Source organism: Schistocerca nitens, chromosome 1 (genome assembly GCF_023898315.1).
Source record: "Schistocerca nitens isolate TAMUIC-IGC-003100 chromosome 1, iqSchNite1.1, whole genome shotgun sequence".
In the NCBI taxonomy this organism is placed as follows: Eukaryota; Metazoa; Arthropoda; class Insecta; order Orthoptera; family Acrididae; genus Schistocerca; species Schistocerca nitens.
Window position 1 is genome coordinate 1,128,494,128 of NC_064614.1, and position 72,089 is coordinate 1,128,566,216.

Genomic DNA, 72,089 nt, shown 5'->3' on the forward strand with positions numbered 1-72,089 from the left:
CATAATCTAAGAAACAAATAGAAATTAAGTGAAACTGACACAGAACAACATCTCAGTTGGTTGGTTGGTTGTTTGGGGGAAGAGACCAAACAGCTAGGTCATCGGTCTCATTGGATTAGGGAAAGACGGGGAAGGAATTCGGCCGTGCCCTTTCAGAGGAACCATCCCGGCATTTGCCTGGAGCGATTTAGGGAAATCACGGAAAACCTAAATCAGGATGGCCGGACGCGGGATTGAACCTTCGTCCTCCCGAATGCGAGTCCAGTGTGCTAACCACTGTGCCACCTCGCTCGGTAACATCTCAGTTGGTGGGTTGTAGAAACAGAAGTCAACACAAGCATTGTTATAGGAACCTAGCCAAAATGAGTATTCATTTATTTATAGAGGCCATCAAAACAAACACATATCCAATATATCTCCACTGTTTTATCCGCATCAGATTGTTTGGTTTCTCTATTATGGAGTGAGTTTCTGTTTAAAGTTGATAGCAGGCATGTAATACAAACTTGGGAATCTTTTGAATTTCAAAAGAAATTGGGTGCATACTTCCTATATTTCATCTTAATATCTGGAGTGTGTAAAGAAAATTATATTCTTAATGACATTTGTCTTTCCACTGATCTTAATTTTATCACTACAGGGTATACTACACATGAATATCAAAAATTCATTTCTAAATAAACTTCATGTGCAAGCAGGTTAAAGAGAACACCACTGATTAACTAGACATAAGTATAACAACAGTACGAAACATTATTAGTTTTTGCCTGGGCAAAGTTTATTATAAGTGCTTCTAGTCCTTAATACATTTCTAAATGAATTCCTGAACTCTGAACATTTTTTCCCCTTAACTGAGACCTAAAAGGAAACAAATACGAATGAACAACGTTTCTATGGGTATAGTAATTCATCAACAATACATCTCATGAAACAGTAGATACCGTACACTTAATACTGCGTCGAAATTCCTAAAATCTGAGATATATGCTTATGAGTGTATGTACAATAAAACTTGCTATCTCATTGCCTGCAAACGTTGGAATTCTTGGTTTTTCTGTGGAAGGACAATTCAATCATTTCGACGTAATCTGCCTCAATAAACTTCTGAAAGTGTTAAGTTCTGTAAGACAAAAGGACTGGCCTTTTATTGTTTCAGTGAAGACGCTATGCAGTAGCTAACATTGCCGTTAAAGGAGTAACAATAGCAATTAGCTGAACTCCGGACTGACTAATTTATTTTCTGCTTTTCATGTCAGTATTTCGTGATAGCTACGTGTCATCCCTAAAATCTGCAGGGATTTGCGTAATTATAAGACGTGATCACGGGATAGATAGGGAGAGGAGTAGAGCACTGAACGAAGAAAAGTACATTTGATCGGAAGTCACGGAATACAAAATTTAACATAGCTGGCTTCTACTTGTTGGCAATGTTTATCACAAATTCGCTTAATCGTCTGAAAACAGATCGAAACCTACAATATATACGCCGCGAAAAGACAAGCTGCAGGCTCTTTTTGTAGAGCTTACTTTAGCTAACTTGGCCTCTGTCACAGCACTTTTTCTTTCTGACTTACACAGTCATTAGGCTGCTCGATGATTTTAACTTGCTGTTTTCTGTCAAACTAAACCTATTGCATCGTCGAAGCATATTACGAACGCAAGCGTCTGCATAGATTAAGTTAGGGACATTTTATACTGTACTCCGTTATGTTGGCAATGTGTGCGTGTGTTTGGTTAAAATGGCAGTCTGACAGAAATTTGTTAGTTTCTTTCAAATTCTCTTGTTTAAATGTCAATTACCTTTTTCTGTTGTGCGTTGTTACTAGCAGTTTATAAATATTCGCGGATTATGTCAAATTAATGGTAAGTGTCTGAAGCTCCAGGTGAAAGATATCTCTGAAGTGTAATCTGTATTCGCGTAAACATCCCAGCCGAAACTTTTTAGTTCTATTATTGATCAGCGAGATTTTGCATCCGGGATTAAAATTTTAGATTTCGCTAATAAAGTCTTGCGCTTTACTCCATTACAGGCACCACATACCTATGGGATGGGCAACCCACCCATCACCTATGCACTTTGATTCTTTGAAAATTGTTCCTGAACATTTAGTGGAAAGAATCAAGCTGGAAGATACAATATTTCGCGATTCGTCGCAGAATGCTCCAGGCAGTCCAATGTATTCAGCAGCAGCACTTAACGCTGTGTCCTTCAACTCCTGGGGCATTACAAATCAGTGCAGTGTGAATGGAATTGCTACAGCTACTACCAATGGTGTATCCACCAAAGTACAAACGACTAATGAATCGAATGAACTTGCGGATAATGCATTAAATAGACATGGTAATAGAGCACCTAGTACCTCTAACAGAAATATGAATAATAGTTTTATGTCCACAACTATGTTTTTAATGAATGAGTGCCTCCAACAAAACAGCACACACCAGTCACATTTAAATGCAAAGAAACACGATATATTTAATATAGCGTGTGAAAAAGGGTGTAATTGTGACAGCACAAATTCTTTATTTCGTGCAGGTAATAGCCTGATGTTTGGTGCTGACAAGCATGTTGGGGCCAAGCACTTCATGACACCATGTGGTCCTCTTCAGCTAACAGCCCAAGAGTGTGGTGAATTCCTTCTGAAGAAAGCATCAGTTACTTCCAACTTACTAGGACCAGATACTGCTAACATAGGACAACAACCAGTCAGTGCAGGTAACACCAATACCACCGGTGTTACACATATAAAAGGCAGACCATTGGAGGGAGAAGCAACTGATGACACACAGTCATCAAACAACAGCAACGGCAAATTAACCATAACTACTGGCCATAACTTAAGTGGTGGCCATAGATATAGGTTGGATAAAGAACGACCGTTCTCATGTCCAGAATGTGGTAAATCATTTCTTCTCAAGCATCACCTTGTCACACATGCTAGGGTTCACACTGGTGAACGCCCACATGTATGCCCTGAATGTGGAAAAAGTTTTGCCCATAAACACTGTCTCAGCACACATCTACTACTACACAGCAGTGAACGTCCATATAAATGTTTGGAATGTAAAAAGTCATTTACATTAAAGCACCATCTAGTTACACATGCTCGTGTGCACAGCAGGGACCGGCCATTCATATGCCAGGAATGTGGAAGAACATTTCCACAGAAAAGACATCTTGTAACACACTCAAAGTTTCATTCTGGAGAACGGCCGTTTGTTTGTGATGAATGTGGTGAATCATTTTCTCAGAAGGATCATCTTGTGATTCATTCCCGGTTCCATGGTGGTTTGCATCCTTATGTGTGTCCAGACTGTGGCAGTACATTCACACGCAAGTTTGAATTGGTGAATCATGGACGGCTTCATGGGAGAGTTCCTCACTCTTGTGAAGTCTGTGGGAAGGAATTCTTGCAGAAAAGAACACTTCTAGCACACACAAGGTTGCATACTGGAGATGACAGACCCTTTGTTTGCCAGCATTGTGGGGAGGCATTTTCACGTAAACCAGAGCTTGTTGAGCATTCCAAAATACATACGGGAGACAAACCATTTGTGTGCAGGTAAGTATCACCATACAAAATTGAATACTTAAATATTCTATTGATCTGAATTTGCTAAGTCTTAAGAAATGTGAAACAGAATTCAGTCTTAGTAATGGAGCACTGAGTTTACTGGACTCGTGGTTCTTTTTTAATGTCATTCTCTTCCTGTGTTACACACAACGCAACAGCATAAAATTTATTCCCCAGCTATTTACCAAAAATTAATTTTTGTCAACATAGTTTCCTTTTTAACATGGAAAAGGGAATGTAGAGAAACTGAAAGCACCATTGGTTTTAAGGCTTTTGAATTCCTTTAAAATGACTTCATATCTTAAAATGTCTACTTCGCATGTTAAAAGTATGTTTTAGTGGCAGTGTGGATCAACTTAGAAGAAGGGAAAGCTGGCTAGTGTGTTACAGTGTGCCTCTGCCCCCTACCTAAAATCGTGGTTATAGATATTGAGAACAGCATAACCTGTGGTCTAGGATTGATAGGCAGCTGTTTATTTGGTTGTGAGGTGCCAAAGCCTATGAATGTGAAAATGAAATAAAGATCAGGAGAACAGATTGACCTGTACCATAACTTGTTGTATACGTTCGCATCAGTTTCAACATACTTTGCCACATTTTATGCACTTTGTTTCAAAAAACTAAAACTTCAAGATAAGTTCAGAAGATCAATATTAGATGAAGAACAAGTCTTTTAGGTATTTTAATGTGTATTATGTACATATATTGTACATAAACTATGGAAAATATAAGGTCATCCATTAAACAATTTTTACTGGAAAGGTACCGGTATGTATATTTTGCCTTACAGAGTGTAATTAAAAGTGATAGTAACTAGCTTATTGTTTCATGGTGATAAGATGTTAACAGTAAGACATGCCAATAACTTACATTCAGATCAAAACAGAAAAAAAAATGTGTATAACAGAAGTGTACTGATGTCTTGGTCACTGTTTGAAGTAAACAAGTGGGAAAAACATAAGGGAAAAGACGTATAATACATAAACAGAGTTAATGAAAATTTAATTCTTTATTAAACACATTACTCGAGTGCATTAATGAACAATTTAATTCTTTGAGCAATTTGAGTCCTGGGTTTTCATTGTAACAAATATGGATAAAATTAAAGAAGCAGTGTTGAGGGATGGCTAACATAAGATTTAGGTATGTTACACCAATAAGAGAAATCTTTACCTAATTCTACAGGCAAGGAGTAAGAAAGTCTTAAAACTAACTCACAATGACTATTGGGAAATCCTCCTGTCCGATAGAAACAGCAAAACATGCGTAGCCTATTATGCATAAACACTCGAAGAATAAAGTAAATAAAAATTTTACATTATTTGGTTAGTTTCATTTATTTATTTGTCTTATAATAATTCTGCACAAAAGTGTAGGACATGACAGATACATTACAGAAATATAACAGAGGGAAACATTCCACGTGGAAAAAATATATCTAAAAAGAAAGATGATGAGACTTACCAAACAAAAGCGCTGGCAGGTCGATAGACACACAAAAAAACACAAACACACACACAAAATTCTAGCTTTCGCAACCAACGGTTGCTTCGTCAGGAAAGACGAAGCAACCGTTGGTTGCGAAAGCTAGAATTTTGTGTGTGTGTGTTTGTGTTTTTTTGTGTGTCTATCGACCTGCCAGCGCTTTTGTTTGGTAAGTCTCATCATCTTTCTTTTTAGATACATTACAGAAATATTTACACATACACATGCCAGGAAAGAAGTTCATGCCGGGAAAGAAGTTAAGCTCGGATTGGATGAAAATGGGGCTTTTCGAGCAGAAGCATTACCACATTCACTTTAACTGATACAGGCAGATGATGGAAAACCTAAACCTTTCATTCTTAAAACTTCACTATTATTCCTCTGTGAGACTCACATCATCAAAAGTGCACTTATGGACCAATGTGAGTGAGATGTAGGTAGCCAATGAAATTCTCGGGTGTAATTTTCTATGGTATGTAAATGAATTGCTGGTATTTAATTGTATAAGGTTAAAATTTAATCACATCATTGAATTTTTTGGCTATATCAGAAAGAAGACATTGAAGTACATTGCTGAAGTGACGAATGTATGTTTTAGGTTATGCTAAATATTAGTTCATTATGGAAAGCTTATTTTCATGTTGAGATTTGTTGTCTTCGCCAGCTGACAGTCAAATTCACATATTCCATCCTAATCTAGACTTTGGGGTAAGCTACAGATTGGTAAGTCACCCCAACCAGGATTTTGCTTTCACATTCATTGGCTTCGTCAACTCATGAATAACCAAGGTGTCAGACTACATTACAGGTTAGTCTATTAGCACATCTTGGTTTTTCCAGTCACCAAAGAAATATGGAAATCATTACACAAGCTTGAAATTCGTAATAAATAGATCAATAAAAGTTGTTCTGGCTTTCTCCGTATCGAAAACAAATGTAATCAATTTGTATCTTCTGCTGAAAGAAATCGTGAGAATCAGCGATTGTTGGTGGCTACTTTATACTATTATAATATCTAGTTGGACCAATGTCCATGAATTGCCATTATCTGCACACAATGCAAGAGCTGCAAATTCTGCAAATGTGCTTTAGCCCATCACTGAATTCCTGTACCTGAAAGGAAAGAGAGAAACTATACACACTGAGCAAAAAAAAAAAAAAAAAAACAAGAGCAAAAGCTTTCTTCTGTAAATGCATACTGTCTGTGTGAAAACACACCCAAATAGTGAGTGCAGCTATGAGCCAAAATATTTGTTTAAATTGTAAAAATGATTATCAAATAGAAATGTTTATAATTCTGCTGTAATTTCCCTTCCTCTACTGGGCTTGTGGTTTATGCTGGCAGTGAATTTTGGAGGAGGATTCCAATGTAGCTCACATATCTTCGAATTTCAATTTTTTTTTTTTTACTCGTTTTTCATGGAGGGTCCTACAACAGTTCCATGTATTGCAAATATGATAGTCACAGTAAGTTTGAAAATCTCCAGATTGGCACCAAATCTTCGATGCCCACTTTCATTTGTAGAGGCAAGGTCATGTAAGTAGTCTACATAAAACTTTTTTTAATAAGGGTTTGCATTAAGTGACTTTGCACTGAAGTGTGAGTATATGCAAGCACTTAATCAGTAATATTATACAGTTAATTGTTACAATTCTCCAGTCATGAACGCGAAGATTGTGTCAATCCTACCAATCAGAAATGCACACAATTAGAAATACATGTACAATGAAATGGGAATTCATTAATAAAACAGAGAAAAGTTTTGTATGCCATTTATGTAAATGAGGAATTCCATGGAATCTAGTATGATCCGTTGTGGTACCCCTATTTTCTTTTCCTTCACATCTGATATGAATTTAAGATGACTAACTGACAGCCTCAGCTGCCGACAGGTGTTCTTGATATACCTCGATGTGGACAGCTGAAAATGTGTGCCTCGACCGGGACTCGAACCCGGGATCTCCTGCTTACATGGCAGACGCTCTATCCATCTGAGCCACCGAGGACACAGACGAATAGCGCGGCTGCAGGGACTTATCCCTTGCACGCTTCCCGTGAGACTCACATTCCCAACTGTCCACAATTCTACATATGTATTGTACCTTATAGACATTTGCCCAACCACTCATTACTCGCGCACGCTTTGGCAATTCCCGTAAGAGTTTGGGCAACCTGTGCGCATTCGCACAGACGAAGGTCAATGGCTGGGTAGCCTTTAACTATATATACGAAGACAGTAACTTGTTCTCGAAAGAACAGTTACTGTTGATGACCGTGCAGCTTTTCCCTGGAATAAACGATGACTAACTGACAACCTCAGCTGCTGACAGCTGAAAATGTGTGGCCCGACCGGGACTCGAACCCAGGATCTCCTGCTTACATGGCAGACGCTCTATCCATCTGAGCCACCAAGGACACAGACGAATAGCGCGGCTGCAGGGACTTATCCCTTGCACGCTTCCCGTGAGACTCACATTCCCAACTGTCCACAATTCTGCGTATGTATTGTACCTTATAGACATTTGCCCAACCACTCATTACTCGCGCACGGTTTGGCGATTTCCATAAGAGTTTGGGCAACCTGTGCGCATTCGCACAGACGAAGGTCAATGGCTGGGTAGCCTTTAACTATATATATGAAGATAGTAACTTGTTCTTGAAAGAACAGTTACTGTTGATGACCGTGCAGCTTTTACCTGGAATAAACGATGACTAACTGGCAACCTCAGCTGCTGACAGGTGTTGTTGCTATACCTCGATGTGGACAGCTGAAAATGTGTGCCCCGACCAGGACTCGAACCCGGGATCTCCTGCTTACATGGCAGACGCTCTATCCATCTGAGCCACCAAGGACACAGACGAATAGCGCGGCTGCAGGGACTTATCCCTTGGCACGCTTCCCGTGAGACTCACATTCCCAACTGTCCACAATTCTACATATGTATTGTACCTTATAGACATTTGCCCAACCACTCATTACTCGCGCATGGTTTGGCGATTCCCGTAAGAGTTTGGGCAAGGGATAAGTCCCTGCAGCCGCGCTATTCGTCTGTGTCCTTGGTGGCTCAGATGGATAGAGCGTCTCCCAGGTAAGCAGGAGATCCCGGGTTCGAGTCCCGGTCGGGGCACACATTTGCAGCTGTCCACATCGAGGTATATCAACAACACCTGTCGGCAGCTGAGGTTGTCAGTTAGTCATCGTTTATTCCAGGGAAAAGCTTCACGGTCATCAGCAGTAACTGTTCTTTCGAGAACAAGTTACTCTCTTCGTATATATAGTTAAAGGCTACCCAGCCATTGACCTGTGCGAATGCGCACAGGTTGCCCAAACTCTTACGGGAATCGCCAAAGTGTGCGCGAGTAATGAGTGGTTGGGCAAATGTCTATAAGGTACAATACATATGTAGAATTGTGGACAGTTGGGAATGTGAGTCTCACGGGAAGCGTGCAAGGGATAAGTCCCTGCAGCCGCGCTATTCGTCTGTGTCCTCGGTGGCTCAGATGGATAGAGCGTCTGCCATGTAAGCAGGAGATCCCGGGTGCGAGTCCCGGTCGGGGCACACATTTTCAGCTGTCCAGATTGAGGTATATCAACAACACCTGTCAGCAGCTGAGGTTGTCAGTTAGTCATTGTTTATTCCAGGGAAAAGCTGCACGGTCATCAACAGTAACTGTTCTTTCGAGAACAAGTTACTGTCTTCGTATATTGATATGAATTTGATCTTATGAGAAAATGTGAGTTCCAAACATGGTATTCTGTTTTGTATATGTAATTTAAACTACACTTTTTGCTTATTTCCTAATGTTTCCAGTTTGTCTGAGATAAATTTATTACTAAAGGTATCAAAAGCATATAAAAGATCTAGGTTGACTTCTAGCACTATAAAATAAAAAAAATGTACTTTGAAAATGCTAATTCCTCTGGTAGTAATAATATTTCTAGCATAGTATTATATTTCAATTAAAATAAGCTTGTTGGTAGGAGCAGGATGCTGCCCAATCTTAGTTCTCTTTTGAGTGCCATGTACTCACAGTGATGCCTGTCTTATAGCTACATGCAGAGCCTTGTCTAAAGTGGCTGTCCAGTGGCAACTCTGCACCCCACCAGTGCAATCAGTGCCACAGTTATTTTATTTCAGATATAAAATGCTTCACTAATTTGATAAGACCTTGACTGAGCTATCTTTTGTATCAGCTCTTGAGTGAAGCGATGTCTTCTGATTTAGTATATGTAATAAGTAACGCAACAAATTTTTTTTTTCTTGGCCAGTTTTGGTTGAAAAAATGCAGAATTCTTGGTGCGACATCACGGAATACGCTTGCTTCAGGCTCTGTAGCTTCATGTTGTTCTCATAGTTGGCACTGATATACATAGCCTTCAAAATTGTGTCTGTAATGGAGATGCATTCCAACCAGAGAGGTGCCATTGAGTTTGTTTTGGCAGAAAACCAGAGCATCTAAGTGCTAGGAGAATGTCTGTGGAGACGCGACAGTGAACAAAAGTATAGTGAGTCATTGGGCAAGGCATCTGTCAGCTTCGCATCAAGGTCAAACAAACCTGTCTGATCTCCCACATGTCAGCTGGCTACACACAGCTGTGACACCTGCAGTGTTGGAAACCCTAGACACACTCATTTGAGGTGGTCAACAGATCACAATCAAATTCCTTGATGAACAACTAGACATCTCTGTTGGTAGTGCTGACACACTTGTCCACCAGTTGGGGTTCTCAAAGGTGTGAGCTCACTAGGTTCATCACAGCCTAACAGAAGTTCTCACACCTTTTGACTTACATATGTTTGGCCCAATGAAGGATGCAATCCAGGGGAAACAGTACATGGATGACAGGGAGGTTAATGGTGCAGCAAGGCATTGGCTCCAACATCAACCAGTAGAGTGGTACAGTGTGGGCATACAGACCCACCCAGTAAGGTAGCGTGAGGTTGCCGCATTGAATGGAGTGTGTTGAAAAATAGTGTTTTGTAGCCAAAACAGTGGGGGTTAATATGGTGTATTTGAAACCTGAATAAAACCAACCTGATTTAAGAAAGAAGTGTTATTTTACTTATGGTATGCCTCTCATAGCTTACTAATAGTGACTTTCGTCTATAAAAAGGGGCAGACAAACCATCTCTTACTACAGACCCATTTCTCCCCAAGCAGCCTGCTCTAAACTTTTGGAATACATGTCCTACAGTGGAATACTGACTCATTTTGTGCAGCGTAACTAGCTGCTTGCCTCTTAATATGTCACAAAGGATTCTTAGAGACATCCACATTAGTGGTAGGCAATGAAAACCTCATAAATCCATTTGTTAAATTTTACAGGTGAAGCAAAAATGGTTTCTTAAGAATAATATAAAGTGATACAGCAAGTTGCTACGTGTGTAACTGTATAGTAGAAGCCTAGTTACTGACAGAAAAGAGAAACCCATGCAAATACAGATCTCTAATTATAGAGTTACTGGTTACTGGAATTACAAATTTTCACAGACAGATAGAGTTATGAGGTTTTCATTGCCCACTATTGATACATGAAACTATAAATGAATTACTGGAAGAGCTAAACAACAAGAACTATTCTCATGGTACCTCATGTGACTTGCCAAGGCATTTGATTTTGTAGGAAACTAAAATTTTGTGGCTTTAATGTATCCCTCTTGCATGCATAGGGTCTTATATTCATAACAGGAAGGAAAGTGTTAGTTAACAAATAGCGCAGCAGTACTAAAGCTAAACTCAGAATGGGGGAATGATAAGTATGTAGTCAGATATTCAGGCCACTCTTGTTCCTTACCTATAAGAGTGACATTCCAGCGACTTTAAAGAACTGTTGAGAAACTGTAATGATTGCTAATGACAGGAGCATGCTAATGAAGGACCAGATAAAGCCCAAATGATACCTAAACATCGCTGCAAATGGTTTACAGGAACAGTTATAGAATTAATTACACAAAGACTCATATTATGCAATTTAAAACAAACTGAATTTACCTGCCAGTTCCAGAAATAGGCATTAATGATCATACATAAAGTGAAATACTGTGTGTGTGTTCCCTGGGTTTTAGCTAGATAATGAACAAAACTTGAGTCAAAACATAGAAAAAAGTAATCAAGAATATGATTTTGACTTGCTAAGCACTTAGTAGTACCCCTCATTGTGTTGACCTAAAGACTAGAATATTAGCTTATTTTATATACTTCCGCTCCCTTTTGGTCTGTAGAAATATCCCTCATTGTGTAGGCCTAAACACTAGGGTATTAGCTTATTTTGCTTACTTCCATTCTCTTTTGGTTTGTGGAATTATCTTCTGGGACCAGGGAGCTCAAGGAAATAAAATATTTACTCAGCCGAAGTATGTAATAAAAATAATTTCCAAAATCAGTAACTTCACATATTGCTAAAACGATTTCTACTCAAACTGACAATTCTCTTATCGTTATTTCTTACAATACTGAGACATGTCTATGCATGTTTCCATTCAGTCACCAGATCATACCTGTACCAGCTGTGTGTCAAAGGGTTGACTTTGTGAACCAGATTCTCATAATGATTGATAATGAAGGCTTTGATGTTGGCTGAATCTTGTTCACAGGTGACACACATTTCCACGTTAGTGGATTCATGAATAAATAAAACTGAAGGTTTTCGGGGTTCTAAGAATCCTCATTTGTTGGAACCAAAATCATTGCAGTCTCCCAAAGTTACCATATGGCTGCTGTATGCAACAGTGACATTAGTGCTTCTTTCTATGCAAGAATTGCTAACTAGTCAAAGTTACATTATATTTGGAACAATTTTCCATCACACAGCAAACGTTGGACGTTTGATCAGGCATCAAGTGCCTCATTCAAGATGGGGCCAACCCACACCATACTGAACAGATGTTCCAGTTTCTTGATTTATACTAGGGGAATAATCATTGGAGCTGAATTATCCCAAACTTACCGGCACAAAGATGGTTGGCCTCCATGTTCACTCAGCCTTTACTCCTTATGACTTCTTTTTGTATGGCACCAGAATTATCCCATCACTCAGAACGAGCTTGAATCGTCTATCTGTGTGACAACTGACTCTATTTTCATTGAGACAGTACGAGATGTGATGGCAAATTACACTGTTCATTTGTTCCATCTGTCTATTGCAAGTGGTAGACATTTTGAAAAGATTGTGATGTGATTGCGGAGACTGTTTGCAGAGGACAATAAACATACCATGTGGTGTATTGTTGTATCGATCTGTGTTTCCTTGTTATTTAATTTTATTGAACACACATACCTTAAGTTATTCTTAGAAACCACAGGAAAACTATATTTTAATGGAGATTTGAGCCCTGTCCCTTTTGAATGCAGTTTAATGTCATTATGAAGTAGATACTTAGTTACAGTGTACACTGTTCTTTACAGTGTTAATGAGGTTTTGCCAAATACAGAAATCATATAATTTGAATAAGCGATCCCTGAGATAAGCTCTCAATTTGTTACTGCAATTTTGGAGCTTCCTAGCAAACTACCTTAGCAACTGTGGGCAACTTTTGAAAATGTTAACTTGACAATACAGAACGTCATATCCCAAGTAAACAGAGATGCATGTATGAAATGAGATCCCTTTGACCTTTAGAGGAGATTGGTGACATTTATATTTAAATAAATAGTAGAACTCCTAGTCCTGGTCCCATTTTATTTAAGCAGATAACCAGGTTTGGCTTTATGGTCACCATCACATTTGTTAGAGGAAAATAAAAATAAAGGTATTTCTGCATTTGTGAAATACAAGGAAAAACCTATTACATACAGTTGAAAAAATAAGCGTATTTCTTTATAAAGCATTTGACCCAGAAGATTCTTATTCATTAACTGATATTGTATGTATACATTCATAGGATGTGTGGTTGTTAACTGAGTCTATTGTATATTATTATTGGTCCGTGCCTATGTGTAACTGCCTTGTAAGAAAGGAAGGTTACGTGTTTCAGTGTATCCGTAAAAGGTTCATGCTCATGTTTCACAATTTCTGGAATACCCTTAGTTTTATTTTCTACTTGTAGATCTGTTGATGGGTGTAATGATGAAACTGATTATCTGATTAAATAAAATAAAATGATACCAAGGTTGTGGTTGCATTTGGTGTATTTAGAGGCACACAGACAAATTGAACCATGGACCTTGCCATTAGTGGGGAGGCTTGCATACCTCAGTGATGAGATAGCTGTACCGTAGGTTCAACCACAATGGAGGGGTATCTGTTGAGAGGCCAGACAGATGTGTGGTTCCTGAATAGTGGCAGCAGCCTTTTCAGTAGTTGTAGGGTCAACTGTCTGGACGATTGATTGAACTGACCTTGTAACATCAACCAAAACATCATCGCTATGCTGGTACTGCGAATGGATGAAAACAAAGGGAAACTACAGCCGCAATCTTCCCAAGAGCATGCAGCATTACTGTATGGTTAAATGATGATGGCTTCATATTGGGTAAAATATTCCAGAGTTAAAACAATCCCCCATTTGTATCTCCATGCAGGGACTACTCAGGACGACGACATTATCAGGAGAAACAAAATTGGCATAATGTGGACCAGAGCATGGAATATTCAGATCCCTTGATTGGGGAGGTTGGTTAGAAAATTTAAAAAGGGAAATGGACAGGTTGAAGTTATAGTGGAAATGAGTGAAGTTCAGTGGCAGGAGGAACAGGAATTCTGGTCAAGTGAATACAGGTTTATTATTGCAAATTAAATGTGTGTAATGCAGGAGTAGCTTTAATAATAAATACAAAAAGAGGAATGCTTATAAGCTACTACGAAAAGCATAGTATAGCCAAGATAGGCATGAAGCCCATGCCTACTACAGTAGTACAAATTTATATGCCAACTAGCTCCACATTTGTACAGAAATCAGATGGCAGTTATAAGAGTAGAGGGCCCTGAAAAGGAAGCAGTGATTGAGAAGGAAGTGAGACAGGCCTGTAGCCTATCCCCAATGTTATTCAATCTGTAAATTGAGCAAGTAGTTTAGGGGGAAAGAAAAATGCCTTAGGAAAAAAAATCAAGAGAGAAGAAATAAAAACCTTGAGGATTGCCGATGACAGCAAAGGGCTTGGAAGAATAGTTGAATGAAATGGACAGTGTCTTGAAAGGAGTATATAAGCTGAACATCAACAAAAGCAAAACGAGGATAATGGAATGCAATTGAATTAAATCAGCTGATGCTGAGGGAATTCGATTAGGAAATGCGACACTTAAAGTAGTAGATGAGTTTTGCTATTTGGGTAGCAAAATAGCTGATGATGGTTGAAGTAGGGAGAATATAAAATGTAGACTGGTAATGGTAAGGAAACCATTTCTGCAGAAGGGAAATTTGTTAACATCATGTTTATATTCAAATGTCAGGAAGTCCTTTCTGAAAGTATTTGTTTGGAATGTAGCCATGTATGGAAGTGAAACATGGACGATAAACAGTGTAGACAAGAAGAGAATAGAAGCTTTCAAATGTGATGCTACAGAAGAATACTGAAGATTAGATGGGTAGATCACGTAACTAATGAAGAGGTACTGAATAGAATTGAGGAGAAGAGGAATTTGTGGCACAACTTGACTAGAAGAAGGGATTAGTTGGTAGGACACATTCTGAGGCATCAAGGAATCACCAGTTTAGTATTGGTGGGAGACCAAGAGATGAATACACTAAACAGATTCAGGATGATGTAGGTTGCAATAGTTACTCAGAGATGAAGAGGCTTGTGCAGGATAGAGCAGCATGGAGAACTGCATCAAACCAGTCTTTGGACGGAAGACCACAACAGCTAAAACAACAACAACAACAACAGCAGACCAAATGGAAATTATTTTTTATATGTCATATTTTGGTCATACACTATCTGATCAAAAGTATCTGGATACCCTTAGGGAGGTGGGAGTGTTATATAAAGGGAGATGGGAGTGTTATGTTGTCAGTAGAAGAGCAGATACAGCAGAATGGGTCAGTCAGGACAGCTCAGAGACAGCAAACACAGACTAACCATTGAATGCCATCTGAGTAACAAATCTATCAAGAACATTTGAACCCTACTAAAGCCCCACAAGTCAGCTGTTGGCAATGTGATTGTGACATGGAAATGTGAAGGAGCAACCACGGCTAAACCAAGACTAGGCACACCTCATGTACTGACAGACAGGAACCAAAAAGTATTGTAGAGGGTAGTTGTAAAAAATCACATGAAATCAGCAGAACGAACCATTCTTGAGTTCCAAAGTTCCGCCAGATGACCAACTATCACAGTGACTGTGGGTAGGGTGTTATAAAAAATGGGGCACAATGCTTGAACATCACCTCATAAGCAGATTATTTCTGTAGCCTGTGCTAAGTGATGCTGGAGGTGGTGTAAAGAGTGACACCACTGGACAGTGGGTGACTGACAACAAGTGATTTGGAATGATGAATCATTATATACCCAGTGACAACCTGATGAGGGTGGGATTGGATTTAATGAATTCCTGGAGAATGTTACCTGCCGTCATTTGTAGTATCAACAGGGAAGTACAAAGGTGGTTGTTTTAAGTATGAAGGTGTTTTTTTGTGGTTAAGGTGTAGTCTCCTTATTCCTCTTAACAAAATACTGAATGTGGAAGGATATGAACACAAGTTATAGCACGGTGTACTGCAGACAACAGAGAAAAATTTCCGAGGCCGTGATTGTTTGTATCAGCATGACAATAGACCATAAAGTATCTGTGGCAGTGGCCTGTGGACAATAACATTCCTGAAATTGATTGGCCTGCCCACAGTCTCATCCTGAACCCAATGGATCACCTTTGAGCTGAGTTAAAACAGTCGACTTTGCTTCAGGCACCAGCATCCAACATCTGTATTTTGACTCTTGAGGAAGAATGGTATGACATTCCTCCACATACTTCATTGAACATATCCCCAGTAGATTTCAAGCTGTCATAAAGGCAAATGATGGACACACCCCATATTGACATCCTTTAATAACTGTACAGATACTTTTCATCAAGTTGTGTGTTTCTCACAGTGCATTTGAGATGATTTCATTAAAGGCCACATATAATGTTACAGGATAAGTTATTAACAGGCATGTATAAAAACTTCAAAGTCTTAGAAGAATCTCCTGAAAGAAATTCATTGTAAGTGGTATGAAAGATACCAGGTGGTTATAATTAAATTGCAGGTACTCACGGAGGTCCATGTGGGCTGTAATTATCATATGGCAACGAAACCTGGTATATTTGCCAATGTGTTAATACAGAACTGATTTATGCTGGGAAAAAACTTTGATCCAGTTTTGGCCAACTGGTGAAAATCTGACACTGTACAGCTTCTTGACAACATCTCCGCTGCTCATATTGAACAAATTGTATAAGTGGTGGTTGATAATAAATCTAGTTATGCCTTTTCAATTGTTTGACCTTTTCTGCCCATGTCCCATTCCTAATCTATTACATATGGAGACATTTCTATATGTCCTTACATTCAGAGTGCCAGATTTGCACCTAGTGGCCAAAATTGGAACTCATTTTTTCTAGCATATATCAGTTCCACATTAATGCATTAGAACATCTACTGAGTTTTACTGCCGTATGATCATTACAGCCCACAATGGACCACTGTGAGGGGCTGCACTTTAATTATAACCACACGGTACTACAATTTTCTAATGGACTAAAATTTTTATCTTATGTCCAACAAAGTGAGGGACATTTTCTGTAAAGTTGGATAAGCTTGATTTTTTTAATCAGTTGGTCAATGTGTTGATTTTTTAGTCTGTAAGGGGGCCAACAAATTTTGCACTTGAAGGTTCCTAGTAAGTACCCAGTCATGTTTATTCCAAGATCTGTGAGTCATTGTTATTTGTTTGGTATTACATAATATGTATTTGTCTAAGACTAAGATAGAAAGTCTGTAAACAGTTATAAGACCATACAACTCAGTCATATGCATGTTAAACTATAGTTATACTGTGTGTGATATGATTGAGTTTTGGGCTTGTAACTAGTATACTGCTACTGCACATTTGTTTTTAAAAAACATCACAGCATCTGAAATGTGTTTTAATGACTCTGGAAGATGTTTATATGGGTCAAAAGCAGTAGTAGACCAGGTAGGAAATCAGGTGAGATGCGATATTTTATTTGACTGTACCTTAAGTTTACCCTGCTCCTTTGTCATAGCCTGTGTTAATGTGCTTTTCTGTATTCCATTATGGTGAGGAAACTCAGGCCCTGAAAATGAGATGCCATTGATACTATAATATAGATTACAAAGTAAAGTTTTGTCATCTACTCTGAGTATTTTGACAAGATCATAGTAGAAAAAACAGGCACACTGAAAAGTTATAAAAATTGGAATGATTTGAACTTAACCTAATTATCTCCTATTTGATAAATGTATTTGTACTGTATTTTTTGAGAGTTTTGGGAAATATTCCTTGGGTAATTATCAGGTGCATAGATATATCAAGATGTGCCCTGTCAGGTCTTTTCAGACTCTGTGATGATTTGTTACTTTCAACAAAAATTCAGTTAATATGGGCACAACTATGAATTTTGTAACTGTGTCCTATGGACAGCGTTGAAAATCCTTTCTTTCAACAACTGATGAAACTGATCTATCGGAAACTCGAAATAACTTGGCATATGAATTCTGTAAAGAGTTTACAAACAGTGTGAAAAAAATTCCAAAATTCAACCTACCTTCATTCAAAATCACTACGAAGTGAGACTGCCTAACAAAAGTTGAGACATATTGATGGAAAAATTAAATTATGTCTGTAAAAACGACTGCCCTTTATCATGAAAATGTGAACATTGTTTTTATGACTTTATTTAACCCACAGTATTCAGTTTACCTCTGGAAATATTCTTTACATTTACATTTGGTGTTGCATTTCTCCACACTGCTGGAGAAGGTTCATGTGAAAATGGCTGTTTGAATGTTAAGAAACAAAAAATAATAAAGTGAAAAAAATAGACATGAAACATGGTACTATTTGAACTGACTGCTATAAATAACTCTATGTTAAAAATAAACTAATTTCGTGTTCTATACTGCAAATCTTGAAATGTTCCCCCGGACGACTGCATTATTAGGCACACCACTTGTGCTTTTTTGTTTATACACATTCTGCAAAATATTAGCTTGTACACATCTCATCATGATTTGTGCAGAATATATCACTACATATGAATAGTATGCTGCTCACCACACTGAAGACACTTTCAGCAGTGTACAAGCTCATTTAAAAGTAGGTTGTTTGTATAAGCTATCAGATTTAGCCATTCATCAGGTAAAGAAACAAACAAACAAACACACACACACACACGTTTTTATGTATGCATAACACACACACAGATGGCCATTGTCACTTCCAGTTGTTGAATGGGACCTCAGCACCCTGAAGATGACAGGTAACCATGTGTGTGTGAGTCGGATGTATATGAAAATGTGTATTGTGTCTCTTCATCTGATGAAGGGCGTTGTCCAACAGGCTATCCAACAGTCTTCTTTTAAATGTGCCAGCACACTGCTCATCACCTCCTCTATGTGGTGAGTAGTAGTTCACCATAATTCATATTGTTATAAAATCATGGACCTTTCACAACACAGTGTTGAAGGGGCGGACTGGGAAAAATAGTCAACAGAATTTATCATATATCAGTAGTTTTTGCTCTTTCACTGCATTGTGGTACCTCCATGAAAGTTTTGTGAATTAGTTATGCTAACTTTGTAGACAGGAGGAGGCTGTACCTCATACACAGTCATTCCTTCGAATCTGAGCTAAAATAGAGCTAATGAATTAAGAACAAAGACAAGTTATTTACTAGGAAAGTGATGTATACACTGCTGGATATTACAGTTGCTCACCATGAAGGTGGTGCGCAACAAACATCAAATTTGCATGACGTGTCCTATGTGTGTGGATATGCAAACAATTAGAATTTCAGTTTAAAGCCATGTTGACTATTAATTAACAATAACTCTTTCAAAAATTTTGAAAGATTTACCAGAGACCACCGTCAGTCAGTAATTTTTGTTGACTTATTTTTGTAATGTAGGAACTAGCAGCATATTTCAAGGTACAAACCTCATCTTCAGGCTGCAGTGTCAATACAAAAAAGTTAAACAAAATTACATATCAATATTCAAGTTGTTGGCATGTGCTGCAGCCATTCTGCATTCTGTTAGCAGCTAGGGTGTCCATTTAATTATCATTTCTGTATGAAATGGCTATCTTGTTGTGGTGTGTTCAGTTATTGCTGTGGCTTCTTGGATCTTGTTAACCACTGTTAATGAAAGTTATTAATATATAACAATTGATACAGCTTAATGCACCACGAGACAGCCATTTTATATAAACAAAGTGAGTGATTATTTAGAAAAAAGGATTATGTGGACAGCAAACCAACAAATGATCATATTAGTTTTTGAAATGATAATTAAATGGACACCCTAGCTGCTAACAGGCATTGATGAAGTACATCAATGCCTGTTTGCAGCTAGGGTGTCCATTTAATTATCATTTCATTTCTAGCAAAGCTGCATGGTCATCTACGGTAACTGTTCTTTCGGTAACAGATACTACCTTCATATATTAGTTTTTTCTTCGCTTTCTCTGAGGATGACCACAGCACATGCCAAGACTGTAAAGAACAAGTTCAGTATTTATGTGTACTTTTGTTAAATGTTTTTCATATTACCACTGCAATCTGAAGATTAGGGTTAGACTTCAAAATGTGTTACTATATTAAATACTTTAAGTTGTTGTTGTTGTGGTCTTCAGTCCTGAGACTGGTTTGATGCAGCTCTCCACACAACCCTATCCTGTGCAAGCTTCTAAATCTCCCAGTACCTACTGCAACCTACATCCTTCGAAATCTGTTTAGTGTATTCATCTCATGGTCTCCCTCTATGATTTTTACCCTCCAATGCTAAATTTGTCATCCCTTGAAGCCTCAGAACATGTCCTACCAACCGGTCCCTTCTTCTTATCAAGTTGTGCCACAAATTCCTCTTCTCCCCAATTCTATTCAATACCTCTTCATTTGTTATGTGATCTACCCATCTAATCTTCAGCATTCGTCTGTAGCACCACATTTCGAAAGCTTCTATTCTCTTCTTGTCCGAACTATTTATCGTCCATGTTTCACTTCCATACATGGCTACACTCCATACAAATACTTTCAGAAACGACTTCCTGACACTTGAATCCATACTCGATGTTAACAAATTTCTCTTCTTCAGAAACGCTTTCCTTGCCATTACCAGTCTACATTTTATATCCTCTCTACTTCGACCATCATCAGTTATTTTGCTCCCCAAATAGCAAAACTCCTTTACTACTTTAAGTGTCTCATTTCCTAATCTAATTCCCTCAGCATCAACCGACTTAATTCAACTACATTCCATTATCCTTGTTTTGTTTTGCTTTTGTTGATGTTCATCTTATATCCTCCTTTCAAGACACTGTCCATTCCGTTCAAGTGCTCTTCCAGGTCCTTTGCTGTCTCTGACAGAATTACAATGTCATCAGCTAAGTTTTTATTTCTTCTCCATGGATTTTAATACCTACTCCAAATTTTTCTTTTGTTTCCTTTACTGCTTGCTCAATATACAGAATGAATAACATCGGGGAGAGGCTACAACACTGTCTCAAACCCTTCCCAACCACTGCTTCCCTTTCATGCCCCTCAACTCTTATAACTGCCATCTGGTTTCTGTACAAATTGTAAATAGCCTTTCGCTCCCTGTATTTTATCCCTGCCATCTTTAGAATTTGAAAGAGAGTATTCCAGTCAACATTGTCAAAAGCTTTCTCTAAGTCTACAAATGCTAGAAACGTAGATTTGCCTTTTCTTAATCTAGCTTCTAAGATAAGTCGTAAGGTCAGTATTGCCTCACGTGTTCCAATATTTCTACGGAATCCAAACTGATCTTCCCCGAGGTCGGCTTCTACCAGTTTTTCCATTCGTCTGTAAAGAATTCGTGTTAGTATTTTGCAGCTGTGACTTATTAAACTGATAGTTCGGTAATTTTCACATCTGTCAACACCTGCTTTCTTTGGGATTGGAATTATTATATTCTTCTTGAAGTCTGATGGTATTACGCCTGTCTCATACATCTTGCTCACCAGATGGTAGAGTTGTTGTTTTGGTTGGCAGGAGAGCCAACACCGCGTTACTAGAGGAGGCCGAAAGGCACGCGTTTTAGCTCACGCAGGCTGGCATGAGGTCTGGAACAGGACAAGGAAATTAGAATTTAGAAAAACGGACGTAGCTGGTGGAATACGTGACTTTAATCTATTAATGGTGAACGTCGGTCTGGACGGTACATGATTCACATTATCAATAGTAACTGATAATGGCGCCTTGCTAGGTCGTAGCAAATGACGTAGCTGAAGGCTAGGCTAAACTATCGTCTCGGAAAATGAGAGCGTATTTTGTCAGTGAACCATCGCTAGCAAAGTCGGTTGTACAACTGGGGCGAGTGCTAGGAAGTCTCTCTAGACCTGCTGTGTGGCAGCGCTCGGTCTGCAATCACTGATAGTGGCGACACGCGGGTCCGTCGTATACTAATGGACCGCGGCCGATTTAAAGGCTGCCACCTAGCAAGTGTGGTGTCTGGCGGTGACATCACATTCCTCCCCCGCAAATCGGCGTACGGTGGTGGCATAAGGCTTCCGCCCACTGTGGGGAGGACCCCATGTTGACATATGCGACGAGGTGGGGAGCCTAACAACAGGCGAGGCTGTGCCACCCGCACCCTGCCATTCGGACCGCGGGGAGCTAGGAAACGCCTGAAAACATGCTCCAGTGTGCATGCCAACATGCGGTGTATGCGCCCGCAGAGAGACAGGAGGGGCCGAAGGGTTGACCTCCATTGGGGGGGGGCACCCGACGGGCGAAGATGACATATGGTCCGGAGCGGGCAAGAGTTCCATGTCGGAGGACAACTGGTCCCGGGAAGCGATCGGCGGCGCATGACCCAGGGAGGCGCCCTGCAGTTGCAGCGACGCGTCCACTGCGGGCTTTGCTGGCGGGAGATCAGGCAGTGGCGACGCGTCGCCATGGGGCAAAATAGAAGGCAGTGTTGGTAACACCTGGGGCTAAAGCGAGCCAGTAGATGGGTCCCCAGGGCGCTGACCGGACGGCACCGTCGCTGAAAGCAGACGGCGAGCGGCAGATCCCATGCAGCGACAGAGGCGCAGCTGGTTGAGATGCCGGCGCACCTCACCAGAGGCCCCCAAAACCAGGTACATAGCGCGGCTGAGGCAGCGAAGAATGCGCCCTTCGAGGCAACGCCGTGAACCTCGGTAGTGACGATAGTAGACAACGTCGCCTGGAGCAAAAGCAGGTATCTGCCGCTGCACAGGAACCTGATGCGGCGGATGTAGCAAAGACATCAAGGTTCGATGATGACGACCATGGAGCAACTCAGCCGGCGAGCGACCATCTGGGGGCTGAGAGCGATACGAGGACAAAAAGAGCAATAACGCGTCCTCCCGAGAATGCGACTCTTTTAACTTCAACATCTGGGACTTGAAAGTCCTGACCAATCGTTCAGCGGCACTGTTTGACAGTGGCGAAAACGGCGCGGATGTCAGATGTTGAATACCATTGGCCTCGCAGAATGACTGAAATTCTGCGGACATGAGTTGTGGGCCATTGTCGGAAACAATAGTCTGTGGAAGAGCTTCAATGGAAAAGATAGCAGATAACGCTTGGATGGTGGTAGATGACGTCGTGGAAGACATCCGGACAACAAAAGGAAACACATATTCGTAATCGCGGCATCAATTCCGAACCAAGTACAGTGCTGACGAGCAAGTTGTTTCGTTCTCACTATACCCCAGTGTCCTTGGTGGAGAAGCTGTAAGACAGAGGACTGTAACAAACGTGGTACCATGACCCTGGACTGATCATTATCAGAACGCAACAGCAAAACACCACGTCGTACAAAAAGTCTCCCCTGGTGAGCAAAAAATCGGCGATCCAACGGATCCCCGATCCATGACTTTGGCAAGGGCCATTGCGTAGCAACAAAACACAGAACGGTAGCAAGGACAGGGTCGGCAGCTGTGGCAGTAGCTACACGACGAAAATCAATCGGAAACAATTCGACCACGGCATCGGTTCGAATCAATGAACATGCAAGCAAGTTCGGAGAAATCGAATGCTCTATCCTCAGCAACAGGCAAACAGGACAACGCATCGGCGTTTCCGTGCTTAGCAGTGGACCGATACAAGATATTGTAGCGGTACTGCGAGAGGAAAAAGAGACCAGCGAATGAATTTCTGCGCTGTATGTGGAGGTACAGGCTTGTTCAGATGAAAAAGCAATGTCAAAGGTTGGTGGTCTGTGATTATGGTAAAGTGACGACCATACAAGAAATCATGAATCTTTGTAACACCAAATACGAGAGCCAATGCTTCTTTCTCGATCTGTGAATAATTTCTTTGTGCAGATGAAAGCAATTTGGACGCAAAGTGAATAGGGCGATCGTGTGATCCATCTTTGTGCGCAAGCACAGCACCGATCCTGAAATCCGATGCATCCACCATCAACAAAAGGGGCTTCTGGGGATCGAATGGCGTAAGGCAAGTATTGGAAAGCAATGCCGATTTCAACTGGCGAAAGGCGCATTCGCATTCCGTCGTCCAGACGAACGGAACACCTTTACGGCGTAAGCGATGAAGCAGAGCTGAAATGGAAGAGGCATGCGGCACATATTTATGATAATAGTTGATTTTTCCCAGCACACTCTGTAGCTGCTTCAAATTCTGCGGCGAAGGCAAGTCTTGTATGACACGGAGGTGCTCGGGACTGGGATGTATGCCTTGGGCATTGAGTACATGTCCCAGGTAGGGCAAGTCACGAGCAAAAAACACATTTGTCCTTCCGCAAGCGAAGACCATTTTGTCGCAAGACCTGAAATAATGTTCTGAGATTGGCTAAATGTTCTTCTTCCGTCTTTACGGAGATCACAATATCGTCCAGATAGTTTGCTGCAGTAGGGACCGACGCACAAACAGTTTGTAGATATTGCTGAAACAATGCAGTGGCGGATGCACACCCGAATGGCAGTCGTTTGAATCGATACAAACCAAGATGCGTGTTAACCACCAAAACGCGCCGGGAGTCTTCGTCCACTGGTATTTGCAAGTACGCATCTGCTAGGTCCAACTTCGAAAAATATTTACCCGGGCACAGTTTGTCAAAAAGATCTTCTGGGCGGGGTAAAGGAATCACTAGTTGTGGATTCACTGTTGCCTTGAAGTCCACACAAAGTCTCAATTTTCCGGAAGGTTTTGGCAAAATTACTAAGGGTGATGCCCAGAGAGAAGCCTGCACACGTTCAATTACACCTTGTGATTCCAAATCGTGTAATGTTTTTGTGACCTCATCACGCAATGCATGGGGAACATTGCGCGCTCTGAAAAATTTCGGTTGCGCCTTTACTTTCAGTTCCAAATGTGCTTTATAGTTCTTAGCGCAACCAAGGCCCGGTGCAAAAATGTCTGCAAATTCGTCACATAGACGACAAACACTGTCTGAAGGCACAGCCTGGTTCACTGATAGGACCTGATTTACTATAGACAAGTTAAACAACTGAAATAAATCGAAACCAAACAAGTTCACTGCAGAAGAAGAACGAAGGACGTAAAATGACACAAGTTTTGTGTGTCCTTTGTATGTTGCAAGAAGGCTGCACTGTCCTAACACAGGGATCTTTTGACCTGAATAACTAGTTAACTTAACATTTGCGGCACGCAACGGAGGTGTGCCCAGCTGTTTGTACATGTCTTGATTGATCAGTGAAACTGCAGCCCCGGTAACGAGCTGGAATGGTATCACTTTGCCGTTAATGTCCAAGTCTACAAAAAGTTTATTGTCCTGCTGACGACAAGAGCGACTGTCTCGTGCAACGTGAACTGACACTGGCACATAATCACTTGCAACTTGACGGGATTTCCGGCGATGTCGATGCACACTATGTGTGGGACGAACATAGTCACCGTTAGAGAGAGTGGCACTGAGCGGAGTGGAATGAACTACATGAATTTCCATGGGCGAAGTTTTACGAGCCTGAGTATCCTTGGTTCGAATTTGGCGCGAAGCAAAGGGCCTGGAATGGTTGTGAGTTTCCGATCTGAGCTTTTTCTGGCAAACACTCTGAACATGTCCTTTTTTATTACAGAAAAAGCAAATAGCCTGGCGTGATAGGCAATTCTCATGCGAATGTCCAGTAGCACACCGTGGGCATGATTTTAGCACTGCATTTGCGTGCCTGCGCGACACATGTGGCTGAGAACCTGGCGGCAGCGGCGCGGCCAGGTGCGAGGGCTGTTTAGTGCTCCATGCATCTCGCCCGGCGGGTCAGGTAACCTGACACATGGCTGGTGAAGTTTCAAATGATTCCTGAGCAAAGTCAAGTGTGTCCTGCCGATCCAATATGTCCATCACTTGTTGAAGGGAGGGACTGACTAGTTTCAAAATCTGTTCCCGTATACGAACATCAGAAACGTTCTGTGCAATTGCATCACGTACCATAGTATCTGAATAAGGGAGTCCACATTGACACTCAAAAGCACAATCCCTAGTAAGGCCTTGCAAGGTTGCAACCCACTCCCGATTAGTCTGACCTGCTGTACGTTTGGTACGAAAGAAGGTATACCTTTTTTTCGCAACTACATTTACTGAGTCTTTGAAATATGCATCTAATGCAGACAAAATTTCTTCGTAGGACAGAGTTGACTATCACATGGTACGTGGTCACCCCGACGGATGATAACAAAAAAGGCTGCCGCTCGTTACCTTGAATTCTGTAGGCGGCGAGATGGAATCCAAATTGGCGTGACCACTCCATCCAGCTTTCCAGTGCAGCATCAAAAGGTCAAAAAGTTGGTGCAACAGCGTGTTGTGGCTGCGTTAGCGGTGGAGCGGTGGCTGCCGCATCGTTTTGCATTGCTGGTTGACCCTGGACGAGCTGTCCAAGGGCATCCAGTAAGGCCTGCGTCTGCCGATTCTGTTAGCGATAAAATTCGGACAGTACATCTGGAGATTGTGCCGAAGCCATTACACAATTAAATCAGGGCAATAGAGAAGAACGCGGTTTTGCCTCATCGCCAATGTTTTGGTTGGCAGGAGAGCCAACACCGTGTTACTAGAAGGAGTCCAAAAGGCACGCGTTTCAGCTCACGCAGGCTGGCATGAGGTCTGGAACAGGACAAGGAAATTAGAATTTAGAAAAACGGACGTAGCTGGTGGAATACTTAACTTTAATCCATTAATGAAGAATGTCGGTCTTGACGGTACATGATTAATCAATAGTAACTGATAATGGCGCCTTGCTAGGTCATAGCAAATGACGTAGCTGATGGCTATGCTAAACTATCGTCTTCGCAAATGAGAGCGTATTTTGTCAGTGAACCATCGCTAGCAAAGTCGGTTGTACAACTGGGGCGAGTGCTAGGAAGTCTCTCTAGACCTGCCATGTGGCGGCGCTCAGTCTGCAATCACTGATAGTGGCGACACACGGGTCCGACGTATACTAACGGACCACGGCCGATTTAAAGGCTACCACCTAGCAAGTGTGGTGTCTGGCGGTGACACCACGGCTGTGTCAGGACTGGCTCTCCCAAGGCTGTCAGTAGTTCTAAAGGAATGTTGTCTACTCCCGGGGCCTTGTTTCGACTCAGGTCTTTCAGTGCTCTGTCAAACACTTCACGCAGTATCGTATCTCCCATTTCATCTTCATCTACATCCTCTTCCATTTCCATAATATTGTCCTTAAGTACATCACCCTTGTATAGACCCTCTATATACTCCTTCCACCTTTCTGCTTTCCCTCCTTTGCTTAGAACTGGGTTTCTATATGAGCTCTTGATATTCATACAAGTGGTTCTCTTTTCTCGAAAGGTCTCTTTAATTTTCCTGTATGCTGTATCTATCTTACCCCTAGTGAGATAAGCCTCTACATCCTTACATTTGTCCTCTAGCCATCCCTGCTTAGCCATTTTGCACTTCCTGTCGATCTCATTTTTGAGACGTTTGTATTCCTTTTTGCCTGCTTCATTTATTGCATTTTTATATTTTCTCCTTTCATCAATTAAATTCAATATTTCTTCTGTTACCCAAGGGTTTCTACTACCACTCGTCTTTTTACCTACTTGATCCTCTGCTACCTTCACTACTTCATCCCTCAGAGCTACCCATTCTTCTTGTACTGTATTTCTTTCCCCCATTCCTGTCAATTGTTCCCTTATGCTCTCCCTGAAACTCTGTACAACCTCTGCTTTAGTCAGTTTATCCAGGTCCCATCTCCTTAAATTCCCACCTTTTTGCAGTTTCTTCAGTTGTAATCTACAGTTCATAACCAGTAGATTGTGGTCAGAGTCCACATCTGCCCCTGGAAATGTCTTACAATTTAAAACCTGGTTCCTAAATCTCTGTAATCTGTCTGATACCTTCTAGTATCTCCAGGATTCTTCCATGTATAGAACCTTCTTTTATGATTCTTGAACCAAGTGTTAGCTATGATTAAGTTATGCTCTGTGCAAAATTCTACCAGACAGCTTCCTCTTTCATTTCCTACCCCCAATCCATATTCACCTACTATGTTTCCTTCTCTTCCTTTTCCTACTCTCGAATTCCAGTCACCCATGACTATTAAATTTTCGTCTCCCTTCACTACCTGAATAATTTCTTTTATCTCATCATACATTTCATCAATTTCTTCATCATCTGCAGAGCTAGTTGGCATATAAACTTGTACTACTGTAGTAGGTGTGGGCTTCGTGTCTATCTTGGCCACAATAATGTGTTCACTATGCTGTTTGTAGTAGCTTACCTGCACTCCTATTTTTCTATTCATTATTAAACCTACTCCTGCATTACCCCTATTTGATTTTGTATTTATAATCCTGTATTCACCTGACCAAAAGTCTTGTTCCTCCTTCCACTGAACTTCACTACTTCCCATTATATCTAACTTTAACCTATCCAGTTCTCTTTTTAAATTTTCTAACCTACCTGCCCGATTCAGAGATCTGACAGTCCACACTCCGATCCGTAGAACGCTAGTTTTCTTTCTCCTGATAACGACGTCCTCTTGAGTAGTCCCCGCCCAGAGATCCGAATGGGGGACTATTTTACCTCCGGAATATTTTACCCAAGAGGACGCCATCATCATTTAACTATACAGTAAAGCTGCATGCCCTCGGGAAAACTTACGGCTGTAGTTTCCCCTTGCTTTCAGCCGTTCGCAGTACCAGCACAGCAAGGCCGTTTTGGTTGCTGTTTTAAGTAAGTCAACAAAAAGCTGTGACTAGTAGCAGTCTCTGAAAAGCGTTTTCGGATACAGATTTCATCACAGCTGCACGAAGTAGATAGGAATAATTTGTATATAAGGATTTTCTTATTCAGGCATCACATTTGTATGTTGTTTGTTTGTGATAAGGTTGTGCTGTGCCTCACATAAGAAGGTAAAAGGTCTTATCATCACAACAGCAGGATTATGTGCTATTGAGACTGTGATATGCTTCTTCATTGACCGGAACCACGACTGTCACGTGAACATGGAATCAATGAGTCCCGAGGGCAATAATGATTTCCATGCAAGATGTCAGTATCCCCATGTGATTAGCACCTGACATGACAGATTTATTGTTTGCTCAGCAGTTTAAGAAAGTACAGCAACGTCATATCCTTTAAGTCAGGAAATGGACTTGTTTGCTGAAACACAAGTATCCACTGAGGTAGTACAACAATTGGAGCTCCACAGACTGTCAGCACGGTGACCATTGATGGGGCTTTTCCTTATGTGGAAGGAGAGGGAATTGTGCTACCAGTGGTGGACCCAGTGACAAACTACACACAGGAGCAATACCACCTATCACCTGCCATGAGGATTTATTAACTTTGGCATAGAGTCAAAGCAATGTGGAATAACTCAGTTCGACTTGATGCCCAGCTGAGTTAAGAGACATTATCGGTACCAGAGGTGGCAGCACCAAGTATTAAATTTCACATGCTGATGGCACCAAATTACCTAAAAATTAAATAACATTTGCTTTCTACTAGTAAAAGTTTGTTGTTTTCTATCCTTCCTGTTGCTCAAATGTTAATCGCCAGTAATGTATACAAGCAGTACTACGTTTTGCACCCTTGTTTCACAATCCTTGGCTTTCTTATAGTTTCCATTAGTTACTTTAGCATGCATCCCTTGTAGTGAATAGAAATAGTTTAAGTGACACCACTGCTAAACAGCTATGGCTGCACTTAAACGTTTATTTCATGTACATATTTCAGACCAACATAATTTTTCACCAGTTGTTCCATCAAAGATAATTTAAAACACAATGTGAAAATAAGCTTGATAATAGGATTACACAATTACAAATAAAACTTGTGGCAGAAAACAATGTTATAAAATAAAGGTATGAGGACCACACACACACACACACACACACACACACACACACACACACACACGACCACACTCTCTGGCTGCCAGTCTCAGAGCCTGGCCTTGGCAGTCAGAGACTGTGGTCATATGTGTGTGAGTTGCATTTGTGTGTGTGCGTATGTGTGTTATAAAATAAAGGTATGAGGACCACACACACACACACACACACACACACACACACACACACACACACTCTCTGGCTGCCAGTCTCAGAGCCTGGCCTTGGCAGTCAGAGATTGTGGTCATATGTGTGTGAGTTCCATTTGTGTGTGTGTGTGTGTGTGTGTGTGTGTGTGTGTGTGTTTTGCCTATTGTGATGAAGGCCTGTATGGCTGAAAGCTTTGTTTGACAAGTGATTTTGTTGTGGCTATCTGCGACTCAACATCTCCACTATATAGTGAGTAGTAACTATCTGTCTCATGATATTGTCATAATTCCATCTTGGATTTTCTGTTGTTTTATTTTATATAATGTTTTTGGCACTGGTGCTGTTATTTGTACCTGTTTACTTTCTTTTATCTTGCTTGTGCTGGTATTGCGTTTTCATTTCTCTAGGACAGGGTTGAAAATGGATTTTGTTGCCCAACATGTCCAGTCTGAGAAATAAAAGTTCATAGTGCAGTTGCAAGTGCCATTTAAACAAATTCTGCATTGGACATGTTTTCGGACGTGCGCCTGTGCTAGGCAACTTGCTGGTTTTTTCTAATATGTGGTTTTGCCATGTTGTTAGGGTGTCTGACCCCTGATAAATCTAGCACACAAATTGAAAGTGATATTAAAGTTAAACTTCTATACTTGGTAATTGTGAGAGTTAAAAAAATAATATGACAATCACATAATGCTTCCAGACTTTTTCTCTATTATAGCAAAGTTCAGCTTGATAAGTCCTTACCCTTCGTTATATTAGTGTTTAAAATGTTTATTCATTTACATTTCATTTCCCTTTATTATAAATGAATAAACTTTAATGTTTCAAATAATTTTGAGATTTATAATTACTGAAGTTCTTTGGCCTGATATCTGCAGAGAATGTGGGAACTGCTTCTCGAGCCGGGAGGGCCTCGCACTCCACTACCGGCTGCACGCAGGAGACCGTAATGTGGTGGCAGATCTCTGCGGCTTGGCATCAGCTCTGCAGCAGCAGCCAGCTCATTTCCTATGTCCACAACCTCTCCCCCCTCCACCACCTCCACATCCTCCTGTCAGCAAAGCTTCACCTGTTCCTCACACACATACACCACCAGCCGTGGCTGGTCATGGCTATCCAAAGCCTAAACCTCACGTTTGCCCTGACTGTGGTAAGTGCTTTACTCAAAAGCATGGCCTAGCACAACATAATCGTCGCCATAGTGGTGGATCCTGTGACATTAAGCGGCATATATGTGAGAAATGTGGCAAAGCATTCTATCAAAAAAATCATCTAGCTCTACACTCCCGTCAGCATATGGATCCACAGCAACAGCAACAACAGCAGCAGCAAAGGCAACAACAACAGCAACAGCAGCAGCAGCAGCAACATCAGCAGCAGCAACAACAACAACATCAGCAGCAACAGCATCAACAACAGCAACAGCAGCATCAACACCAGCAGCAGCAACACCAGCAGCAGCAACACCAGCAGCAGCAAACCCAATCCCAGCCTTCCACATCAGCAGCAGCAGCGGCAGCTGCTGCTGCGGCCGCCGCAGCAGCAGCAGCTGCTGCAGTTGCAAACAAATCATATGAAGTTCTTGTGCCTGCACAACCTGATGCCCAAGGACCTCCTCGGGAGGTAAAACCTTTTGAGAGCCTCATGCCAGCTCCTGGAGAATAACACTGCTGGAAGTAAGGCTGATTTTTTTTAGATTTTGTAGATGTAGGGTTTCATACCTACTACAGTTAGTGTTGAGCAGTTCGTACATGTTAGTCACTTGCCGGTCCACTGCCATTTTGTCTGTAATAGACAGCTTATTAGCTGTTTTTATCGCTCTTCTTTTATAAGGCAGCAGTTTCGTGAATCATGCATGTAAAATATAATCTTTGCTTGATAGCAGGCAGCCATTTTACAGAGTTTGTGTCCCAGTTGTTTAATTCATGTCTGTGATGTGTGTGATTGTTTTGTGGAGAGTAAATTAATTTTGTTGATGAAATGTGAATATTGGAAATATTTTTAGATCAATTGGGTCAGAAACTTAAAGTTTTTGGTAGTATACATCATGTGACATTCCCATTCACAAGTGCTAGAAGACAGATCATACAATCATTGATGGTCGACATCAGTTAAAAGAAGTATATTAGTATTACACTCAGTTTGATAAACTTTTTTCTAGTGCAGCTGGCAATTTAATTTTAAAAGTTTTCTTTTTCTGAATTTTTTGTCAAAACATTTGTTTGAATTGCAAAAAGCATTGTAATTGTATTACATTGCACTTTTTTCCATCAGAAAACCTTCTGACTGATTGTAACACTTGATTGTCATGAAAGCAAAAGAACTGAATGAACTCTTTAGCTGATAGTTGGCCTGCAATAACAATTGCCAACATTATATTTCATACAAACAAATTTTCTCAGCTGTCACAGTTCTAAACTGATCAGCAGTTTTCTAGTACTTAAAATTGTCAGTTTTAAATAAAAATTAACTTATTGCAAATTATTGTTGGAACATCTCTTAGCTAATTATTTAATGCGTATTTACTAACAGGTTTATTATGTGTATAATACTTTTGCTGGTATTTTCTGTGACATCACTTGCAGTGGACATCTAGCATCTGAAACCAACCAGATTTAGGTTTACTTGAATTCCATAAATTACTGCAAGCAAATTTTACATTGGTTCTTTTGAGAACTTCCTATTTGCCTTCAGTAGAGCTAGAGTGTCATTTCCAACAACATTAACAGTGATGGATAGTAAACTGTTAACTGTCCTTTCCACTTTAAGCTGTTGTTGAATTATCAGTGTCATGTTCCTTCCAAAGCATGTCAGTCTGTTACAGAAGAGCAGCATATTCCAGTAACTGTTTGGCAGTATTCAAAACAGAATGTTGTAGGTAACCCAATTTGAGAATGACAAAAGAAGTGAAGCAAACTTCTTGTGGTATGGTGAAGATTGTATTGTAACTGATACTAAAGCTTCTACAATGAATCTTCCACTGTGTAGTGCAATTTGAACTTCTTTGAACTTTACCAACAGATTTTAGCTGCGGGCTGCATTGGGACTTGAACATTGCCTTTCACGGGTAATGTTCTTTCTGAGTGACTTTCCTCCTCCTTTTCTTCCCTCCCATCAGTCATCTGACTGATTTGACATGGCCTACCACGAATTCCTCTCTTGTGGCAAGCTTTTCATCTCAGAGTAGCACTTACACCCAACACTCTCAATTATTTGTTGGATGTATTTCAGTCTCAGTCTTAACTTATAGTTTTTACAGCTCACTGTAGTACCGCCACACACTGTCAGGTGGTTTTCGGAGTATGGATGTAGATGTAGATACCATGAAAGTTATTTCCTGATCTCTGAACCTTTTAATAAATGTCCTGCCATCCTGTCCCTTCTTCTGTCAATGTTTTCCATGTATTTCTATCATCACTGATTCTATGAAGAACCTCCTTGTTTCTTGTCAGTCCACCTAGTGTTCATCATATGTCTGTAGCACAACATCTCAAATATTTCATCCTTTTCTTCTCAACTTTTCTCACAGTTCATGATTCATTTCCATACAGTGCTGTACTCTAGACACGCATTGTCAAAAACGTCTTTCTCAAATTAAGACCAGTGTTTCATACCGGTTGACTTGTTTTGGCCAGGAATGCTCTCTTTTCCTAGCCTGCTTTTTATGTCCTCTTTGCTTTGTCCATTATGGGTCATTTTGCTTCCAAGGTAGCAGAATTCTTTCACTTCATCTGTCCCTTCTGCTGATGACAGCAATGTCATTGGTGAATCTTATCTTTGATATTTTTTCACCCTGAGTTTTAACCCAACTCTTAAACTTATCATTTATTTTTGTCATTGCTTCATTGATGTACAGATTGAACAGTAGGGGAGAGAAGGCTGCATCCTTGTCTTACACCTTTCTAAATCCAAGCACTTAGTTCTTGGTCTTCCGTTCTTGTTGTTCTATCATGGTTCTTATACACATTGTATATTTCCCTTTTTTCCCTGTAGCCTACACCTATTTTCCTGGAAGTTTTGAACATCTTGTACCATTATACATTGTCAAACCCTTCTTTTAGGTCAACAGATCCTATGAAAGTGTCCTGATTTTCTTAAGTCTTGCTTCCATTATCATAGGCAATGTCCAAAGTGCTTCTTTGGTGCCTTTATCCTTCCTAAAGCCAAACAGATCATATGTTATTCTTGTTAGCAACTTTGATGCATGAACTGTTGACCAGATTGTAGGATAGTTTTCATATCTATACATCCTTGCTGTCTTTAAAATTATGTGGGTGACATTTTTCCAAAAGTTGGATGGCACGTCTCTAGCCTCACATACTCTACACACCAACTTGAATATTTATTTAGTTGCCACTTCCCCCAGTGATTTCAAAGTTCTGAATGAATTTAACAGCAGAATTCTTCTTGTACAACTAATGTTGATTCCTTTACTTTTAATTTCACTTGAGGTTGTTTTGGCTATTCTGTATGCTGTATACATTGCTATATTCCTGTCATTTCTTGAACGTTCTTGTTCTTCTTTGTTTCATCAATCTGCTGAAGTATTTCTTTTGTTAACCTAGGTTTCCTTGCAGTTACCTTCTTTGTGCATATATTTGTCTGTCCAACTTCTGTGATTGCCCTTTTTTTAGAGCTGTCCATTCCTCTTCAACTGAAATGCCTACTTTCGTATTCATTATTGCAGTATCTGCAGCCTCAAAAAACTACAAACAAACACCACCATTCCTCTGTATTTCAGTATTTCACTTCTTTCCTCATTGGTTCTTTCTCTGATCATCTTAAGCTTCAGCCTTCTCATTGATTGTGATCTGAGTCTATATCTACTCCTGTGCATGCCTCACAATCCAATATCTGATTTCAGAATCTCGGTCGGACTATGATGTAATCCGGATGGAATCTTTCTGTGCCTCCAGGCATTTTCCTCTTGTGAGTTTTGAACAGAGTATTTGCTATTACCAGTTGAAGATAATTGCAGAGCTCTATTAGTCATTCTCCTTTCTTGTTCCTACTGCCAAGCCAGTATTCTGCCGTAACCTTGCCTTCTACTCCTTCCCCTACTACTGCATTCCAGACACTCATGATTATTAGATTTCATCTACTGATTATTAGATTCCATCTCCCTTTACGTACTGAACTACATTTTCAGTATCCTCATATACCTTCTCTTTGTCATCTGCTTGAGATGTCGATGAGTATACCTGAACTGTCATTCTTGGCATTGATTTGCTGTCAGTTCTGATCAGAATAATCCTATCACTTAATTATTTGAAGTAACTCACTCTCTGTTCTACCTTCCTATTCATAATGAATCCTACTCCAACTGTACCATTTTCTGCTGCTGTAGAAATTACCCTATATTCGTCTGACCAGAAATCCTTATCTTCTTTTCATTTCACTTCACAAATACCCACTATATTTAGATTGAGCCTTTGCATTTTGCTTTTCAGATTTTCTAGCTTCCCTGTCACATTCAAACTTCTGACATTCATAAAATTTTGTCCTCTCATTCATCATTCGGTCTTTTTCTCATGACCGCCCTTAGCAGTCCCCTTGTGGAGATCAGAATGATGGATTTACATGGAGTTTTTTGTCAATGGAGAGAGCATTATGACACTTTTTCAATCACAGACATGTGTCCTATGGATGTGCATTGTGTGTTTTGAATGCAGTGACTTCCTGTACCATCTGCATCCTCATGATGTTGATTATTACTGATTCTTCCATGTTTTATGGGCAGTTTCTCAGGTGAAGGGCAGGAGGGTTCCCTGAGTGTTTTACCACTCCTCTGTCCTCTTTGAAAAGACCGTTGGCAGAACGAGGGTGACTACTTTTGCCAAAAGTCTTTGGCCGCCATTGCTGATATTTTACGAGAGAAGTGAAGTTGCTACTCACCATATAGCTGAGATGCTGAGTTGCGATAGGCACAATAAAAAGATTCACACAATCATAGCTTTCGGCCATTAAGGCCTTTGTCAGCAGCAAGCACAACTTGCACACATGTTTGCAGTCTCAGAGAGCTGAAACTACACTGCAGCATCTCCGCTATATGGCGAGTAGCAACTTTCCTTCTCTCGTATTGTTACATTCCATCCTGGATTTTCCATTGTTTGATTGCTGATATTTTTGTATTCCAAGTTTAAGCAGTGGCTGGGATTGAACCCAAGTCCCAGGATGTTTCGACTGTTGTGTCTAACCAACCAACTATTCACCCATAACTGAGCCCACTCTCACAATTTCAGTTATTCTAGTATCTTTCTCTTACTTTCTACATTTCACAGAAATTCTCCTACATACTCTGCAGGAATAGTTAAAGCTGTAATAAATTACTCCTAATTCAAAAGTTTCTATATTAGAAAAAATTATGATCCAAGATCTGGTTATTTTGGTTTGTTTTCTGTTTATGATTTACATTATTACTACATATAATCACTTACATGAAGACCATAATTGAAATGCAGTTATGGCAGTAAAGGAGTCATTTACCGAAGATTGATTCAAACACCATAGATACACTAGGCATGTTCCTGGTACAGTTCCTGTGCACTGTCTTACACAGAAATTAGTGTATGAGAAAGATGCAACTGAATGTGAAATAAAAAGTACAGTGATCTGATAATACGTCTTAATACTGTCATCATACTTCTAGCTAAAGTTTAGCAAGGATATATTTAATGCTGCTTTTACACTCCTTAAGCTTCTATTCAGCAGTGACAAAAGACACTCACTGTATGTGTCATTTAGTTCCATTAACACATAGAGGGAGGTGAAATGTTTGGATATATGTCTCCACACAGACTTTACTCCTGATCTTCATCGCATCACTCCTTCTGTGGCAACACTCACAAAGGAAAATGAATGGATGACCCACGTGAAATGTAGTCAGCTTCATGTCTTATTATCCTTCCATTGCTCTGTAGAATATTGTTCAAATACTTGTTCTTAAAATTTTGTTAATCATTTAAAATAGAGAGTACCTCTTTTATATCATTGTATCGATGGAACTGATGATCCATATCTAAACATATATATTCTAAAACCGTTAGCATACTAAGGAACTGGCTTAAGTTTGATTTTTATCTTCAAAAAACGCCACAGTTTCTCCGTTGAAGCTTGGTTTATCTGTTATATTCTTTCCAATCAACTGTTTATGTTCGTTAACTTCCATGTACTGTCATATACTTTCAGAATTTTTGATTAAGTTAATCTTACTCCAGGGATGAGTCACTGATGCAGTAATCAAGCTAAATTACTGTGTTACTTCCTGACATCAGAATTTCTTATGTTTTGTGTTTGTTAAGTCCATACCAGCAGTTTGTTGTTTGTGAGTAATCTTTCTGTACGAACACCACACACAGCCTTAAATTCTGAAGTAAATTAAAGTCTTGTACTGAATAATAAATTCAGATGTGTCATACTAAGCTCTGCAGTAGATCCTGCCCCCTGTGTTGTTAGCTATTGTTACTGCCATGTAGAGGGTGTCCGAAAAGTAACTAGCCTCATGGGAAAATATCTGAATTGCAACCATTGTTGAAAGTAGCTTCTATTATATAATTCACATAAGTGAATATGATGTTGTATGTTCTCAAGCACATGCTGTATTGTTTGTTGAGAAACTGCAGCAACACATTCAAGTTGTTTCTAAAATTTGAGAATGGTGTTAAAATGAGTCTTGTAAGAAGCATTCCTTAAGGTATTCCCACAGGAAAAAGTTATTTGGAGATAAACCAGGAGGCCGAGGCAATCACAATCCCTTTGGTATCACTTGTCCATGAAAATATTGATCCTTTGTTGTCAGCTGTTTGAGCAGTAGCTTGTCCTGTTCATATCACTCATGACATACCTGGTCTTCAGCTGAAGTGTTTACAAATTATTGTGCTCTATATATGTAGTGCAGATTGTTCACTGTGCAATGAAAGAACATGATGGTGGTGGTGATGATGATGGTGGTGATAATGATTCACCTAGTTTACACTACACATCAAACTCCCACGTGTAGAGATGACCAACTCTGTGTAGCAGGAGGGGCACAGAGGCTTGATAGCTGGCATTACTGTTGTCGGCTTTTAAGTACAAAGTGCAAAAGGCTGCTGTCATGACTAGCTTGAAGCAACAGTCACCTACAACTGTAGATATGTAAACAAAAGTTTGTTATGTAATTGGTTGTGGCAGACATGCAAAGCCTACTTTAAGTGTCAAGGCTTTTCTCTTCACTGTATGGTCTGTAGTATTAATGTAGATATTCAGTAGCCCAAATTAAAGGTTTTTTTTTCATTCAAACAATGGGAACTCCAGGTAGGAATATCAATAATGTAGGAAAGACAGATTGTTACTTACCATAAAGAAGACATGTCAAATTGCAGACAGGCATGATTAATAGACACTCTCATTTAGCTGGCCGAGATGCTGGAATTGGCTGTTGTGTGTGCGTGAGGTGTGCTTGCTTGTGTGTGTGCGTGTGAAAGTTGCGTGTGTCTCTCTCTCTTTACCAACGGAGGCTGTGGCCAACGGCTGTATGTGAGTGTCTTTTAATCATGCCTGTCTGCAACTTGAAATTTTATGCGTTCATATATCTTTCAAAGGGGAATTGTGCCTAGTCAGACCAATACACACCGTTGAGTTCTTTTCCATGTGGCATTACAGATGACATGAACCACTGACTAGAAAACTACATATTTTCCAATATCTTCATGTAACAACTCATGAACAACATGTGTCAATACGGCTTTAAATTACTAGACAAATGCATCTTTAAACGCTTGCACAGTGCGTTGTGGAGAGAGCAAACTGGCTGGATAGGCATCACACAAACTTCTCAGTATTCATATAATATGCAGATGGTATGTTGATCAAATTTTGTAGTGTTAGCACTAACAGTTTACTTATTTTGCCAGCATCTGCTACTTTTGCTATCTACTAGAACTTGTCATATAGCTGTTTAATGGTAGCCTTGTTAGTGACTCCTCATCAAACTTTTTTATGAAGGCATTCTGTATTTTTGCACATCTAATGTACTGGGTACTGATGAATACTTCCTTCTGCAACAAATGAACCATTTCTTCCTCAGTTAAGTGAGAGCCAGAATTGCAACAAAAAGAAAAAAATTCTTTTTGAAAACCCTGTACAACAATTTTTCAGGCGAGTAATACACAGATGAAGCCCATTCATTTCATATCAAAATATAACCATTTGTGTAAATGACTCACAGTTAATGGCTTATGAAAATTTCTACTTGTCTTTACAATACTATACCGGCATGTAATTATATAACTCCGGAACTGTTGCATGTGATGTGCAGATATTACTATTAATAAGCTGGAATGTTCTTATGTTTCCAATTATTTGAAATGTATTACAGGAGTATAAACCTTATCCGTAATATTATTCTTTTGTTGTAGATGCACAGCATTTTAGCTGTTCTGATTTGAATACTTCAGGAATGTCTTCATGATTACTTTTATATGAAATTTTTGAGTAAATGTATGCTGCAGTTACCCCAAATGAGTTGGTTAGGTTTTGCAAAGATGAGGTCAGTAAATTATTGTTAAGCATTTTCTTTTGGGTTCATGTAGCTATTACATGTAAATACACTGACTTTACAGTGTGATTAATAAGGAAAAATTGAAAAAGTTGTATTTTCCAGGCTGTCATGGAAGTGACATAAAATAATCTGTAAGATATCTCAAGCATTCAAGCCTCACTTTCGGCTTGAATCTGAAAGCCAAAGGTGAAGGTTGAACGCTTCCCTCAGATGTCTTAACTCTTGATGTAGAAATTGCCTCAAGGCGTTAACTTTCTTATTATTTTTCGTTATCAGTGAAAGCTACTGTCCCCTGTTTTTCTGAGTACACCTTTTTCATTTTTCTGGTTGGAACTTACATTTTATTTGACTTTTTGTACTCAATGTTAAATGTTGTGCTTATTCTATTCATCACTTTAAGATTGTGTCCATTAAAGATGGCAGAGAACCAGTAGATTAGAAAATGCAGATATTGTCTTTTTTAATTTTTTTTTATGAATGTGGATGTTTTCCATATTAGAAGCAAATGGGAAAGTTAGAAACTTAACTTTGTTGTATGTATGTATGTGAAGTTATGAATTATGTGAGTGAATTGTGTAAATGCATTGGCCCGACTGAGTGGTATGTGTTACTAAAATTACAAAATAATGTGACGGGATCGCATTATCTCATTGTTCATGTAGTACTCTTGGTTGACCTTTACTGTTTACTATGGATCCATATAGCCACAAAATGAGCTGTATTTTTGCACATAATATGTTGTCATTTATTAGATAACTGTGTTGAACTACAGCAGGAAACCTGCCCAATGTGGAACTTCTAGGACTGAAGTATGGGTTTTGGAATGAACAGAGAGATATTGAAGGGAGGATCCAAGTGCTAGTCAGTTTAGAATTTCATGCTGACAGTAATAGTCATGGCTTTCTTCAGCATTCACCTGTTTATCACATAGCTCTTAAAATTAGAAGCATTATCTCATGAATGGCCACTAATAATGTTAGAAGAGAGAGTGTTCCATCAGTGGACTTTCCTAAATCAAAGTAACATGAATGAGATGGCAGAAAGTTTATTGATGCAATAATCATAGCCTATTGGCATAACTTAATAATTAAAATTGAATGTATTTTTCATGTTTTCCCTCTTGTTTAATTGAATCTCTCTCCATATATTAAATGCATCTTCATCAGTATTGTAGTTAAATTATATTTTTTAGTTTTGTGGAAAATCACAAAATTCAGGTGTCTAATATTTCGTGTGTTGTGTTATGATTGGAAAAGCTTATTCATGTGCTTCAAATTCAGTTAAGTGACAAGTTTTTAGACAACCATTAATAATATTCATGATAATGTTTGTTTTGTTATACCAACACCAGGAAGAGAGCAAAATTGTTCAATTATTATGTAAATAGTATAAATACATAGTATTAAATCAAGACATAAATCATGAGAAATGTTCACACATATTACAGCATCTATTTTCTCAAGTATCTGTTTTCATAATATAAATGATTTAGGAGTAAAGACACCACTCACCAATTAGCAGGAATGTTGAGTCATCAACAGGCACACACGAAAGAGAAAGAAAATTTACTAGCATTTGGAATCAATACTACACACACACACACACACAGATGCCGTGATTGCCAGTTGGCAGTGTTTGTGTGTGTTTTATGTATGTACTTGTACTCCAGCTTGTCACAAAGGATTGATTTTGATGCTAGCAAGTTTTCTTTCTCTTTTGTGTGTGCCTGTTGATGACTCAAAAGCTTCTGCTGTTCTGTGCGCTGTCTTCTTTACTCCTGAGTTATTTACGTTCTACCAGAACATTCATACATATTTTCATAATTTCTTTTATTTTTCTAAGGTACTTTTGTTTCCCTTTCATGTTTGTGCGTAATGTAGTTTAGGGGATTGATGGGGAGGAGAGTGAGTTTATATCTACTTTGAAAAGGAAGTTATTGTGAGTTGAGTGCACTGCTATTTTCCACTTCATATTTTACATACTAATTCTTCACCATACATCAAGTCTAAAAGGACTTCAGAATGTATATGAGAGTTAAACAAAAAAATAATTTGATGCCTTTTCATGAAGACACCCCTGAACATAAGAAATGGATTTGAATCTGCTGTTCTTTGAATTGAGAAACTTGGTGAAGGAATGCTTGAACTATCTGAAACCATGCAGCTGTCATTTCATGTTTTAATTTGTGTGTGATATTGTTCATCAGTTTTCTTTGAAAACTGAAATAGCATTGTAGCTTCGTCACTTTCCATGTGTCCCAGTAATCGTCTTTACTGTGTTGGTAATTTGTTAGCAGAGGAACAAATAGTCAGATTGACAAATGCAATAGTGTTTCATCTACAATTTCTGTGTTCTTTACTCTCTTTCAGCCATATCTTCAGAAGTTTTTTGATTTGTAGGCTTTGAATGATTCATTTTCTATATCATATATATGATTGCTTTGTGACAGAGGAATTCTTTGTGACTGTTTCAAAATATGAGCTTTCCATTGGCAAGGCTGAAATTTAATATTCATGAAATTTATTCTGTTATTTACTGGGATCTAGTAATGATGATAACAAGGCACCGTATTGCTTCTTCATCTTCAACCTGGCAGCAACTCTGTGAGCAGTAATTTTATGAGATATATGGGCATTAAGGATAATGCTGTAAATATTTCAGCAACTGCAATTGAATTACACCACAGTATTACTGAGTAATAATGCATTATAATGGGACATTTTTATTAACATTTCACCATGAATGTATTAATGACAAATATTTCTGATTTAACTTGATGGGGGTTGACATAAACCAGAGGAACACAGAAGTGTTGTTGGCACAGATGAGGATGACAGTGATGAAAGTGCAAGTTTCACTGTACATTTTGTTTGCTTATCTGACTTGTTAGTGAATTTAATGGAGTGTTTTATTAAATTGTTGTAGTGAAGGAATACATTAGCATTTAATACATGAAAAATATGTTGTAGGAAGAGGAAAGGAAAAGAGAGAAAGAAGAAGTGAAGCTCTTTTTTTTTGTGTGTGTGTGTGGGAGGGGGGGGGGGGCAGAAATACAAAAGTGAACAGTTTCCATTCTAAATCATTACATTTTGTATAATAATTGTATGTGTTGACATGTCTCTTAAACTTTGGAAACTGGTGCATAGATAAGAGTAAAACCATTTGTTTCAGAAAATGGTTAAGTATGGGTACTCTGCTGACTATTTGAATATATCTCATTGTATCTCATTCCAGAAAGAGAAAGGGAACTGTTTTTCAGTCATTAGTTCCTTTAAAAATGATCTTAATAAATAATAGTACAAAGTATTCTGTGGGTGTCTGAGTTGAAAATGTAACAAATTTGTGTGCCCTCTGAAAGTTTACGGCAAAGTTGTATACCAGTTGTGTTTAATTAACTAAATAGAAAATCTGAAAAGAATGATAAATCTCAATAGTGTATGAAGTAATTGTACTAAATTTTCTTGTAGTTTTCATTTCCATGAGAACTAGTGCAGAAGTAGGGAAATGACTGTGAATTGCCCACCCAGTAAATTGTGATGAAATTGTAGTATTACAGTTATCTATTGTCTGAATACTGCTACAGTATACACTTTAATGTATAGACTACTTAGTATTTAGTGTTATATTTGACTTTGGAGTGCAACATGTACAATAAGTTTTATTACTGTAGCTGCTTTTAATGATAATGTAAATATAAGAGATGCGGTATGTTAGAAGAAATGGTGCACACACAAATGCAGCTTATGACAATAGTGGTATTACAGCATGACAGTTCTGTTTTTATGTAGGTTTTGTACACATACATATCAGATTGGCGTCATGAGACAATAAGTTCCTTCTATTCGTGTTATCTTGCAGATTTTTCTTTTTCCTTTGTGCATTTTGTTTCTCTGTGTATTTCACACAGTTCTTGATTTGTATTAATACAACAAGTATTGTGTATGTTTTTAGAGATTTTGTAGTGATGCAGTATTTTTTAGTACCTATTTCATTCCTGAAAGCAACTTTTAAGCAATACACGAACATTCAGTCTTAGAGCGAAGATAATGTTTAACTTTTTAATATAACTGTAGATACAAAAATTCAACAAATGTTTTATTTAAAAAATAGTTTTTACAATATATAAAGCACCCTTACATTATGCTTTCTGCTAACATATGTGTCAGATCATTCTGAAAGTATTTGCATAAAAGTAAGGAATGTCTGTATTAACATCACTGTGAGAATACACAAAAAATATTAAATTTGTGTAGTTTCCACAAAATTTAATCTCTCCAACTGACTGTCTTTTCCTTATTGTATATTTAAATTGAGATTAATATTTTCTTACAGAAGCACTGTGAACATCTTATTACACATCTTATAACACATCTTATAAAAAAAGATATGTTATACCATGTCTTTAATACCAAATAGCAGTTATACTTGACCTAGAGAGAATAGCTTTGATTCTCAGTGGTGAAATAAATTCTCAACACTAGCATTCATGTATTTATGCCTTTGTAACCACTTGCTTGCTTAAGTGGTGAGAAGAGATGTACTTGAAGCTCTGACCACAAAGCTGAACCTGAGCGTTCTACATTAAATTCTCAACCTCTCAGAAGTGTTTTGTGGCATGAAGGCAAGTACACTTGCCTTTAGCAACCCATTTGCACAACAGGACTTCAAATTTGTGGCTGTCCTTAGAATTTTCTAAGAGGAATGGACTTTGTGGTGTCACAGATAGATCCGTGTAAAACAATGATAAAGCACCACCACTAACACCATACTATGAAACAATGTAAGTGTTACTATATTATCTCCATATGCACTCGACTAGCCCTTTACATTCTGTTGTGAAGAGAATTTTGAGTACTGCTACCATTTCCCTCCTTTCCTGTTCCACATGTGAATACTGTATGAGAGAGGCAGTGATTTGTCTGTGACTGTAATTATGGGTGGTTGTTTGACATCAAAATTGGTATGGATGCATACCTATAGTTATTTAATAAGTGTGACTGTTTCTAGTCATTGTTGCCAATTGTGTAATTAAACTATAATTAGGCTTTCTACCTATTTATGTGCTATATATCACATTTGTATAGATAGCCATCTTCCAGTCCTTGTGTTAACAATTGAGCTTCTGCATGTCTCCCACACATTATACTACTGTTTTTGGCATTGAAGCTTCCTTACATATTACAGCATCAATCATGACCAGCCTAATGAACCTTCTGATATTACCCACCAGGTAATTTATACATGTTGCGAATAGTAACACTTGCGTGCGATGTGACCAAAGCTCCTTTCACATCTGACAGTTTCTCACCATTAAGACTGACACATTGACTTGTGGATGAGACATTATTGTATCAAAAGGAAAATTCACTTATAAAAAACTGCAAAATTTCAAGAAGACAGAATGACTGGCAAATTCCTACTTTCATTAGGCACAGTTTAGTACTGCCAATAAACACATGTAAAATTAGAAGCAAATTTCCCAACTTTGCAGAGATTAGAAAGGAAGGTCACTAAGACCCCAGGTTTAGAGGCATCACCCTGTTGTGAGGAAAAGCCTCTTTCCTTCCTGAGGAAAAAACGTAACAGTTTCAGAAACTTGTGTAATTTTTTGTACTTTGTGTGTATCTGCCAGCAGTATTGAGAATTTCGCGTCCTGTAGGTGAATACTGACAGGTATTTTTTCTCCTTGAGATATTATAGTAAATATTTTCTGTGGCTAAGTTTTAGAAGTACTGTTTTTGTGGATTTTTCAAGTAATGTCAGTTCTTTAGGCTGATGGTTTGTATTTCACTGTATGTGAGAGTCACTATGAAATTCTGAGTACAGGAATGCTGTTACCTTCACAGATCTTCTGTTTAAATTACACAATCCTTCAAGCTGTGTACATTGGTGCATCTTCTCAGTCCACATAACTGCATAATATGCATCCTTGGGGAGGTACCAGAATAGCTTGATAGGCAGGCACAGATGCTTTGAGGACACCAAATGGTGCCCATGAATGGCATATAAATTACACAATCCTTCAAGCTGTGTACATTGGTGCATCTTCTCAGTCCACATAACTGCATAATATGCATCCTTGGGGAGGTACCAGAATAGCTTCATAGGCAGGCACAGATGCTTTGAGGACACCAAATGGTGCCCATGAATGGCATATTTTGTTTGTGGGAAGAAGTAGAAAAGAAATAAGGTGTGTGGTGTGTGTGTGGGGGGGGGGGGGGGGGAGATATGACCAGATTCAAGTTAGTTAAAGAAATACATATACAGATATGCAAGGTGATATACAATTTCTGTTACAGGCTTCTAGGGGTTATACAAGAGAATTAGTAGACAAAATTTTGATAGGAAACCATGTCCAGAAGTGTACCATTTGTATGTAAAATAAGTTTGGAAATTTAGATTACTTGCACATCTCCCATGTCACAGCATGAACACAAGGGAGACAATGAACTCTGACCTGTGCGCATCACCCAAACCCATGGTGTGGGCATTATTTTGAGTAGTCATCAAGTTCTCTTGTTTGTGATCAAACACATCGTCTTCAAAGCCGAGAATGCAGTGCGTTGATGTAGCACCACAACCAATCCTCCTAGTTCCAAACCTACCAGTTTCTTATAGCTAGTTGGACGAAAATGGTGTATGAATGGGTCTGTCGACAACACCCTCCTCTCAATTTGTGTGCATACTGTGAATCAGGAGATTTGAAAGTGATCCATTCTTCTAAATTATTTTACATCCAAACAGTACATTTTCAGACATGGGTTCCTTAACCAAGCTTTATCTGCTAAGTCACCTGTACAACTATTAGAAGCTTGTAATAGTAATTCTGAAACATCCTGTATATTGCATGCTCTGAGTGGTGACACAATGTTGTGGGGGAAAATTTGCAAGGTCCTGACATCAGTTGATTCTCCAAGGTTCATCCGAAAAAATGAAGGTGACATACTCCAGCATACCAGGCTGTGACTGTGTTTTCCTTTCTTCAACTGTAACTGCAGTTAAAAAAGTGGTCCCCTTTATTGTTCATATTTCATCATAATACTTATCCTCTTTTGTTGGACAATAATCATTAGGAAAATCTGCATGTATGACAGCTGCTGTGGATCATGGGATAGTCATATTTTGTTCCAAGTTCCACCAGAATGGAACCTGTAATTCATCTATTAAAATGCAGGTGTTTCTTTTTCTGGTTTAAACCGTATCGTATCCAACGATTTCATATCTTCCTGACATTGAGAGTCATCATGTTAAATCTATAAGTTGACCACTTATGCAGTCCTGTATGTTATAATGAACATGTTAGTCAGTGTACTGGAAATCCCTTATAATCATTCTATCAATTTAAGATGTCACTTCTTTGGTAGTGTATGTTGCTGGATGCCGAAAATAGTGTCATTTTCCTAGGAAATGCAGAGGTGTTTCTGGACATATTAAGACTTTCAACAGTGGATGTAGCTAGGTGAGCCCTTTTCTGGAAGGGCAACAATGGATCAGTACCAAGTCATTCTCAGAATTTCCAGAGTGACCTCATAAATAGCAATGCAAATATGTGTATGTTGTGCAATTATGTTGGAGTGAGTGATTTTTAAAGATCATAGACAAATGCAAGAGTTGCAAAGTAAAATGAGAACTTTTTTTTTAAGTAGAAAAAGTGCACCATTTAAAAGCTGTAAGTCAAAACATTTATTAGCATTAGCACAGGTTACAGTAACCCTAAAAAAGCCAGTTGGAACCACTTGGAAACAAGGCAACCCTGCTAAGAGAATGAGGAATAAATATACCATCATACAAGTATTTCCATGCATTATTGTTTCACACCTATTTTCTACTGATGGCCTTTCCTTTCCTTATGTACACTGTAAGTGAACAGTCTATGTGCTTTATCTTGCCATGCATCCTCACTCACATATGCTTGGTAAATGGCAGGTAATCAAGATTTAAGAGAGTTTAAACATGGTGTTACAGTTGCCGCACGAGCCATGGGACACAGCATCTCTGAGGTAGTGATGAAGTGGGGATTTTCCTGTACAACCATTTCATGAATGTACCGTGAATATCAGGAATCTGGCAAAACAGCAAATCTCCGACATCACTATGGTCAGAAAACAATCCTGCAAGAATGGGACCAATGACAGCTGAAGAGAATTGTTCAACATAACAGAAGTGCAACCCTTCCACAAATTGCAGCAGATTTCAGTGCTGGGCCATCAACAAGCGGTTCAATTGATATAGGCTTTCGGAGCTAAAGGCTTACTTGTGTACACTTGATGACAGCACGACACAAAGCTTTATGCCTTGCCTGGGCATGTCAGCACCAACATTGGACTGTTGATGACTGGAAATATGTTGTCTGGTGGGATGAGTCTCATCCAATTGTATCCAGTGGATGGACGTGTACATGTATGGAGACAACTTTATGAATCCATGGACCCTGCAAGTCAGCAGGAGACTCTTCAGGCTGGTGAAGGCTCTATAATGGAGTGGGGCATGTGCAGTTGGAGTTATATGGGACCTCTGATACATCTAGATAGGACTCTGACAGGTGATACGTACATAAGTGTCATGTCTGTTCACCTGCATCCATCATGTCCATTGTGCATTTTGACGGGCTTGGGCAATTCCAGCTAAACATTGAGTCACCCTACATGTCCAGAAATGCTACAGAGTGGCTCCAAGAACACTATTCTGAGTTTAAACACTTCCGCTGGCCACCAAACTCCTCAGACATGAACATTACACTATTGAGCATATCCGGGATGCCTGCGACATGCTGTTCAGAAGGTATCTCTGCCCCCTCGTACTCTTACGGATTTATTCATGGTGTCATTTCCCTCTAATACTACTTCAGACATAAGTTGAATCCATGCCACATCATGTCGCATCATGTCTGCCTGCTTGCGGGGGCCCTATACAATATTAGGCAGGTGTACTAGTTTCTTTGGCTCTTCAGTACAAATTGGAATCAGCTGTAGCCTCAATGTGCTGCCTTATTGTACACTTCTCTCTCTTGATATGAAGTCTTCTGTCCTTACCCTCAGTGTTCTGTGTTGTAGATATGCTGTCATCTAACATGCTACTCTTTCATGAAGATCTAGTCCTTTCAGTTTTGTTTACAGTACCATGTCATTCACCCTACTAAAGTTTTGGAAAGATCAAGTAGCCCTCCCCTGCAAATCGCTTCTGATGTATCCTGCTGAAAATCAGCTAGCTGTGACTCACATGAAACCCTGCTCAGCATCCATGCTGGCTCCTACATCAACACCATACTTCTTGCAAAGATTCTCTTACATATTCATCTGATTCCTTCAAATATTTTACTTACAAAACAGGTAAGACTAATTGATCTATATTTTTTGCTATTGTCCCTTGCTCCTTTTTCCTTTGTACACAGGCATTATTATTTTATATGTGGCTGTAATTTTCAGCTACTGTAGTATATATTTCAGAATGAAATTCTGTCATCAGTTCAAAGATATTTTTATTTGGCATTACTGGTTTCAACAAATTAATTTGTCATCTTCATAAGACCACAAAATTAGGAATGATATAAATCTTAAGACCTTGGCTATACACTTGGGTACGATATAAGAAGTGCATTACAAAAACTTACTTAGTATTGGTTTGGAGATATCAGTGTTGTCTTCATAGAAGCTAAATGCCATGATATTTCCAAAAATTTGCATGTTGTATGTAATAATTGTAAACACAGACTGACAATTTACAGTAACTGAATCACCTCTATATACATGTCAAGCAAGGAACATTTGTAAAGACATATAAGAAGTATAACTAAGGTACGTAAAGGAGTTTATATATTACATTTGAAAAAAGAAAAGAAACATGGCATACAGTTCTGATATATAAAAGGAAGGGCTAGTTTCCACATTTTATAAGATATGTTATGCAATCAAAATAACGTCTATATTTTAATGCAAGTTGATCATTCAATATTTTTTTTTTTAATTAGGTGAACCTGTTTATATATTTCAAATTTTTCTAAAAGGTTCATTCTGCAGCCCTTGCCAACTATATACAAAATTTTCATATTAAGCAAGGGCAGAGGAAGATGAGTGTGTTTCTCGATTTTTAGATGTTCTGCAAAAGTTGACTTGCATGAATCCTCACTGTCTTTGTTGGCCGTATACTTGCACGTTTTGATATTACAAATCTTCCCACTAACATTTCTATAGACAAAATGATCCATATTATTGAAGACGAGTTTTACTAAGCACAAAAAATGGATTAAAATGAAAAAGACATTACAAGGTTTTCGAGAATCACTCTAAAGTATAACTAGTTTAGTTTCAGTAGTCAGCTGTATCAACAAGATGAAGGCCTTGCTACGAGAAATTTCCTCGCTGGATTTCTAGCTGACATCTTCATTAATAATTTTTAAATATGTTTTTTTACCAATTGTAGCCAGTAGCATTTCTTTCTACAGATGATGTGTTGATGATACCGTCATTGTATTAAAAGGAGATGTGAAGAATGCTGCTCCCACCTTAAAATAAAATTTACGTATGAAATAGAAAATCAACATAATGAACTTAGTTTTCTGTTCCTGAAACTGTGTTTTGCAGAACATCAATCATGCCTCTTCTTATACCCCTTTAAGCACAAAGTGATGTTCTTTCATGCTATGATTGACCAGTTTATTGAGGTGCCCCTAATCCCTTCTGTTATTGTTACAGAAATTAATAACTTAAAGTATGTTGTGGTCAAAAATGGATATCAAGCAAGCCTTCCACAGAAACTTTTTAAAAATACAAACAGCAAGAATATAAATTTATTAACACAATAAAAATGGCCTTGCCATTAAGAAATACATTACACTGCAATTTCTAGGTGACATTTCATATTGTATAGATAGTTTGTTTGAAAAATGTGAGATCACTGTGTCCTCTACTACCAATAACGCCACCAAGTTCCTCTTTATACATAATGAGAAACCTCCAACTGAAAAATTTCTCAAATCTGGTGTGTATAAAATACAATTATACAGGACAGGGCAATTAAGATCCAATTTTGTGAACACTTGCTTAACAAAAACTGTGTTAATTCATAGTAGTCAACTTTTGCAAAACACCTAAAAATCGAGAAACACACTCCATCCTTGCTTCATGTGGAAATTTTGCATATAGTTGACAAGAGCTACAGAATGAACCTTTTAAAAGAATTGGAAATGTATAAACATTCCCACCTAAATTCAAACAAAATAATGAATGATCAACTTGCATTAAAAGATAGACACCATTTTGATTGCAAAGTGTATCTTATAAAATGTGAAAACTAACCTATTCCTTTTGTATATTAGAACTATGTGCCCTTTTTTTCCAAATGTGGTATATAAAGAAGTTATACTTCTTATTGTTTTTACATATGTTCCTTGCTCCTAACACAATTGCTTTACATGTATATAGAAGAGATTCAGTTACTATAAATTGTTAATCTGTGTTTACAGTTATCCCATATAGTATGCAAATTCTTGCCTATATCATGGCATTTTGCTTCTGTGAAGAAGATACTGACGTCTGCTAAACCAACACTAAGTAAGTTTCTGTAATGCACTCCGTATATTATACTTAAGTGTGTAGCCAAGGGCTAAAGATTTATATCATAACTAATTTTGTAGTCTTCTGAAGATGACAAATTAATTTGTCAAATCCGGTAAAGCCAAATAAAAAATATATATTTGCAACTGATGACTGAATTTTATTCTGAAACAGATATTTCCGCTGTGACCACACTATTATTTATACAGATATCAAATACTAATCTTAGGTAAGACACAATGTGTCCATTTGATGATCTCCTATTCTTGCCCATTTATTTCTTACTTTTGCCCTTCCCCAGCAGTACTCTCCATTCTAATGTTTTTAAGGTTGAATACCTTTGTTTTTCTAGATCCCTTGTCATTACTTTGTTCATTGCTTGAATATTTCAGAGTCTCCTTTGTGTTCCTTTATGGCTTCTTGCATAGCCTAATATGCTTCATAAGGGGTTCCAGACAAGCTGTGCTACCTTTTCTCTTCCTGATCTTATTCCTCTGCATCCTCACCTTCCTTTTTATTATTCTCTATGCTCAGTTATTTTAAATTGGGTCTCACAATTGCTTTATGGTGTTTTATGGAACATACTTTGCTTAATATTCTGATATAGTTCTTCATTTCAACCACAGTGTATTAACATCTTTCATGTATTTACCTATTAATTGAACACCTCAGCTAAGCTCTTTTCTATCTTCCGTACATTTCCTATGTGATTTTCGTCATCTGTTATTTTTTATTGTTTTTTCAGCCTTTTGCCTCTCTTCCAGGCTATATTTTTTTTAGAAATATTTCACCACATGCAGATGTATTCTTATCCAGTTACAGATATTACATGAAGAGAGAACACTGCCTGATGAACACTGCCTGTTGATCCCAGTGATTCCTCTTCATTCAGGCCCACATTTCCTGAAATTTGTTCACTTCATCAGTATTTTCATGGTGAAATCAAATCATTGTTACAAGAGTCATTTTTTACTTCATGTTGATATTCAGAGAATTGAACAGAAATGATAAAGAAATATTTTGCCCTCTTATTCTCAATAATGACATTTTCCATTAGTTGTCAACAAGTAAATTACCTTATAATGACTTATATGCTTACAGTCTGATATTTCTTGTCTTATTTCATTACTTCTTTTCTTCTCTTCTCCAAAATGATCTTATAATAAAAGAACTCCAAGCATGTTCTATTTTTGTTTCCCAGATTTTGTATTCCCCCCCCCCCCCCCCCTCCTCAATGATAGTGATCAGCCACTTGCTTACATCACGTAAGGCAAATGACCACAAGAAACTTCATGCTCCTAAAATCAGCTATAAGCTACTCATTTAACTGAAAATAAAACTACTGTGAACGTGGTCCCGGACTGAAACCAGTCAGTAAATAAATCATATCGAAGTCAGTATATGTGTTATGCATTTCCTACATAAAAGTATCCATGTGTCATAACTGTACAATACATCAATTTATTTATTTATTCAAATGAACTTACACCCATTGTACTAAATAAATTACAGGAACTATTAAAAACTTAACTAAAGGGACAGATATTTATTGCGTTTTTTGTCACAAACTGAGCACTGTGGATCAGCCATTCCACTGCTTCAGGGATAAGATCATGGATATCTTTTATCACATCCCTGAAGGATGTATCAGGGCAAACCAGGACCAGATGGGTGACTGTTAGATATTCAGTTTCACATTGGGGACATTCTAAAGCTCCGTATTGAATTAGGCTCTTTTTGCAGAAACCGTGGTTTTTGTGATTCCTGTTGATGTTGCACCACTGTTTTCTAGTGTGTTCAGATTAGGATCTGTGATGAGGTGGGAGTGCATGACATTCTTGCCTTGACAGAGTGTTGTCCAATGATCACTGACATTGTAGCCATTGAAATGGTTGGCAGTTGTTGCAGGTGGGTGTCTTGACTTTAGTCTCAGTTGCTGCTATTTAAGGAAATTTGCATCAACATGAATGAGAAGAGATGGGTTGGCATTACATGTTTCCAAACATGATATGAGGGCTGGCAGTCATCTGGTTTAGGGAGAAGCAATATTGCTCAGTAATGGTAGCCACTTGATCAGAGTTGTTCTAATAGTTCCAATTGTGATTCGTATATTTGTATACTTGTGTATGTAATATTGTGAATTACTAATTTGATTTTTACAAAGTTCTGAATACATTCTGTAAAACAGTGTGTGTCATCGAAATGAGCAACATTCACATAACAAAATGAGGAACATTCACATAAAAGAGTATGGGAGAAAGAACATCTCTATTTTCTTTAATTTATCTATTTAAAACTGAAGAAGATACAGCAATACTTTTTACATGAAAAGTACATAGTATGCCAGTTTACATCAATGAGTTTTGAACAGATCATCACTCAAGTGGTATCCTTTGACATTTATACACTTTTGTTGCCTGTTTCATTAATTATTTCTGGTGTTGAGAAGCATTTGAGGTGTGACAGCAGAAACTTTGTCATACTGCATTATTTATACTGGATTATTTACATCTTCCATAATTAGGGGCATCTTTTGTGTGCCTTTGCTTTCCTGCTGAAACCATAGATTATTAGTATTATGATCACTGAGGGGTTTGCCTAACTGACGGTGAAAAATTCTGTAACATTGCAAAAACAATGGTTGGTGTTCACTGTATGCTGTATGTCACTTCTCTTCAAAACAAAGTGTGGATCCAGTGACAAAAAAAATTCATACTGTCACTTCAGGATCACATTTTGTTTGTTGGTGAAGTTGCTGAAGGCTACTCTCTGGAAATAAGTGATCATGGCATATAAAAGCATCTGAAATCACAAACCACATAGCAGATGGAAGGCTACTGCACATGAAGGCAGACAAATACAATTGTACATAAAGTATTCAAAAGAACTTTGCTCTCTTGTAGCAGCAGTGTACTGTAGGTCTTTGGAGGTAGGGAGTCTTCCTGATGATTGAGAAAAGTACAGGTCATTCCCACTTTCAGAAATGGTTGGAAAAGTCCTCTAGAAATCAATAGCGGTTCTGAAAACAAAGACAATGTGAAACCTAGTTCACTCTGTTGCCCATCATACACAGGGGGGCATTCGATAAAGTTCTGCACTGCCACATAATGAACCAAGTATGGGCATATGGAATATCAGATCAACAGTGTGATTGGATTGAAGAGTTTCTAGCAAATATAACACAGCATGTCATTCTGAATGGAGAGAACTGATCAGACATAAAAGTAACTTCAGGCATGCCCCAGGGGAGTGTTACAAGATATTACTTTTCACAATATATGTAAATGACCTAGTAGATAATGTCGGAAGTTCCATGGGACTTTTCACGGATGACGCTGTTGTGTGCAGAGAAGTTGCGACACTAGAAAATTGTTGCAAAATACAGGACGACTTGCAGAGGATTGACATGTAGTGCAGGGAATGGCAATTTACCCTCAACATAAACAAATGTGACACATTATGAATAAATAGACAGAAATATCATTTTTGTATGGTTACACAATTACAAAACAATCACTGGAAGTAGTTGCTTCCATAAAATACCTAGTGTAATGCATACAGAGTGATTTGAAACGAAATGACCACATAAAATTAATTGTAAGGCAGATACCACACAGATTCGTTGGAGGAATCCTCAGGAAAAGTAGTCTGTCAACAAAGGAAGTAGCTTACAAAACACTCATGTGACCAATACTTGAATATTGCATGTTAACATGGGCTCCATACCAGATAGGGCCAATGCAGAAAATTGGAAGATCCAAAGAAGAATGGTGCATTTCATTACAGGTACATTTAGTAAGTATGAAAGCCTCAAAAAGTTGATCTCACAGGACTGTGGCAGATGCTGCAAGAGTTGTTCTGCATCAGGTGTAGTTTATTGTTAGTTCTGAGAGTGTATGTTTCTAGAAGAATCAACAAATATATTGTTTCCCCTTATGTATATCTCATGAAAAGACCATGAAAATAAAATTGGAGAGATACAAGCCCACATGGGGTGTGCCTGAGAGGTGCAGATGTGCTTCATCGGAAAAGAAACACAGCATGTGTAAGATGTGAACATTCAGAGGAACTCCACACAACTTCATATAGTTTTCAAAATCTATCTCCTTCATTATTTATGTAGCTTCTGTTTTGTAATGATCCATTTGCAGACCTCATGGCAGAAGTCTCCTCAACCTTTATTGCTGCAGCATGTTTCTATGCTGTAGGAATTTCTGAATTGAAGCTCTGCCAGCTGCCACATTTATTAGTTTTTATAAACTCTTCAACAATAAATGATTGGTACGTTCCCAGCCACATCATAGTGTACACTGAAAAATGCACTTATTCCACTATTTGGCATCATGCTTTCCACCACTGTATGCACCACTCAAGTAGTGCCTCACACTAATTTGGAAGTTCTTTCTGCTGCATTCTGTCTAATTTGTGCCAACGGTTTAAAAAAATTAGTATTGCTGCATAACTCATGAAAATACATAAATGGCCTGGAGTTGAGAGTGAAAATTTTAATCACGAAAAATATATTTGAGAATCTAGAATGGATTGTGTTAAGTGTAGAAACATAGCTGCAAAGAGGTGGTGAGTATTTGGGTGTCTGTCCCTGTGTATTTGTGTGTAAACTGGAAACAGAGTGATACTTCATTTGAAAACTACTGAAATGTTGTTTTGTATTGTTTCTTGTTTGTACGAGAGTGAGTCAAATGAAAACCTTAAATTTGTAATAACAAATCAAAATTTTGCACTGTTATCCTGTAAGTTGGTAAGTGTGCTACAAACAGCGTGCAGAATGGCCTATTGGTGGCAGCATAGTGCAGATGCACACATACCATCGCGGTATCAGGATAAATATGGCCGCCCCTCTTGCGACTTGCACCAGGGAAGAACAGCATTCTGTTATTCGGTTTTTGTGTAGTGAATGTGTGAAACCTATTGAAATTCATCGACAAATTAAGGTTCAGTATGGTGATGCATGTTTGTCACAGCAGCAAGTCTACAAATGAAGTAGGAAGTTCACAAATGGTCTGACTTCAGTGGAAGATGCTCCTCGTCCGGGTCAGGCACAACGAGTTGTGACTCCACAGAACATTGCAGTAGTTGAATTCATAGTGAAGGAAAACCGCCGAGTGACACTGAATGACATTGCAGCATGTTTACAGATTAGTCATGGGTCAGCACACCACCTTGTGCATGATGTGCTCCAGTTTCACAAAGTGTGTACAAGATGGGTGCCACGGCAGCTGACTCCTGAAATGAGAGAACGACATGTTGATGCTTGTGAAGAACTTCTTCGGCGCTTTGAATAAGAAGGTGATTGCATCCTTGCAAGAATCGTTACTGGGGACAAAACCTGGGTTCACTTCCACCAACTGGAAATGAACAGAGCGAGCAAGGAATGCCGCCATTCCTCATCACCAAAACCAAAGAAGTTTCGAAAAGAACCATCAGCGGGGAATGTTACGCTGACTCTCTTTTGGAATGAAAAAGGCGTCATTTTGGAGCATTACATGCCTAAAGGGACCACTGTCACCAGTGCATCATACACAGATCTCCTAAAAAATCATCTGCGGCCTGCAATCAAATCAAAGCGACGTGGATTGCTGTCAGCAGGTGTCCTTTTGCAACATGACAATGCAAGGCCCCACACTGCCCATGTAGCAGTTGCAACAATCACAGACCTGCATTTTGAGTGTCTTCTTCATCCACCATACTCACCAGACCTTGTCCCAAGTGATTTCCATATGTTTGGACTGCTCAAAGACGCAACAGTAGGAAAGAAGTTCCGTTCTGATGAAGAGGTACACCTTGTGGTGCATGAGTGGTTGCGAAGACTACCAAAAGAATTTTTTTCTAAAGGAATTTATGCACTTTGTAAGTGCTGGAGGACTTGCATTGAGCAGGGGGGAGATTATCTTGAAATGTGATACAGCTTTGTACGACTTCTCCACAATAAATAATATTTAAAAAATATTTAAGGTTTTCATTTGACTCACCGTCATATTTATCATCCATCAGTCAGCTGCAGGTGAGTAGTACGATTACATCATGTTTATTTATTGTTTCCATCTTGGAATTTACATTATCACAAAGTTGATAATTAATTATTCAGTGGGGATATACACTCCTGGAAATGGAAAAAAGAACACATTGACACCGGTGTGTCAGACCCACCATACTTGCTCCGGACACTGCGAGAGGGCTGTACAAGCAATGATCACACGCACGGCACAGCGGACACACCAGGAACCACGGTGTTGGCCGTCGAATGGCGCTAGCTGCGCAGCATTTGTGCACCGCCGCCGTCAGTGTCAGCCAGTTTGCCGTGGCATACGGAGCTCCATCGCAGTCTTTAACACTGGTAGCATGCCGCGACAGCGTGGACGTGAACCGTATGTGCAGTTGACGGACTTTGAGCGAGGGCGTATAGTGGGCATGCGGGAGGCCGGGTGGACGTACCGCCGAATTGCTCAACACGTGGGGCGTGAGGTCTCCACAGTACATCGATGTTGTCGCCAGTGGTCGGCGGAAGGTGCACGTGCCCGTCGACCTGGGACCGGACCGCAGCGACGCACGGATGCACGCCAAGACCGTAGGATCCTACGCAGTGCCGTAGGGGACCGCACCGCCCCTTCCCAGCAAATTAGGGACACTGTTGCTCCTGGGGTATTGGCGAGGACCACTCGCAACCGTCTCCATGAAGCTGGGCTACGGTCCCGCACACCGTTAGGCCGTCTTCCGCTCACGCCCCAACATCGTGCAGCCCGCCTCCAGTGGTGTCGCGACAGGCGTGAATGGAGGGACGAGTGGAGACGTGTCGTCTTCAGCGATGAGAGTCGCTTCTGCTTGGTGCCAATGATGGTCGTATGCGTGTTTGGCGCCGTGCAGGTGAGCGCCACAATCAGGACTGCATACGACCGAGGCACACAGGGCCAACACCCGGCATCATGGTGTGGGGAGCGATCTCCTACACTGGCCGTACACCACTGGTGATCATCGAGGGGACACTGAATAGTGCACGGTACATCCAAACCGTCATCGAACCCATCGTTCTACCATTCCTAGACCGGCAAGGGAACTTGCTGTTCCAACAGGACAATGCACGTCCGCATGTATCCCGTGCCACCCAACGTGCTCTAGAAGGTGTAAGTCAACTACCCTGGCCAGCAAGATCTCCGGATCTGTCCCCCATTGAGCATGTTTGGGACTGGATGAAGCGTCGTCTCACGCGGTCTGCACGTCCAGCACGAACGCTGGTCCAACTGAGGCGCCAGGTGGAAATGGCATGGCAAGCCGTTCCACAGGACTACATCCAGCATCTCTACGATCGTCTCCATGGGAGAATAGCAGCCTGCATTGCTGCGAAAGGTGGATATACACTGTACTAGTGCCGACATTGTGCATGCTCTGTTGCCTGTGTCTATGTGCCTGTGGTTCTGTCAGTGTGATCATGTGATGTATCTGACCCCAGGAATGTGTCAATAAAGTTTCCCCTTCCTGGGACAATGAATTCACGGTGTTCTTATTTCAATTTCCAGGAGTGTATAATTAAAAACAACATCAAAATTTTCAGTTCATTTTCCTGGGTATGTGACCATGTTGCCTTGTTGTAATATAGGCCAATATTTCAGTCACTGTTGCAAATAGCATTCCTTAAGGTAGTTTATTTACTAGTTACCTATGACAGCACAGAGATCATGTGGGTGTCTACGCCTTTGTGTGTGTAGTTATGTGTGACAGAGAGAGGAATGAGTGTTTAAATTGGAAAAGTAACAAGTAACAGTAGCTGATATGTTAGTCTCTATAGCGGTATGATGAGTCGCATACTCAGGAAACTTTTACTGGGAATGAAAGTGGCTGGTCTCAAAATATCTGTAAAAAAAACCTGTGACTATTGATTCTGCTTGTTGTTTGACAAGAATCTCTAGTAAAGTTTTACAGTATATACAATATGAAATTATTCCCTACCAGTAGTCAGTTTATCTAGCAGCAGCACACTGATAACTTTTATATTCTATCAGTGTGTTATTGCATAATAAACAGGCAGTTCTATCTTTATGCAGTTGTGGTTTCTTGCTGTAATGATCTTTTATTTACATGTGAAACCTTTATTGTGAAATATTGACATGCATGTTTGTCTATTTTCTTAAAAGTTGAGACATTATGTGAAATTTACATTTGGAAACCCTCCCCCCCCCCCCCCCCTCGCCCTGCTGAGAGGCAGTGAGGAGGTCAGCAAACTTGAAGTAGGAATATGTTATGTCAGATTTTAAGGAAAGGTCCATGTTAAACATTGTAAATCTGACATTGAGAAATACAGTAATAAATAGTTATGTTTATCGAACTAGCTTCTCATATTACAAGCAAGTAAAATTTAAAATCTCACACTTAGTACTAAACCTTCATGATCATCTGCTGATAACAGAATGCCCACCCCTACTACCTCTCCACCCTATGGCAACTGACATTTCAGCTGCTGCATCTATTTGCTCACTGCCCAGGTCAATTGTGGTCCAAATACTCTGTTGAGTCTACCCAATGTCTGATGTGATTGAATATAAGTTCTGCATTATCAAAATAACAAGTGAGGGCCATGTAACTCACATCTGGGACAACAAAATAATTGTCTTCCATCTTATACAGCCTCTTATGACCTCATCATTGATATAATGTTAAACCTTAATCTTTCTGCGCTCAATTTGGGTGCAGTTAATTCAGTGATGAAAATCCTGAGGATGCTCAGCATGGAGCTGCAGCTCCATTGAATGTGATATAACCTGTTTAGAGAGTAATGTGACCACACTTTTTGCTCTGCTGTGCAGCTTTAAATCACTAGTGATTGATAAAAATCCTTCAATGAAATCTGAAGAGCAAAGTGTTCATATGCGTTTTGATCCCTCCTTTTTCATGCCCTCCTGTGGTGTGATCACAGGAGGGTGGAACATTAAGATGTAAGTGAATAAAATTGCAAAGGGTCCCTCCTCTAAGATCCCCTAGTTCAACAACATGCTCAATGCCACCCTCACATGTTGAAGGGGCTGCGTAACTCTCAGGTGCTGGAGCAGCCACTAGACCGCTAGACAGAATGTATTTAAAAGTTACATTTGCAAATGCTCAGCTAAGGTGTGTGGGTGGTACCAAGGGTGTTGCTGAACTGGAGGATCTTAAAGGGACCCTTTGCTGTTTTATCCTATTCACACACATTGTAATGTTGCACATACTGATTACAAAATGCTGCTCAGGATATCTGGTTCTTCTTCCATCTATTGTAATATGGAATCAGCAAACTCCATCATAACATTGCAGTCTTCTGGTGACAATGCTTGGACAAAGTGTGGTTTCCATGGTCTCCAGTTAATCTCCTTCTTTTTCTGTTGTACCAAATCATACCAGTTTCCCTCTATTTGGCCTAAGGGACTTTGTGCAAATACCACAGCAGTGCTGGCATTAGATTCTTCAGAGACAACTCCCAAGGGGCCCAGCATGCCTTTGGTGGGTTACCGAACATGTATGCAACAAATTCTCATGCAGTCTCTGTGTTGTTTTCATGTCAAGGGTTGCTTGTCTTCCCCTGTCCTGTCTCCACCATCATTTCATCATTACAGGTGACTGCCATACTTCCATTCTAGTCGCAATCCGGGTGCTGTCAGAAATGTGTAGTGTCTGCACCACCTTCACTTAATTCGTGGGTAGGGCTGCAACAAACAACAAATATGTAACAGTTACGTAATGGCCTAGAATAGAGCATAATGTAATTGTAGAGCAATCTTCCATCATTTTTGATAGAATAGCAGTAAAATAAAAATATGGATCACCCAGTATTAGTGACTGGGAATTGTTTCGAGTGAAATGTCGGTCATAGATGGGTATTTTGCATACCTTCCAGAACTGCACTTCAAGGGTGGAATCTAGCCATTAGAAAAGTATTGCACAAACTGAACTGAGCTAACAGAGAACTTTCAAAAAATAAGTATGCATCATACTATAAGACACAAACAGCAGCACAGCCACAATGAACCAAAGTATATTCTTCTTCCACATACCAGGGAATAACAGTTGAAAACATAGACACAAACCTAGAAATTTTCTAGGTACTGATACAAGCAGTTGCTTTCAATAACTGTGAACACAATACGAGAGTGAGTGCCCTCTGCACTGTGCTAATAAAGAGTAGGGTGCCAGTCGACAGTGTGGAGGTTGCTGTGCCATATGTGCAAGTGATGTGACCCACCACAGGCAGCCTCTGGTGGCAGGCTCACATGCATGTCAACAGATCAAACAAAGCGTAATGGGCTGGTAGCCTGGCGCTTTGGCACTTATCCAAGTATTACATATAGGGTTACAGCACCCCTTTGGGAAAATGGTGCTCTGCCAATGTGGGTGTCAGGGTGACTGTTGAAACATCCACGGCTTCTGTGGTGGACGCTGCAGGTGATGGCAGCAGCAGAAGGTTGTTCCAGGCTGGAACTAGTGAGTAGAAGTGGTGCAGTCATAGACACGTGGTGGCTGCTCCCCAGTGAAATACCACAAGAGAGGACTGATAACTAGGTCACTGGTAGCATCTCAGTGTCTGGTTCCTGCACACAGTGAAACTGCACCAACGGTGAAGGCACCAGCTGCTCGATGGGGGCACGGGATGTTGACGTTGAAGGGCCGGTACTGGCCCAGCCACTGGCAGAATCGCTTGTGGCAGCAAAGTAATGCAGGCAGGCCTAGCAGCAGGTGCCGGGGAACTGAATCCTTGAGGAGAGGCAGAAGGCGGTGATATCCACAAGGTGGGTGGGTTCTCTCCTGCAGGAGGGACGTTCTGTGAGACCAGGACAGTTGCTGGGGTAGGAGGCAGCAGCAGATCCACCTCCCTCCTTGTGGCATGAGGATGCAGCTTATCACGGTGGCATGCCACCAGCCCATCACAGATCCATACCATGCAGAGATGGCAGCCTCAGCACCTGTGGACCATGGCTGGAATCCTCTTCAGTTGGCGGACAAACCACCAAGCCCAGACCACAGAGCCAGCAGCAAACCGCAAACAGTGCCGCACTGGCGGTCATTGGTGGGGTGGCAAGATCAGATGTAAGAGGAGGGCATATGGCTGGCTACCATGGAGCACCTTGGCCGGACACCAGTCCTCCCCTGGTGTAAATCTGTAGGAACTTGAGAAGTGTGTCAAGGTGGCAGTGTCCACGTACTTCCTCATTTGAACCTCGAATGTGCAGAAGAGGTGTTCCACCCCACTGTTAGAATGGGGGTGAAAATAAGGTGCAGTCGTGTGGTGAATGTCTTGGCAGATTCCAAAATCTAGTTTGCCTACTTACCTTGTGCAGTAGTTTTCAGGTAAGCAACGTTTCTAGTAACGCACATCCACTTCAGTAGAGAAATTTATTTCTGTTTAAGATTTTGTCTTCTCAGGGCATACTGAGAAATCTGCAGTGTTTCTTCAATATCCTCATTATATTTTGCGTACATTCCAAACTCAATTGCGCCATTTGAGATTCTATATGTATTTGTACATGCTACAATATGGCTAGGGACTGTGCTTGTTGTGAGTGAACATAAGGAGATTTGGCTGCTGTCTGTAAACAGCCGGAAACAGCATTTGCTACTGTCGACAGGCTTCTGGCTAATGCCTAAAGTTGGGACGACATTGGGGTGCTCGGAACAAGGTCTGCAATACCTTTCGTGTCATTGTAATCCCCTGCCACTGCATCTTCTGATATGCAACATCTGGCCAATTCTTTCTCACGTGAGAATGGCTGGCAGACCGTGGTGGGTTTGTACATCATTGGATGGAAAGCAAAAGAGGGAGCAGGTCACATGGCTGGCTCCCTATGCCTCAGCAATGGATACAAGGTGCTACCCACTGTTGATTATAACTCTGAGCCAGCAAGGGATGCCCCTCCTGCTGGGCCAGCAGATGATTTTCTTGCCCAGTCCAGACAAGAGCAGGGAGTGGGTATGCTTGTTGTTTGGGGCTCCATTGTTAGGCTGAGGAATATCAGGCAAGGAGGGAAAGAATGCCAGTGTACACTCAGTATGTTTGCCAGGGGGTCTTATCTACAATGTGGAAGAGGCCGTGCCAGCAGCTATCAAATGCACTGGGTGCAACTGGCTGCATGTAGTGGTACATGTCAGCATGAATGATACCTGCCACGTGGGCTCTAAGGGCATCCTCAGCTCATTAGTGGCAGATGGCTGATTTGTTGAAGGCAACTAGCATTACATGTGGGGTGGAGGCTAAGCTGTCTGTTTGTAGCATTTCACCAGTGTTGATCGTGTTCCTCTGGCTTGGAACAGAGTGGAAGTTATAAACCAGTGGCTCAGATGGCTCTGCAATGGTATTGGATGCGAATTACTCAGCTCCGCTATTGGGTACAGCATTGTAGGGTTCCCCTTAATAGATCAGGTGTGCACAACATGCAGGAAGCAGCTACTAGGGTAGTGGAGCATGTGTGACATGTAAATGGAGCTTTTTTAGGTTAGAAAAACTGTCCCTTGGGATCAAAGAGGATTTGACTGATAAATTAGTCACAATGTCCACAGAGATCATTCATTGTTGCAGATCAGAGCTAGAAAAGGGTAATATAATTTTAGTAAACTGCAGGAGCATCCAACGAAAGGTCCCAGAATTGCTTACTGAAGGTTACGATGCACAGATAATATTAGGAACAGAAAGTTGGTTGATACCAGATGTTAATGACGAGGAGATCTTAAGTTCAGGTTGGAATATTTATCGTGAGGATAGGTTAGTCGCCCATTGTGGCAGTCAGTTTATTGCAGTAAAGAATTTTACGAAATCTAGCGAGGTTATCATGGATTCCGATTCTGAATTAATCTGGATGAAGTTAAGTATCAAAGATCAGTCAAAAATGGTAATCAGATGCTTTTAAAAGCTGCCTGGGTCAGGAGCCCTAGTGGTAGAGCAGTTCAGACAGATGTTGCAGAATATTGTTAATAATTTTTGTGATCATGATGTTTTAATAGGAGGTGATTTCAACTTGCCAGGTATAGATTGGGAATGTCATGCTGTCAAAACTGTTGTCAGTGACAGGAATACATGTGACATTGTTCTGGATGTCTTATCTGTAAATTACTTTGAGCAGACAGTTACAGAAGTAACATTTGGGGGTAACATCTTAGACCTTCTGGTAACAAACAGAACTGAACTTATTGAATCAGTTAATGTAGAGGAGGGTGTCAGTGATTATAAGGCTGTGATAGCATCTATGACAATGGGTCCAACAAAGAATGTTAAGGAAGTAAGAAGATATTCTTGCTTAGCAAGAATGACAGGATACACATTTCAGAGTTTCTGATCAGTCAGCATCAAATATTAAGTGAAGAAGACGAAGGTGCAGAAAACAAATGGAAAAAGTTCAAAGGTATCGTGCTGTATACCCTAGACAGTACGTTCTGAGTAAGTCATTAAGGGTTGGGAAAGACCCACCATGGTTTAATAGCCATGTTGGAAATGTGCTACATAAAGAAAGAGAACTTCAGCTCAGATTCAAGAGAAGTAAAAACATAGGTGACAAACAAAAGCTGAACAAAGCAAAAATGAGCATAAGGGGAGCAATGAGATAAGCTTTCGATGATTTTGAAAGTAAAACTTTGTCAGCTGATCTGATTAAAAACCCTAAGAGGTTTTGGCCCTATGTCAAATCAGTAAGTGGGTCAAAATCATCTATTCATTCACTCAGTGACCATACTGGCACCAAAATGGAAGATAACAGAGAGAAGGCCAAAATATAAAATTCAGTCTTCCAACATAATTTTACTGAGGAAGATCATAACACGGTCCCTCCTTTCAATTGTCATATGAACATCAAAATGGCAGATATTAAGATGACCGATCATGGAATAGAAAAACAACTACAATCCCTTAGTAGTGGAAAAGCTTCAGGACCAGATGAGATACCTATAAAATCCTACAAAGATTATATGAAAGAACATGCTCCCCTTCTAGCAGGAATTGATCATAGATCACTTGACCAATGAAGGGTACCGAGCGACTGGAAGAAAGCGCAGGTCATTCCCATTTTTTAGGAGGACCGTAGGAGAGATGCACACAATAATATATCTTTATTGTTGATGTCTGTTGTAGAATAATGGAACATGTTTTATGCCCAAGAATGAAGACATTGGAGAAGGAAAATCTCCTGTATAAAAATCAACATGGATCCCACAAAAAGAAATCCTGTGAAACTTAGCTCACTCTGTTGCTCAATGAGATCCACAGTGCTGTAGACAATGTCACTCAGGTTGATGCCATTTTCCTTGACTTCAGGAAGACATTTGACACCATCCCACACTGCCGTGTAGCAAAAAAGATATGAGCTTACCAAGTATCAGAGCAAATTAGCTCTGTATTCAAGACTTCCTTGAAGATAGAACTCAAAATGTTGCTCTTAACAGAACAAAAGCGATGGATGTAGAGGTAACTTCTGGAGTACACTGAGGAAGCATGATAGGACTGTCACTGTTTATAATATATACCATATACCAATGATCTAGTAGAAAGCATCAGATGCTCCCTAAGGCAGTTTTCAGATGATATGATTGTCTATAACAAAGTAGGAGCACCAGGAGATAGTAATGAATTGCAGAATGACCTCCAGAGAATTGATGAATGCTGCAGGCTCTGGAAGTTGACTCTGGATGTAAATAAATATAACCTATTGCACATACATAGGAAAAGAAATCCACTGCTGTATACCTATGCTGTTGATGATAAATCACTGGAAACAGTATCTGCTGTAAACGTTTCATAATGGTATTGTTTAGTCAGAATGAGAGCATTACAGAGATGCTCAAAAAACTCCATTCACAGATGTCAAGAGAGTCATCATGCATCACAGAGAGATTTACTATTGAAATTTCGAGAGAAAGAGTCGGATAACTTATTACTTCCCCCCACATATGTCTCACGTAATGACCATAAGGACAAAATTCCAGAAATTAGAGCCAATACAGAGTCTTAAGGACAATCATTCTTCCCACATGATATTTGCGAGTGGAACGGGGTTGGAGGACTCAGTTAGTGGTGCAGAAAGTACCCTCCATCACACACCATTAGGTGGCTTGTGGAGTATGATGTAGATGTAAATGAAGGCCTGAGACAAACTGTGGGTCATTATCTGTCACAAACATATAAGGCAACTCTTCAATAGAAAAAACTTTGGAGTGGTCCTGAATCATAGTTGTAGCTGATGTCGAAGGACAGTGGATAACATGGAAATTTAGAGAAAGTATTGACAACCAACAAGCAGGAAGAATTTAGGAAGGGTCTGATGAAGTCAACATGGTCACAGTCCCACGGATGCAGCAGCACAGGCCACAGAGAGAGTGTTGCCCATGGTGCTGTCTGCCAGGTAGCCCACTGAGAGTAGGTCATGACAAGGTGTGCAATATCACTATTGATGCCAGGCCAAAACATGTACCAGTGGACCAATAACTTGGTATATGAGACTCCCCCCCTTCCATTCCCCTTCCCCGATGTCCCTAATGTAGGAACTGAAGCACATCACGCTGTAAGGATGGTGGATCACAACCCAAGGCAACAGCCCTTCCATAGGTAAGAGAACAATAGCATCAGATACTGAAAGGCAGTGATGGGAGGCAAAATAGTTATGTGTAGGATTGGAAGCCCTGCCCAGAGCCCTCTCTGGCCAATCATGCTGAACAAAGTGAACAACATGACACAGAATCAGATTGGCAGTGACACCAGCTGGGATTCATTGAGTCCAAAATAGGAAACCCTTCCATTGTACATTGCACCTCAACATCTAAGTGAAAACAAAGGATGCCAGGATGATGCATTGTCATTGGCTTGTCACGTAGTAGGCTGAAAATGTATTTCATAGTTATAGTGAGACAGAAACAAGACCCAACATCAGAAGTGATATGCTGCTTTGTTGGGGAATGCAGCAGAAGGATTAAGCAATGAAACCAGGGGCTTGTGGTCAGCAGCGAGGTGGAACATAGACCCATACAAGGACACATGAAACTTTTTGAGGGCAAAGGTGGTAGAAAGGGCTTTGTTTTCAACTTGAGAGCTGCTAAGCACAGCTGAGCATCTTTGATGCAGAAGATATTGGATGTTTGTGGCTTTGTGTCCATACTCAAAGGCATTTGTAGCCAATAGCAGGTGGTGGCCAGGATGGAAAGTAGCTAAACAAAGAGCAGAATGTAATTTAGATTTCAAAAGCAGGCCAGCATTCACTGAAGAGAAACATTCTTGTGGAGCAACTCTTGGAGGGGATGGGCCCATGCACCTGGAATAAATTTGTGATAGTAAGCAATTTTACCTAAAAATGCTTGGAGTTGTTTGATATTTGTAGTGCAAGGCAGAGCTGTGACAATAACAACATGGTGACATAAAGGCTTACACCATCCTGAGAAACCTCAAACCACAAATACACAGGGGATGGCTGAAAAAAGTGTGACTTGATGAAGTATCTTGCAATATGCAAGGCCATGAATGAGGTTCACAAGTTATGTAAACACTCTTCTGTGGATGCACCCATCATGATGACAGTGAGATGTCTGATCTGCCCCCACCCCCCCTTACAGACATCATTAGTTGCTCTAAAAAGCACCGAAAAATTCCTGGGGCACTAGCCACACTGAATAGGAGGTGCTGATGTTGGTATACCCCAATAGCCCAAAAGGTGTGTTAACCACAAGGAGCCATTTAAAACCCTCATCCAACAGAATCTGTAAATAGGCTTCAAATAAATCAGTTTTGGAGAAAAACTAGTCCCCAGTAAGTTTAGCCAATAACATGTCCAGACAGGGCCAAGGGTAGGTGCCAGTAATAGACTGAGCATTAACTGAAACTTTCAAAGTCTCTGCAGAGGTGAAGGTGACCAGTCAGTTTTTTAACAATCGCAAGGGGATTTAGACCACTCACCCTATGTAACAGGCTGTATGACCCCAAGTGATGCCAGCCTGACAAGTTCTAATCCCACTTGATAACACAAAGTCATTGGAATGGGGCACACACAGAAAAATCACGGTCACACCATAGGTTTCAGAGTAATGTGGGCCACAAAATTAATGGCACAACGTAAGCCATCCAAGACAAGAGACGAAAATTTGGAACACAGAGAATCTGACTGTTGGTAAGGGACCAAGTTTGAAACAATATGCACAGTACCTGAAATTGAAAAATCAATAGCATTGAAACCATCCAGACTCAACAAATTTGTGGTACAGCATCATCCACTACCAAAAAAATCAAGAAATGACACAAATTTATAAATACAGCGAGCTGCAGGATTGGAACATGCTGCTTGTTGTAACTCACTGAACATCGACTAACCAGAGACAATGCCACAGATTCCAGATCTACATGAGTTAGTGAGTTCAGTAAAGTCATACTTGTACCCTTGTCCATTTGTAGTCTGGGCACTTTGTACATCATCTGCACTTCAATAAACAGTTTATTATGGTTCACAAGCACTAGAGGGACACAATTAACATCCATGTCCATGTCCTCAGGAGGTGGCTGGGAGTGACACAAAGACACTATACATCCTTTTCTCCTACAATTGTAGCAAGTTGCCCAGCAGTTAGGGCACACAGCTCTGTCATTTTAAGAACAATACAACTATGATAAATCTTCAACAGGTGGAGGGCCCACAGCTTTATCTTGAAAGAATGTGATCCTTGATAAGTAAGAACCTTAAAACTTAAAGGCTGAGGGCCCATGCTTAAAAAAACAATACAACTACAATAAATTTTCAACAGGCAGAAAGCCCACAGCTTTATCTTCCAAAAGGTAATACTTGATAAGTAAGGTCCTTAAAACTTAAAGCCACTGAAGGCTGATGCTTTTAAAAACAATACAGTAAATTTTCAACAGGCAGAAGGCACAAGCTTCATCTTCAATCAACGTAAGGCTTGCCCATTTTAGAAAACCTTACTATTAAAACGGCTGAAGGCCTTTGTTTTTAAAAACACAATTTCAAGCATACAAATTCCAACCATCGGCTATGAGCCATTAAAAATACACAATTAAATGCTAATAAGAAGGCAGTGTAAGCAACGGTGCTCAGAAGTTTCCAGGGGGCTTGGTCTGCCCTTGAAATATTAACGTTCACTTAGGTGAGACAAGAAGTGGGCCCAACTGTACTCAATCTGCCGGCAACACAACCAAGAGACAGTCAGGGACCCACCGACAAGACAACTTGCTAATCACCGACCAGTATACGAGGATTCCAAAGCCAAAACATTACAGACACAGCCGCCCACAAGCAAATATATATTAAGATATCTGTAACTATACACCATGTTGGACTGAATTTACGTCAGCAACCAGGGCAGGTAACCAGAACACTAACAGCCACAAGGCAGAAAATTCCGCTGGTACACTTGAATTTCAAATCGACAAATATAGTTAAGTTATCAGTGGAAATGACACCAACTACACACACAGTTTGACAAACACTTGCATGAAGACTTGAACAACACTCAGCAGTGGCTGTGCCATCACGATAACAAATTGGGTGCGATACACACTCACAGCCAACCCATAAGTGATTGGCGAGCCAATTCACGTCGTCCAGTAGGACGACCGACCAACAATCCACGATCACCGCCCCGGCTCAAGAGATGCATGGCGGCAACGGTCGGTCGAGCCATTGACATCTAGGCCTCACTGCTGTTCCAACCTGACTGAACTAGTGCCGTGTTCCAACTCCATGACTCACAGGTCCGAACTGTCCTCCTGGCACATTCGAACTGACTCCGCGATAGACGTCAAACGGGAAGTAATAGCAGTGCAGCAAAGGTAACACGTTAGGGCTATATCGATAGGCACTGCTGCTGCCACTGACGGGCAGACAAAGCAGAACAACAGAAATGTAAACTAACATAACAAGGTGGCATCACGAAAAAACAGGATGTAAAATAAGAGATGGCACGAGCGCGAGCCACGCACATATCAACAGGTGGCACCCGGTTACCCGCCCTGGTCACTGACATAAATTCAGGCAGTGTCCTTTCCTCACATGTTGTCACTGTCCAACATGGTGTGTAGTTTTTGACAGCTTAATGTATTTTTGGTTGTAGGTGGCTATGTCTGTATGGAATTCTTGTATACTGGTCGATGGTTAGCAAGTCGTCTTGTCGGTGGGTCCCTGACTCACTCTTGGTTGTGTTGCCGGCAGATCGAGTATAGTTGGGCCCACTTCTTGTCTCACCTAAGTGAATGTTAAGATTTCAAGGGCAGACCGAGCCCCCTGGAAACTTCTGAGTGCCGTTACTTATACTGCCTTCTTATTAGCGTTTAGTTGTGTATTTTTAATGGCTCATAGCCAATGGTTGGAATTTGTATGCTTGTAATTGTGTTTTTAAATACAAAGGCCTTCAGCTGTTTTGAAAGTAAGTTTTTCTAAATTGGGCAAGTCTTACATTGACTGAAGATAAAGCTTGGGCCTTTTGCCTGTTGAAAATTTATTGTATTGCTTTTAAAAGCATTGGCCTTCAGCCGCTTTAAGTTTTAAGGTTCTTATTTATCAAGTATTACATTCTTTCAAGATAAAGCTGTGGGCCTTCTGCCTGTTGAAAATTTATTGTAGTTGTGTTGTTCTTAAAATAATAGGCCTTCAGCTGCTTTAAAATTTTGGATTCTTACTTATCAGGTCTTACATCACTTGGGCTTAAATACTATTTAAGGTTAAAAGCCTTGGGCCTTCTGCCTTGAAAAATTGGTTGCAGTTTTTTTGCTAAACAAAGGCCTTCTGCCGTTTGAAGTAAGGTTTCTTATTGGTCATAAAGCTTGGGCCTTCTGCCTATTGAAAGGTTATTGTAGTTATGTTGTTTTAAATTTATGGTCCTTCAGCCACTTTTTAAAACTTAATGTATCTGACTACTCAAGTCTTACATCGCTTGGCCTTAAATACTATTTAAGGTTAAAGCCTGGAACCTTCTGTCTCAAAAATATAATTATAGCAGTTGTATTTAATTCATGGGTCTTCAGCCATTTTAGAATTAAAGACGTTTTCTGTCAAACTTAGAAGTTGTGCTGTAATGTTTGAATAACTAAATAAAGTGTAATGTTTGGAGTGTAACTGACAGCCGCTCATTCTGGCCCCCTTCCACAATTCCTACTACTTGTCCTGTCCTGCGGGTTTAGCAGGGCATCTCACTGGTAGCAGAGTGTGGTTACACTTGTGCTTGCCATTCTAGTTGCTGTCAGTTTCACTCTTGTTTCTGTCTGTATTTGGTGGTACCATATTGCTCTCTGTGTGACTTGTTTCAGGTGCATGTTAAAATGGCAGTCAGACAGTGTCCGGGGATCGGGCTGCTCCAGAAAGACCACCTTGTCTTCTAGCTGGCAATAAGATGCCAACCGATCGAAGGAAGTGCTCTGGAATTGGTAGGCCATTGGTGCGCTGCCGTGCTGCAGCCAGTTGGCATCACGTCAGCAGTGGTTGGTGAGACACAAGCAGCAATTTAGTTTTGTTTGAGGCAATTAAAGGCCTTGAGGATACTATTTGTCTTCTAGAGGGAACCCAACGTAGAGACAGTTAGTCGAATAGGGTGTGGGCACATTTAGTCCATTTTCAGTAGGTGGTCAACCTTGATGGTTTTTAAAATTCTCATAGCTCCTTTGGGTAGTTCAGCTTCGAATTGTTCTTTAGATTGGTTGTCTTGTGAGGCTTAGCTTGGTGCCTTCTTCAGTGTAGGGATGTCGGGTTGCCTGGAAGCACGTTTCCTCTGCATTGTTGAAGCCCGAGTGGGTATCTCGCTATTTTCATTGCTGGCTTAGCAATGGTTGTGAATTGGTCGTCTTGGGGGACTTCCGTTGGCCTCTTCCCATGGCAGGGAGGTCAGTAGCCAGTGGGAGTGTTCCCACTGTAGCTTCCTATAATGAATTATGGGTATGATTCCCACTGAAACATGTACTTATTTCTTCTATGTATTATATTTCACTTAACTACTGAGATTCATGCTGGTGACATTAGTGCATGTGTTTGCAAGTAATATACACTACTCGCCATTAAAATTGCTACACCATGAAGATGATGTGCTACATATGCAAAATTTAACCGACAGGAAGAAGATGCTGTGATATGCAAATGATCAGCTTTTCAGAGCATTCACACAAGGTTGGTGCCGGTGGTGACACCTACAACGTGCTGGAATGAGGAAAGTTTCCAACCGATTTCTCATACACAAACAGCAGCTGACCGGTGTTGGCTTGTGAAATGTTGTTGTGATGCCTCATGTAAGGAAGAGAAATGCGTACCATCACGTTTCCAACTTTGATAAAGGTCGGATTGTAGCCTATCGCGATTGCAGTTTA

The 72,089-nt window shown here is 39.9% G+C and overlaps 1 protein-coding gene across 1 annotated transcript; it reads left to right on the forward strand.

Annotated features, from left to right (window-relative positions):
• Nucleotides 1-1,728: 1,728 nt before the first annotated feature.
• On the forward strand, nt 1,729-31,379 carry LOC126238654 (zinc finger protein 260-like). The gene is made up of 4 exons (XM_049947804.1): nt 1,729-1,863; nt 2,031-2,341; nt 2,537-3,563; nt 30,571-31,379. Exons 2-4 carry the CDS (start codon nt 2,044-2,046, stop codon nt 31,355-31,357), a joined length of 2,112 nt encoding a protein of 703 aa, XP_049803761.1. The 5' UTR covers nt 1,729-1,863; nt 2,031-2,043; the 3' UTR covers nt 31,358-31,379.
• The last annotated feature ends 40,710 nt before the right edge of the window (nt 31,380-72,089 follow it).

Bases quoted from the DNA above. Each gene is read 5' to 3' on its own strand.
- LOC126238654 (XM_049947804.1), top strand. From the start codon at position 2,044: ATGGGATGGGCAACCCACCCATCACCTATGCACTTTGATTCTTTGAAA. The intron at 2,342-2,536 runs GTAATAGAGCAC...TATTTCGTGCAG, and splicing joins TAATGCATTAAATAGACATG to GTAATAGCCTGATGTTTGGT. The intron at 3,564-30,570 runs GTAAGTATCACC...TGATATCTGCAG, and splicing joins GACAAACCATTTGTGTGCAG to AGAATGTGGGAACTGCTTCT.